The 72,089-nt window shown below is 40.4% G+C and overlaps 1 pseudogene; it reads right to left on the reverse strand.

The window, feature by feature from the left end:
• Positions 1-38,266: 38,266 nt before the first annotated feature.
• On the reverse strand, positions 38,267-41,310 carry LOC136491760 (uncharacterized; annotated as a pseudogene).
• Positions 41,311-72,089: the final 30,779 nt, after the last annotated feature.

The following is a 72,089-nucleotide window of genomic DNA, read 5'->3' on the forward strand; positions in this document are numbered from 1 at the left end:
TGTCTTTCGGACTAACGAATGCTCCCACCTACTTCATGTACCTGATGAATTCGGTATTCATGCTCGAGCTTGACAAGTTTGTGGTCATGTTTATCGATGATATATTGATTTATTCGAAGAACGAGGCAGACCATGCGGAGCATCTGAGGATTGTTCTATCCAGATTGAGGGAGCATAACTTGTATGCAAAATTTAGCAAGTGTGAATTTTGGTTGAGCAAAGTACCTTTCTTAGGTCATATCTTATCAAGAGATGGAATCTCTGTAGACCCATCAAAAGTACAAGAGGTCATGGATTGGAAGGCCCCGACTTTGGTTCATGAAGTTTGGAGTTTTCTAGGGTTAGCAGGATATTATCGTCGTTTCATCCCAGATTTCTCAAAGATAGCTAAGCCCATGACTAGGCTACTTTAGAAAGATGAAAAGTTCAATTGGACACCAGAATGTGAAGCAGCTTTTCACACCCTCAGGACTCTGTTAACTACAGCTCCTGTCTTAGCACAACCTGACGTTGAGAAGCCTTTCAATGTATTTTGTGATGCATCAGGTATATGTTTGCGGTGTGTGCTGATGCAAGAAGGAAGAGTTATTGCATATGCTTCTCGGTAGTTGAGAAAACATGAAGTCAACTATGTCACGCATGATTTAGAACTTGCAGCAGTTGTTCATGCATTAAAGATATGGAGACATTACTTGCTGGGCAATATATGTCATATGTATACTGACCACAAAAGTCTCAAGTATATCTTTACCCAACTAGAGCTGAACATGAAACAATGAAGATGGCTAGAGCTGATTAAGGACTACAATTTGGAAGTGCATTACCATCCGAGGAAAGCCAATGTTGTAGCCGATGCACTTAGTCAGAAATCTCATTGCAACACTATGGAAGCATTGTTGGAAGATGGCTTCAATTTGTTACATCCTGTTGTACTGCACAATATCACTATCAGTTGTTCACTTGAGAGCAAAATCATAGAGCTGTAGTAGACAGATGTAGGTATAAGTCACATCAAGAGAAAGATGCAAGATCAAGAAACCAAGCATTTCAGATTAGATGAAAAGGGTGTACTATGGTTTGAGGACCGACTTGTGGTACCAAAAGACAGTGAGCTTAGAAATAAAATTCTAGAGGAAGCTCATTCGTCCAAATTATCTATCCATTCGGGTAGTAGTAAGATGTATCAAGATTTGAAAACCTGTTTTTGGTGGACTAAGATGAAGAAGGAGATCGCAGCATATGTCGCTAGGTGCGACAACTGTAGTAGAGTAAAAGCTGTTCATATGAAATCTACCGGATTACTTCAGCCATTGCTTATTTCAGGTTGGAAATGGGAAGAAATCAGTATGGACTTTATCATAGGCCTTCCAATGACACAACAAGGCCATGATTCAATAAGGGTCATTGTAGATCATCTCACCAAGTCAACACATTTTATACCTATGAACATAAGGTATCACATAGGGAAGTACGCTGAGCTATATGTTTCTTAGATTGTGAGACTACATGGAGTACCTAGAACCATAATCTCAGATCGAGGACCACAATTCATAGCTCGTTTCTAGGAGCACTTGCACCAGGCTTTGGGAACTAAGCTAATCAGAAGTTTGGCATACCATCCGCAAACTTTAGGACAAACTGAGCGAGTGAACCAAATCTTAGAAGATTTGCTGAGAGCTTGTGTTATATCTTCCAAAGGTTCATGAGAGAAATGGTTACCTTTAGCTGAGTTCTCCTACAACAACAGTTATCAAGCAAGCATCAAGATGGCTCCGTTTGAAGCCTTGTATGGCAGAAAATGTAGAACTTCATTGAATTAGATTGAGCCCGGTGAAAGGAGATACTTTGGTATTGACTTTGTCAATGAAGCTGAAGAGCAAGTGCGTATTATCCAATAGCATATGAAGGTAGCTCAATCAAGACAAAAGAATTATGCTGATAAAAGAAGAAGGCCACTGACTTTTGAAGTTGGTGACTATGTGTACTTAAAAGTATCACCCATGAAGGGGGTGAAGAGATTTGGAGTGAAAAAGAAGCTTGCGCCTAGATATGTAGGACCATACAAGATAATGGAACGGAAAGAAAATGTTTCTTATAAGTTACAACTTCCACCAGAGATGAGCGCAATATTTGATGTCTTCCATGTTTCTCAGTTGAAGAAACGTCTTCGTATACCTGAAGAAGCTATTGCACCCACCAACATAAAACTTCAATCGGATTTGACCTATGAAGAAAAGCCAATCCGAGTGTTAGAAGAGATGGAAAGAGTAACATAGAGTAAGATCATTAAGTTCTATAAGGTGGTGTGGAACAATCACAGTGAACAAGATGCTACGTGGGAACGAGAGGATTATTTGCGAGAGGTTTATCCCGCCTTTTTCCAAGAATGGTGGGTCTTGCAAATCTTAGGACAAGATTTTTATAAGGGGAAGGGGCTGTAACACCCTAGGTGTTAGCCTTGCATAAATTAACTTGCATTGCATGAGCATGAGCATTAAGCATTCATATTTGAGCTTTTACAATTGAAACATGTGATTGAAACATATGCAACATTGCTTGTTATTTTATGTTTCCTTGTATATATGCATATGATCATGAGTGAATACATGTAAATGATGGATGTGAGTCACTAAAACATATTAGCTACACTTATGATAACTAGTGGAACAATGTTCATGAAGATCATTTTGTCTAATCAAGTACTTAAGTGATGCTCTATGTTGAACTAGGAAGCTCTATGTGTGACCAATGCATGAAATAAGTGTGTGACCTTACAAATATCTTAAACATGTTTAGAAGATCATTATGAACAACTTTGGTATTCATGGTTAGGGCAAAATTGGTCACTAAGTCCTAGTTCATGTATTAGCCATCTTTTGAATGTAGCATGTTTGACCAAGTTTGAACTATCTGCTAGAGACTTTGTATGGAGGTGGTCACTAAAGCAAAGTTGTAGTAATTGACAAGAGGAACAACTTTTATTTTTGGGTCATAGACTAGTTTAGCTCCTAACATGCTTGAATTAGGCTCACAAGAATCATCAATTCCCTATTTTCAACACTTAACAATTTTTTTCTAAGTCTTCTTGCGCTGACCGTTTGATAGGCTACACTTTGAGATGATTTTACTCACTAACCATTTAGAATTAGGCCTTGATCCTTAAATAAGAATTCTAGCTGGTACATAGGGCTACAAGTTTGGTTTAGATCGTTGGCACTAATTCTTCACGATTTAGGAGAACGAGCACTATCAATTCACGCTATCAGGCCAGATCACTCACCTCTGATGATGACCAATAGTGGCCGACCATCGCTAGCGCATGAACGCCACGTGGAGCCGGTGGAGGCCGCGTGGAGCCGGCGTCCTGCCCAGCATGGCCATGTCGGGCTAGAGCACACTATATCATGTCCCACACTCAGCGCTCCATCCCCACGCTCACATTTTCAATTCTCTGCCTCCTCCTTCGCCATTCGTAGCAACGCAGCCTCGCCACTGAGCACAGCCTCGCCTCCGCCGTCGCCTCGCGTGCACTCCACCACACCGCCACTATCTCTATCTCGTCCATAGCTGCGCCATGTCCACCTCCACCGCCTCGAAGTATTTGCTGCGTCGATAGAGCTCTGGTGAGGGCGTATTCGCCTTTTCCCCTCTCGCCAGAAATCTCGGCCGCCATGGCCGCCTCCACGGTGAACTCGCCACCGCTCGGCTCACACATGCTTTTCTTCAGGTTATTGGCGTTAGGGCTTGGTTAGGTTGGGTGTTAGCTCATGCTATGGTGTTACCGCCGTTGGTGGTCTAGCCAGAGCAGAACACGGCGACCCGCGCTGCCACGTTCTCACCTCCGCGTCGTGGCCGGAGCTCGTCGGAGCTTTTCGTCAGGCTTGTGTAGTTGAAATAGCATCACTAGGTCACCGTGATGCTATTGCGCGCCTTGCCTAGCTTCACCATGGCCAGTGATGACCGGCGTACTGTAGAGCAGCGCCGCCGTGCCGCCATGGCCGACGACGAGCATGCTCCGCCACACCTTCACTCCCACCACCTAGGTCATTAGACGCGCGCTGCTCCATAGAACACATAGGTTCACTTGTCTCCACCGGCGAGCTCACCGGCGACGAGCTATGGCCGAACCACGTTGATGCAGCGCCGTGCCCTGTTTTTGTTTCACTGACGTGTGGGGTCGACTAATAGCGGGTCCCGCCTGTCGGCGACTGTAGTGCAGTAGGCTAGTTCATTTGTTCCTGTTTTTGTGTGCAACTTTCAAAATTGATAAGTTGAGCTATAGAGATCCAAATTTTGTGAACCAAATTTTGTAGTGTTCCTTAGGAAGTGTAGTATTTATGAAAAATATGATATTAGCATTTGTAGTAAAGTTTCTAGAAGATTTAAAATGAAACTTGAAATGTGTTTTTAAATGTATGCAAACTTGTTTAAATTATATGTAGAGTTCCTTTGCTCCAAAAATTATGAAATTTATATGGTGAGCTTTTCTTGATGAGTATAAGCTCTGGTAAAAATTTGAGGGTTAGTGCATGAATAGATGTTTAGTTATAGATTTTCCTTTTATAATTAGGTGATCCTTGTATGAATTTTTATAAATTATTTATGAATCCAATACTCATGAAATTTGTTAGAGGTTGTCCTAGTACCATATGGATGCTAAGAAAAATATAAAATCTATTGCTTGACACTTTTCACTAGGGGTTCCTATTTATTATATTTTAAGCCTTTATGCCTTGTCATTTTTGCATAGGACGTTTTACTTGGTACAATGGCATGAAACTTTTACAGTAGTCTACTGGTAGCACTAGTAAGCCACTGTAATTTTTTGAGAATTTATGATGCACCTTAGTATATGTTTATTATTTACCCTAATTAATTAATTAAATTAATAAAGGCATTTAAATAGTTGGATTGTGTTTAAGCATAATGTTTTCTATGGTTCTTATGATGCATAGTAACTGTTGATGTTAATAGTAAGGCTTAGAAGCCATTGATGGTGTACAAATAACTAATTATCGTTTTATCATTCAAATACAAGACTGCATGTATAGTTTTGATTGTGTGGATGGTTTCGTATGGATAATGGTCTCTGCTGTAAAACTTGTTAATAACAAAGTTGTAGATAACTTACTAATCTACCTTGTGTTAAATTTTCAGTCATTGGACTTAGGGTTTTTGAGTTCTAGCTGTTACAAGTTTGTTGTCTGAAAGGTCTACTTCCTGGACAGATTTGATTGAATGAATTGTTTGCCCTATATAACTCTTGAATCATAGTAAGAGTATTAAATAAAAGTTGTAGATAATTTTATAAGCTTTCCATAAAGTCTAAGATCACCACATTTGGATAAATAGAACTCTAGTTATGAGTAAAACAAGTAGCCACTGTTTTGTGGTGTAGTAACTGAATTGCTGAAGTATTTGATTTAGTAATTAAGAAGAGATATGCACATACTCAGTAAAATGTGATACACTTGTTATTACTTCAACACCATGTTGTTAAGAATGCTTACAAGAATCCATTCATCATGTATCACCATGCTATACTTGTCAACATGAATGCATTCGCCATATCTTATGTCATAGTCATGCATCTAGGATCGACGGAGGAGATAACGTTGCTGGAGTTCAACGAAGGAGAGGAAGGGGACCAGTAGGAGATTCCTCAGGCCGTAGCTCCCGAAGGTGAGGAGCATACCCTAGAAGAGCTTTTGGAGTGCCCTGACCACCGCGCCACTTCCTTTCTGAAAGGTAAGCCTCGGAGCATTCTAAGTCTCCTAGTATTTTTCAAAATATTACTCAAGTCCTTATGATTGATGCATTAGGTTATAAGAGTTGATTGGAACCACTTGATGCATATGATTTCCTTGTCTAGAAATACTACCTTTAACCCTGTATAGGTCTAGGATCGAATATTTGCTTAGCCATACTTAGACTAGTAGAAGTCGAGTGATTTCCTATCACCTGCGAGATATAGGTGGATACCGAAGCATGGTTGTCTATATTTGCTATCGTAGAAAAGAACCATGGGGTAAAAGTAAATCAAGGCTGGACGGAGTCTATGGTAGGTTGACTCATATGATTCTGTCTGTGCCGATTAAGGACCATACTATTGTTGGCACATCTGACAAGATTGCACGCATGCCTATCACTTAGCTAGCTGGATAACTCGTTCCGACCGCGAAGCCGAGTAGCTCAACTCAGGCCAGGCCCCGCTCTGTAAGAGTGTGCACTCTGGATGGTAGTAAGGATGTGCAGGGAGCCAGACTAAGCCTAAGGGCAGGCTAGGCCTGAACATCCTAGCATTTGGTTGTCCCTGATTGTGCGGCGCTAGGCAAACCCACGAAATGGGTACTTGAGTTGTACCAAAGGTGACCTAAGGTGACTGTTGATCTAGTCTACCTAGGTTTGTGTTAGGAACAAATTCCTAGCTGGTTGAAATTGATTCGAATCGCCATCTTTCCCGGATAGTGAGAAACTTGGCTAGCCCCAACATCGTAGTAACTGTACTATAGAATATGATGGTTCGGATAAACATGGAATCACAATACCTGCTATGGTTACTATTGTATGCTCTTAAAATGATATACCACATGTTTGGCATAGTATAGTTGCTAATTTAGAGATGGATAGGTATAAATAACTTGATAACGGATTTATAATTGTATAAATGAGTTAATTGCTTTTTATGCAAAATGTTGTCAAGCTATATCCACTTATACAGCCTCACATGATCCTTGGAGTCATTTTATTTCTATTTTATGACGGGTAAGTCTAGCTAAGTACCTTCTCGTACTCAAGGTTTATTTTCCCATTGTTGCAGATGGCACTGTGTATCATGGTTATTGCAAGAGTTGCTTCTATCCCATTGTGGATGAGGAGTAAGCCTTGGGCAGGCTTCTTATTTAATCCCTCTATATGCTTTTGTGGATTGTGATCGTATGTTGGCACTATATCAAATTATGTTGTCAAATGCTACTTTCAAACTTAATTTGCTTCCACTTTTATCTATTCAACTTGGCTTGTAATAACTCTGTTTCATACTCTGATGATGGAAATGTATCTGTGAACTTTATGTAATATGTGACATGTATGTTGAATCATGTACGATCTTGGTTGTTGTAAATCGTTTATCGATACCCATCGTGGTACTCGATAGTGCGACCGCTTGCGGGCTGCCATTGTACTTGTACTCTTATAAATTTGTCGGTTCTACGACAATCTCACTCAAGTCATTTTATGATTTATCCTCATTATTTTAGCATTAATTAATTAAAGGCTTGTAATTAAGTGGATAATTAAAAATTAACAAAATAGTACCAAACTTTTTGTGGATCTAGGTTATTGCACATAATAGTTACACAAAAAGTTTCATGATTAATAGATTACTATTTTAGCCTACAAAAATCATGGAAGGTGCATTTATTAATTAAAATAGGTCATTTTTAAACATTAAAAAACTATTTATTTTTATCATTTCATATTTTTTCTAGATATAGCACATCATTAAGAAGCTTCACAAAATTTTTCATGATTTTATCGCATTTCTAGATTTTTCTATGAATTAACTAAGATCAGCACATATTTATGTTTTCTTTAAATTGAAAAGATCAAAAATCATTTTGTACTCAAGCGCAGCCAGCCATAGAGGCTAACAGGTGGGGCATGGGTTAGTGGAATAGTGTTCCCACGCTGATCATAGTGAACACCATCGTGGACCGGCGATAACTTGTCGTTGGCGAGAGCTCCGGCGTCGGCGAGGGCACCAATACACTCAGGGCAACATCACGCACCGATCTGAGGCACTAAGTGGACAGCTAGGATTTCACGGCGAGCACGATGCTGGCCATGACAGCCACAACGATGTGGCAAGCAGCACCCTAGACACGACAAGCTGGTAGAGGGAAAATAGAGGTGGCAGATAGCCTTAGGAGCTCACCGCGGACCTGCTCGACTACCCAGTTCAGGCAGAGGTGCGATGGAGATGCGTCGCCATTGACGAGGGAGGCTATGGCGGTGCAGACAGGTGGCGAGGGTGTCGTTCTGATAAAAACTGAGCACAAATCGAGCAATGGTCAAGACAACGAGCAACACGACATCGAGGCAAGCTTAGAACGGTAAGTGGTTGACCGAGTTGCTCACCGGAGTGGCGTGGCCACGGTGAGGTGAAGCTCAGTGGTAGGGTGGACGTTGTCACGTCAAAGAGTGGCGGTGCGGGCAACTTTGGCGGAGCAAGATGCTATGGATGGCTCAGGCAAGATGCAAGGAGGCTGTGAAGCTGTGGACATGAGCTGACGGGCGGGAGCGCAACAACTGGGTGAATTTCGTCGTCGAGTCAAGATGAACGGCGACGAAGTAGAGAGAGGGAAAGATGAGGCCCATGGCAGCGTAGCTGCTTATCAACACGGGCGAAGTATCGAGGGGTGCCAGCAGCTGCTTGGCATCACCATGGCAAAGCAGCTATGTGCCTTGCGCAAAAACAGCAGCGCTAGAGGGCGGTGGTTCGCCGGTAAAGCAAGCAGGCTGGCTGCCGGCCATGCACCGTAGCAGTGAAACTCTCCTTTTACCAATTGCTCTTGAATCCATATAGCAACTTGAAAATGTCCAAGAATAAAAGTTGTTCAACTCTTCAAGATCTTCAACTCTGCTTTAAAACTCAAACCCTAATTTGAAATGGATCAAGAGATTTTGAATTTTGGAAATAGTATTTCAAATATGTTTTTAGGATTAGCAAAATAGCTAAGTAACTATTTTGAGGATTTAATTGGTGATTACTTAGTTGACAAACATCTCAACCAAAACCACCATTGGTTAGTACAATCTTTGTACCAATTAATGATACAATGGTTGAAGCAAGTTTATTTGAGAAATTCATTTTAATAATTCCTCCAAAATTGAATTCAAATTTGAATTCCAATGATTAACCACTAATGACTAAGTGTTGAAATTCAATTTCAAATTCAAATCTAGAGTTCACATTTTAGTTGGTTGGACTTGAATTCAAACCCCACACTTGACACTAGTGTAAACCACACACTTTACTCCTCAAAGTTAAATAGGGCACAATTCCAAGTATTTCGGGTGAAATTCAAAAATAGAAGATCACGAAGGATCTTGACAAGATTTTTGGTTCAACACACCACAACATACTTATGCATTGCTTAACTATAATTTACCTTGATTTAGTGAATGCAAACATGGTTAGCTAATATGGATGCTCACTATGCAAGATGATGATCATGACCAGGTTTTAGTGTTGCTTAACACTAGGGGTGTTACATGGCGGCACCACCATGAAAATCCTCATCCTCAAGAGCTAACCGAGGTACTTGATCAATGAATTTCGCAAGGAGGAGTCCCGTCCGAAGGAGTTAAAACACTGAACCCTCGTCGAAAGGTAACTCGGTAGTTATCCATATTTATTTATTTAGCATTTTTGTTGATGTCTTGCATTAAAAAAAATGATAAAAATTATTATTGCATACTCATATAAATTAGATACATAACTTTTAAATTTTAGCATGTTTAATTCTACATTGCATTTAGAAAACCTGTATGCATGGCATATATAAAAAGAAAAGAAAAGGTTGTAACTATGCATAATAGACTTAGTTTAGTTTCATTCTAAGTTTTGCATCAAGAAAATCTTAAAGCCCCATATGAGCAACCTTGTGGCGTGTAACAACCCATATGAATGTTCATTGTGGTGGCAATAAAATAAAAAAATCATAAAACTTATAAAAACAAAATAAATCAAAAGTCAGCTTGGGGGAGATACATCCCCATGAATAAACCAGCTTGGGGGAGGAGCATCTCTAATTATCTAGGTAAGTATCTTTTCACTTCATTTTATTTTTAAGCATTTCTGGCAATAAGATAAAAAAGATGTGTATGCTTAGTACCAATAGAATAAATATAGTTGGGAGTTTAAGACTTTCTCAATAAACTTTTGATGGACATGATGAATAGTTGCTCTGATATAATTCTTTTCAAGTGCCTAGTTTTCAGTCCAAAATTCTCCCGAGTAATGGATAGACTTGATTTGATATAAGAACTTACTTTGAACTTGATACTCGTGGGTAGTGAATGCTTAATCTAAGTCTAGGTGGTTGATGGATATGATATGAGATGGTTTGGGCTGCTATTTATCCTGTTCCAAAGTGAAACTAAGTTTCAGAGTATTTTCTTCTGAAAAAAATGAAAAATCAATCATGATGAGTTCGTGTATGACAAAGCTAAAATTCCTACCAATGCCATATATATATTTAGACTAGGAAAACCTTCCACTTATATGCTGCTTATATATGTGTTGAGTTTTGTCAAGCTTTGTTGACCATTATGAGAAGCTTGTCATGCTTTTAAAATCAAGATCATGTACACTCCACCCAAATATGCACTACTCCTACACTAGGATAGGCGCAGAAACATGCATTCTATTTAGATCCACCCAAAAATGTTCTACTCCTACACTAGGGGTAAACACAAAAATATGCTTGTTTGGTTCCCACTCAAAATAAATGCTCCAAGTTCTTGTTGATATTTCTCTCAAAAATTTTATTGCAGTAAAGAGACATGGGGCTATACAAAAGTTTGAAAAAGAAAAAAAAGAGAAAAAAATGGACACAAAGATGTCTGAAGTATTTAAAACAATGGGTACTTAGATGCCCGCCTGAAGAAAAAAAAGAAAGATGAATAAAGATAGCCCCTGTTCTCTTGCAAAATATTTCCAAGTTTCAAAAGAGAGATATGTGTCAAGAAGCATAGTAGAATTAGGTTAGCCACCATATATATCCACTAAACATTCCACACAAATGCACATCTTGATTTGATTGTATGACACTTTTCTCTTTGGATCCATTGTTTGACCTTGCAATATATGCATTGCAAGTATGCTCTCTAGTTTTATCCCTACCTATGAACTCCACAAAGGCTTTAGGAAGAAAAAGCAACAATAAGAAATGCCTTGGAGAGGATCCACAAATACCACATATAAAAGAGAGTTTAGAGAGTAAGGATCCAAAAATACCACATATAGAGGGATATGAGAGTGTCATACAATGAAATCTCTAAGTTTTATTTTGAAAACTTATAAAAAAACTCTAGAACAATGGTGGAACAAAGAACTTGAGACATAGTGCTTGACTTGATCGTTCTATCTTTCAATTGCTCAAGACCCAAGTGAAGGCTAAGAAGCCCCATGGTTGAAGGTAATATGGGTAAGTTTGAAAGTTAAGTCAGTTTATTTTAATCCAGAGGAGAATTTTTGATTGAACGTATGTGTACTTTTGAGGCGTGAAAGCATTGTAGCAACTCCTAATCCATTGTTTAAGTTTAACTTTGCTTAGGGACTGGCAAAGGGTAAACTTGAGGGAACATGTTGAAGGTTGTTAATGTCAATCATAAACCATCAATATATCCTACATATATGCTTAATTCCATCACTAAACATAGGTCTAGGGGTTTAAACTAATGGATTCCATATATTCAGAAAATAGCCCTAGGACCATGTAGGGTCGAGATGGTGGACTCAAGGGGGGTGACTAGTCCTTTCTAAATTTAATCGTGTCGGCTAACCGAAAAAATATGGAATTAAAACAATCGGTCTAGCCAAGACTACACCCCTCTATCGAAGTTCACAAGCACCTTAAAAAGATCCTAATTAGGCAACAAAGGTGATGGGCTAGCTAGAGCTCACCTATCCAATTTTAGGAGCAAAGTCACACAAACCTATGCCACTAGTATTTTGCACACCGGAGAGCTCCTACACAATTCTAGTAAGCAAAAGCACAAAGCTCCTAAGCTCACTAGCAATGCTCAATAACAAGGCAACTAATGGCAAATTAGAGAGAGAGCAAATACTTAGCTACACAAACTAAGCAATGTGACTAACAAGGTTATCCAAACCAAATTAGCCATGCAAGGGAGCTACTTCGATGCTACACAAGCAAGAAGGTAACTAGTGAACTACACAAGCTAACTAATTATAAGAGCAACTACACAAGCACAATGTATATGAAAGTAATTATAAGCTTGTGTAAGGGAATTGCAAACCAATGGAAAGAACAATGTTGACATGGTGATTTTTCTCCCGAGGTTCACGTGCTTGCCAACACGCTATGTCCCTGTTGAGACAAGCTCCAAGGTTGCCGCCGGTCCTCTTGCTAGTGGTGACCCACAAGTCACACTCTCCCACGTGGAGTGCTTAGCACAAGCTCTAGCACTTGACCTAGCTGGACCACTTGTCGCCCTTTGCGTCTCACTCTACTAGAGTTGCTCTTCACGGTTCCCACGGGAAGAGCACAATACCCCTTACAAAGCTCTTCTCTAGAGCACTGCACAAGCTTCTTGTGGGCTTCGACGGAGACCACCACCAAGCCGTCTAGGAGGTGGCAACCTCCAAGAGTAACAAGCACCACCAGCTTGCCACTCAATCACCTAGTGCCACTCGATGTAACCTCATGATGCAATCGCACTAGAATCGCTCACTCACTTGATCGGATGAACACTATCAAGCTCAAGTGAGTTAGAGGGCTCCCAAGCACACCTACACAAGCCACCAAGGCTCAAGGGTGCCCAGCTCTACTCAGCTGATAGCTAAAGGCCGACCGACACTTCTATTTATAGCCCTATAAGCTAAAATAGCTGTTACCCCTTCACTGGGCAAAATTCGCAACGATCGGACGCACTGGTCAGATCGACCGGACGCACCCTGCTAGCGTTCAGTCAATGGTTAGATTGACCAAACATGCTACGTCATCCCTGGCTTGAAATGCTGAGCGCCAGATCTCAATGGTTAAGTTGTGACCAGATGCATTGCTGAAAGTTCTAGTAAGGTTCTAGAGAAGCAAAATCATGACCGAACGCGTCCGGTCCACCATGACCAGACGTGCCAGTGCATCCACTCCTCCTCCTCTTCTTTGTGTGCCGCCACATCAATAGGACTGGATGCTAAATAGTGTTTAGCTAGAGTCTGGTCACTTGTCTTCTTCGAGTCTGGTCACAGGGCAAATCGAGCCCGAGGGCACCACCTTCTTTTATAATTGACTGAACGCTGGAACCCTAAGTATGGTCACTTCGAACTCAGAGTCCGGTCATAAGACTGAGACCACGCACTCTTTGCTACCACTTGACCGGACGCGCAGGTCCTACCGAAGCTAGCATCCGGTCACTCATAGTGACCTCCTTTCGCCTCCTTTTCTTCGCTGAGTTGATCCGTTTCAACTCCAACTTCTTTCTTCTTTGCAAATGTGCCAACACCACCAAGTGTACACCACCATGTGCATGTGTGTTAGCATTTTCACAATCATTTTTCAAAGGATTAGCCACTCCACTTGCCATGCCACTTGATCCTAGCAATGATGCAAAGTTAGATCACTCGAGTGGCACTAGATGACCAATATGCAAACAAGTTTGCCCCTCTTGATAGTACGGCCATCTATCCTAAACCCGGTCATAAACTTCTCTACACCTATGACCGGTAAAATAAAATGCCCTATAGGTTATACCTTTTCCTTTTGCATTCCATTCCACCTCCTCCAATGTCGATGCAACACATGCACCAAAACGATCAACAATGATATGATCCACTTCATATCATCACGTGATCATATTGGTTCATCGATCTTGACTTCACTTGCTCTTCACCGTTGCCTCGGTCTATCGGCGCCAAGTCATCACTCAACTTGCCCTTCACACTTGCAACCGGTCCATCGAGCCAAGTCATGTATTGATCTTCTCCACCTTGATCACATGACTCAATGTCATGTCTCATATGCAATGAGCTCCTTCGTCATCACATGTGTGAGCTTTGCAACATCCCTGAGCCATTTCCACCTCCATGGCATATGTTGCTCACACACATGTACATATGAACTAATCACCTGTGTATCTCACATAAACACAATTAGTCCTCCTAGGGTTGTCACTCAATTACCAAAACCAAACAAGGACCTTTCAGACCACCATCATACACTTCAAATTGGCAAACCAACATCAACAAGTGAATCGACTCACGAAAGCTACGGAAAACAACTCAAGATGAATTCTAGAAACTTCCACTAGAGGAAGGGGCCCACCTATCATTGAGATAGGCCAGCTGGCCCCACCTATAGGCTAGCCGTTCTATGGTTCCACATGTCATCCTCTCCTTTCTATGTTAGTTTCCCATAGCCTTTGAGAGTCCATCTCTGTCATTGCTCAAGGTCGGTTCGTCCAATGGTGATCGAGGGAGTTGACATGGATCGATGACATGGCAATGCCTTGCCCCCTACTCCATCTCTCCTATATAAGGCACCCCATACCCTGCCTCAAGAGGCATCCATTGAGAGTAATCTCTCATTTAGATCAAGATACACCACAAGAGAGAAATCTCCACAAAGCTCTCAAGATGTAGAAGTAGAGTAGCTTTAGTTGAGAGTTAGGGAGAGTTGAGCCATGCTTAGGTTCTAGAGAAATTATCAAAGGTTGGGTATATCATTGTTTCTCACCTTTGTAAGACTTATGCTTTAATATAATTATCTTCTCTATCTACTTTTATGCCTTTCATGCGTTTGGTTAGTATAGTTATCATATCTTAGCATGGGATCTCCGCTCGCATCGAGTGCTTTAGTTAGCATATGTGACTAGAGTTGTAATCTGTAGTATAGACATGGTGTCTAGACTATAGGTTACCTGAGATTGCGCTCAATCCTATGGTTAGTTGTGGTAGCTCTAGGGGTGATAGCTCTATCAGGTTGTTGTAATCCACCACATTAGTATTGGTGTTCATAGAGCTTTAGGCGGCCTTCCCCCAACTACACTTTCTCACCCCCTCAAGAGTTGGAAAGGTATTGTTGCTCCAAAGTGTTATTGTGTGTGATCGCTGTATCTACCCATGAATTAGTTATACCCTATAGAACCAAAGTAATAGAGAAATATTTAGGAACCTTGAACTCACTCTATGTCCTTTCAATTTAGCTAGACTGCTCATTTATGGAATTCTCTTATGTGTGTTATTATTCATAACTCTTATCATTATCAACACTTACCCTCACTTTAGTTTAGTTAGTATACTAGTTAGTAGATACATGATGGTGAACTATGGACTTCTTTAACCATTGTTTCCCTGTGGATAAATATGATACCTTGGAATACCCCTGGGTGAAAGCTACAACGGTCCATGCGCTTGTGGATTTTTTTTGTCTGTGTTAAAAAATACCAACATGTGGCAGGTGTGATAGCCCTGTCCATCCTCTATATTCCACCATGATAGGCTTAGTTATTAAATCGTAGGGCTCATGGCAGACCTTGTCTAGTTAACCCTCCTAGTTGGTAGGAGGGCTGTGCCCTGAAGTAAATAGCTTTTGTTTACCATCTCTTGTTCAAGTATTAGTTCCAAAATAACCCATAGGAGTCCACCTCCTTTCATCTCCACAACCTATAGAAAACCATTAGTTATAGATTCCTATCACTCCTTGTTCCCTATGGATTCGTTACCTAGGAATACTCCTTGGTGAAAAGCTACTTTAACAGCCATGCGCTTGCGGTAATTTCTATGTGTGCCACCCCTGGTGTCAATAAACTTTTCTGGTGCCATTGCTGAGGAACGGTAGCTGATCATTCTAAATCTAGAATTAGAATTTCTTTTTCCATCCTTGTTTTAGCCTGTTATGGAGAACATGTCTATATAGCAATACGCTACTCTGAGGAGAACGCGATTGGAATCACCTTCACCATCCCAACCAATTTTTTCTGATAGTTATGAGCTACATCCTAGTTTCATAACTAAAGTTCAGGAGCATATTTTCTCTGGAGATGAGAAAGAAAACCCTTATATTCATCCATGAGAATTCAAGCAAGTGTGCTCATGCTTGCATATTTTAGGCATGTCACAAGAGACCCTTAAGTGGAAGCTATTTCCTTTCTCATTGATGGGATTAGCCAAGTTGTGGTACACTCGAAATGTAGAAAGTGTACATGGAGAATGGGAAGTGTTGCAAATTAAATTTTGCATAGTTTTTCCCCTATCTCTCAGGTAGCTCAACTCTATCTTGAAATTCTTCATTTCCAACAAAAGGAAAGAAAAACTTTAGGTGCAACCTAGGCTCGCTTTAATGGCCTAATATCTCCAGGGCCCAACCTAGCTACTCTTGATCCGATACTATTGCAACACCTGTATCTAGGACTTAGTAAGGATACTGAACATTACCTTGACATTGCTTCAAAAGGATCATTCTTTCATCTACCTCCCCGAGAAGGGAAAGATGTTCTTAATAAAATTGCAGAGAACTAACACTCCCTATAGCGGTATTCATGATGAATTTCCTGAAGTAGATGATTACTAGCCACAAGAATTAGAAGCTCTAGAGGCCAAGCACTAATTACTAGTCTTGCTCAACCCTCTAGTAGTCCTCTTGAACCAAGTCCCCAACCTCTAAAGGAAGAAGAAGAATCTCTTTTAGAATTCGCTTTTGAAATTGAAGATAATCTGTTTGAAGATTTTGGAAATGTTACAAACTATCCTCTTCAAGCAAGAACATCTTCAAGACAACATCCTAACCTTTTTGATGAGGAATTTAGCAGTGAGAAGAATCTACAAGACCTTTCTTCCATCATGAGTCATGAATGGACCATGGAGGCTGAGGTAGCAGAAAATGTTCTTCGTATTGATGGAGCACCGGATTTAGTGTGTTGTCAAATTAGAGGAAAGGATGTAGAAGCCTTGTATGATCCCATCATTGGTTTGAACCTAATATCCACATCTTTCATAGCTAGGAATTTACCCTACATTCCACTTTATCCTACAAACCAATGCCTAAGAGACTCGGAGGGCAACATACTTAGAAGTCATGGGTGAGCCAAAACTATTCCAACCATCCTTGATGGCGTGGAAGCCTTTTTGGACTTCTGTATCTTTGAAACTACCACTTTTAGCATCATTATAGGACAACCTTGGTCCAAATTTCTTTTAGAAGGATCTACTAAAGGCTAATTAGATGTCCAATTTGGTAGGAAAAAATTTCTATTCCTATCACTCGGGCAGTGAATGCTATTGCAGAGCAACCTCCCGACCCTAATCCCCTTGAACAGGCGATAATGGGTATTTCATAGGAAACAACATAGCCTAATTTTGAGGAGGACGCTCAATTCTTTACCCAAGAAGAAGCCAAAACTGATGAACCTTTTTGTCTAGATGAATTAGAGAGGCCACCTTGACCTTCAATCAAGTTGAAACCTCTCCCTTCTAGACTTAAATATGCTTTCCTTAACCATGATCCCAAGACCCCTGTGATCATAAGTGATAAGCTATCTAAGGCCAAGGCCTGTAGACTCATCACGGTGTTAGAGAAGCATCGATCTATTTTTGGCTATTCACTTCAAGATCTAAAATGGATTAGCCCAACTCTTTGCACACATCATATTCCCATTGACCCTGACTCAACCCCATCTAGGGAACCTCAACAGTGACTCAATAACATAATGTGTGAAGTTGTAAATAAAGAGGTTCTAAAACTTTTGCATGCAGGAATTATTTATCTAGTTCCTTATAGTGAATGGGTAAGTCCTATACAAGTAGTTCCTAAGAAAGGTGGAATGACAGTCGTTCAGAATAACAAGAATGAACTCATACCTCAATGTACTATCACGGGTTGGAGAATGTGCATACACTATAGGAAGCTAAATAAATCCATGAAGAAGGACCACTTCCCACAACCTTTCATAGACAGAATGCTAGAAAGATTAGCCAATCATTCTTTCTTCTACATTTTTGATGGATATTCGGGTTATCACCAAATTCCTATCCATCCCAAAGATCTGCCTACAGATGCATGTCTTTCTTCTACATTCTTTCTTCTACAACTTTTACTTGTCCATACAGAACATATGCCTATAGATGCATGTCCTTTGGGCTATGCAATGCTCCTATATCCTTTCAACGATGCATGATGTCCATCTTTTCTGACATGATTGAGAAGATCATGGAAGTCTTCATGGATGATTTCTTTGTCTATGGCAAGACATTCAATGACTATCTAGAAAATCTAGATAAAGTCCTACAGAGATGTGAAGAAAAGCACTTGGTCTTAAATTGGGAAAAGTGCCACTTCATGGTCCGAGAGAGAATAGTTCTAGGCCATAGAGTGTCTAAGCATGGGATAGAAGTGGATAAAGCAAAGATCGATGTGATCGAATAACTTCCACCTCCCACTAATGCGAAAAAGAATTAGAAGCTTCTAGGCCATGCTGGTTTCTATAGAAGGTTCATAAAATATTTTTCTAAAATTGCTAGACCTTTAACTAGTCTGCTAGCAAAGGATATTCCTTTTAATTTTGATGATGAATGCTTAAATTCCTTCAACATCATGAAAAGGCTCTAGTTTACCTCCAGTCATACAACCCCTGACTGGAGCCTACCTTTTGAAATAATGTGTGATGCTAGTGATTTTGCTGTGGGTGCTCTTCTTGGTCAAACTAAAGATAGGAAACACTATGCAATTTCTTATGCTAATAAGACTTTGATAGGACCACAACTTAATTATGCAACCACCAAAAAGAGCTTTTAGTTGTTGTCTTTGCAATAGATAAATTTAGATCTTACTTAGTAGGAGCTAAGGTGATTGTTTAATTGATCATGCTGCTTTGAAATACCTCCTTGCTAAAAAATATGCTAAACCCTGTTTGATTCAATGGATTTTGTTACTCCAAGAATTTGATTTAGAGATAAAAGATAAAAAGGGAGTAGAGAATTCTGTAGTGGATTACCTTTCATGATTGCAATTCTATGATAATGATAACCTTCCTATAAATGATTTTATTCATGATGACACTCTTCTAATGGTTACACACACAAACCCTTAGTATGCAAACATCGTAAATTTTATAGTCACCGGCTATGTCCCGCCGGGTGAAGATAGGAAAAAGTTGCTATACCAAAGTAGAACCCACTTTTGGGACGACCCGTATCTCTAGAGTCTGTTCTAATGGACTCCTTAGAAAGTGTGTCCCTCTAGAAGAAGCAACTAAAATCATAGAGACTCTACCAAATATGGAGGCCATTATGGAGCCTTTAGAACACATGGAAAAATTTGGTGAAGTGGTTTGTTTTGGCCATCCATTTATAAAGATACAAAAGCCTTTATTAGATGGTGTACTAGATGCCAAAAATATGGAAACATAAACACCCAAGATGATATGCCTCTTACTAGTAACCTACAAGTAGAGTTATTTGATGTTTGGGGAATAGACTTCATGGGACCTTTCCCAAAGTCATATGATTCTGAGTACATTTTAGTGGCTGTTGACTATGTCTCAAAATGGGTAGAAGCTATACCCTATCGAGTAGCAGATGCCAAGCATGCCAAAAAGATGTTCGTAGAAACTATCTTTCCCTGTTTTGGTGTCCCTAGGATGGTCATTAGTGATAGAGGCCCTCATTTCATTGACAAGACCTTTAGACACTATTTGACTGACCTAGGAATCCAGCATAGCATAGCCACACCATACCATCCTCAAACTAGTGGGCAAGTAGAAACCTCTAATAAACAGCTACAGAAAAACATAGAGGAAATAGGGATAGGGTGGAAGCATAAGTTGTTAGAAGCGCTTTAGGCATATAGAACTACCTATAAAGCACAACCTATAGGAATGTTCCCATACCAACTAGTGGATGGTAAGACTTGCCATCTCCCCATAGAACTAGAATTCAAGGCTCATTGGACCATTAAGAAATGGAACATGGACCTAGAGTTAGCAGGGCAAAACCAAAAAATGCAAATCTTTGAACTTGAAGAGTGGAGAGAGAAAGCTTATCATAGTGCTAAACTTTATAAAGAAAGAGTTAAGAAGTGGCACGATAAGAGAATCAAGAAAAAGGAGTTCAACCCTGGAGACAAAGTATTGCTTTTTAATTCTAGGGTGCGACTCTTTGGACATGGAAAACTGAGGAGCAAGTGGGTCAGACCATTTAAAGTAGTCGCTACTTCACCCCATGGAGCCATCACGCTAGAAAGCGATGAAGGTAACATTTTTAAGGTAAATGGTCAATGTTAAAGCTTTATTATGAGCCTGACATGCAAGAATTAAAAGTGTTAGACATAATAGAGTTTATAACTTTCTAATATTATGTCAACCTTGCATGTTTTCTTGCTTTGAGTAAGCCTTTTAATAGTCTTATCTCATAAAAGGGCTATAAGAACCATTCCAGCACAAACTAATGGCATAATAGGAACTTTGGGACCCCAAGTTGTGAGACCAAGGCAAGGGACGGGCAAGGGCCACATGGGCCACCTCGCCTGATGCCCTAGGTCATTACCTGACGTCTAGGTGCATCCCCTATTATCCCACTTGCCAAAAGATGATTATCGTTGGCATATCCACCTAGATTCCCACATGTTTATCTGAGATTCCGAGCTATTCTCATGATTTGGAGCCTGGGATAAACATTGGAGGCTTAATCCCATCTATTCACCTCCCTACAAAAGCCACCGACCGTCTCTTCCATTTTCACAATAATCTCTCCCACCTTTCCACCTCCAAAGGAGAAGCCTTCCAACCCTTCCACCATGGGCAACAACATTCCCTCCAAAAGCAATCCCGCCGCTCTCAAAGCCGCTAGTGCCCTCCTCGATGAGATCGATAAGGAGGAGGTCCTAGTCATGGCACCACTGGCCTATACCATGCCACCAAAGAGCCCACTGGGTACTCCACCTGCTCAGAGCCCGAGGGGAGCCCACACGGCATCGCCCGATGCCTATTGATGGTCATTAACATCAATCATAATCCATCAACATATCCTGCATATATACTTAATTCCATCACCAAACATAGGTATAGGGTTTTAAACTAATAAATTCCACCAATTTTGGTGAATCTGTGTTTGCAGGAGGATTTATCCAAAAAACCATCAAGGTGGACCCAATCGTCAGATCAAATCATGTTTTCTACGATGAAACAGACTTAGGAAGACTCTAGAACACTCTAGAAGACTCTTCACCAATGATTGAGCCAAGAGGCTAACAAGGGGGGCTGGCCAGCCCCACCTACAGGCCGACCGCCCTGTGGGATCCATAGGTCAGCCTCTCCTTCATATGTCAGTTCTCCATTGCCTTATAGATCAAATCTATGCCTTTGCTCAAGGTTAATTTGATTCGAGGGTCTAGGATTAATGCTACCCCCTATATATATCAGCCCCTACCCTCCCTTCTAAGGCATCTCTCATTTTGATCAACACACACTAGGAGGTGTTGGTGCAAAAATGTGTCGATGCGCCTGGCACACAGTAAGCCAGAAGGATCTGCTTGATGGGGTAATGCTAGAGATCCGCTTGGCTTTAACGCTGGATCAGTCAACCCTATGAATTCCTGAAGGCATGCCAGTCAATTTGACCTACAATTGATAGGGAGAGAAAGTTTATCAGTAATTTAAGGTGGAACATGTCAGTTTTGCCCAGATAGTTCCAACTGTGCCACTTCAGGAGCAGCCAGACAGGAAAATCGACTGAATAGACGATACACAAAGAAATCGGCTGTTAAGGACTATAAAGCTCATGGGTTGCGATTGATTTTATGATGAGAAGTACAATGCACGTAGATATAAGTAAAATCATTAGCTAGGTGGATATTACCAATGTAAAGCATTGAGCCGATGAATCTAACGAGAAAGGATATAACATGCGAACAAATCGACTGTCTAGTACAAATGGATCTATAGACGCTCTGAATCTAATCTGTTACCATCAACAGTGAGGTTCGACTAGATCGATGGAAGTTATGATGATAATAACAACCTAAAACTGAAGAATCCATAAAACTGTCTATACATTGATAGGTTTTCTGAAAGACATGCTATATGTGTGAAAGCACAAGCAAATCGGCTGAAATAGCCGATTTAGGTAGAAAAGGGACTCCAGCATGTGAACAATTGACTATTTAACATGGACAAATCTATAAACTCATCAGACCCAACCTGTTATCTTTAACAGTGGGGTTCGACTGGATCAATGGCAACCATGATAAAGACAACAAATCAAACCTTTAAAATAAACAAATCTATTCACATTTAATAGAATAATGGAGATACACTATAGGCATTAAGGCATAGGCGATCAGCTATTTAGCCGATGCAGGCATAGCAAACAGCCAGGGTCATGCCTGGTCGAAAGCAAATCTACCAACTACCATCCTCCGATCTAAAGTACTAACAGTGGGGATCGACCAGATCGTTACATCCATAATAGCGAGCTATAGACCAGATTCAACTAGCTAGTAAATCTTCTCAAGATTAGACATGCCCTAGCCGCGTACTATGTAGGATCAAGATCAAAGTAGAACAACTGGTGAAACATAATCCATCATTTAAAATAAGAACCATCGTAATGTAACAAAATAAACGATGGACTAAAAAGGATGTGAGGTCTATCTAGATCGATCTCGATCGGGCAGGTTGATATTGCTGAAACTAATGACAATAGAACATCAGAAAGATCGGTAACTTAATGAATCTACCCGAAGGACACCACACTTAGGTAGAGTCGATAACTTGACCTTAATCTAATTCGAGCAGTGGAGGTCAAACTTAACCGATGCAGACATACTTGAACAAGATAAGGATCGATTACTAACTTATACTAGAGCTCGCAAGAGGTCGGCCGGACCGATGCAGCCTTACAAACAGAAGCATAAGGCATGATGGCACTTATAGACATGCCAGAGGTTGGCCGGACCGATGCAACCCTGCTTGTTGAAGAACTCACCAAGAATCTATAGTACTCCTACTCCTAAGGGTGGTGTAAAGCCAAAAAAAGTAATTGGTATTGGTTGATTCGATCTCTTTTACAATAGCCGGGGTCCAATATTTATACCCAGAACCTAAGCATGAATCCTACTCAAGTACGACTCATTATAATTTTTGGTATAAGAGAAAATATTCCTAACTTAAGATAACTTGGACCCTACTCTTTCCCTTTTTGTAGAGTCTGACATGTCTTTCCTGATGCCAACCGTAGCTTATTGATGTTATCTGCTGACGTCATCCAAAGAGAGCCGATCCCAGTGCCGCATCTGAATCAGCTGATATCGATCCTTATGGAATCGATTCCTTGATGACACAGTCTTGGAAGCTTCGAGTTCCTGTGTTCTTCTCCCCAAATTTTGGAGTAAACATATGCCCCCCAATTTTGGGATAAAAGTAATTTTATTCCAAAATTACCATATCTATACCGTATTCATGGGTAGAGAATCCAGATCTGGGGCCTACTATCTATCACCTCCACCAACATCCTTGCCTCCTTATGAGCCCATACTTCAAAGTTTCATGAGAGCACTATTGCTTCACGAGCGCTTGGATCCATTTTTCCAAACCGACTATAAATGTCTATATGACTCTGGCGAGAGCAACCCAACAACTAAGTTATGTTCCTCTTATGCTTGCCTCTTCGAGTGCCCTTGGCTCTACCAGACCCTCCATGGTCTAATTCCTTGCTATGAGGGTCTTGAACGGTTAGAAGAATTCTTGTGCATAGGGTGATTGTGTCACTCATTTTAGCGCCTTGTCGAGCAAGAGAATCAGCTACTGTGGTTAGAAGAATTCTTGTGACATCACCTAAGTTTTCTCACCATGATCGCAAAGCTATTCTAGTGTTTGCATGTAGGGATGAAAATGGATCGGATATGGACGGATATCACTGATATTACATTTGTTTTCATATTTCTGCTCGGATTCGGATCCGAATACGGATAGTGTCAGCCATGCCAGATAGGATACGATTGGGTATCAACATCATAAATATGTGATTTGAGTATTCAGATATGGATACAGTATCGGATATTGAATATCCGAATTCGGATACGGACAGATTTGAACCCCTCTAAACGGATTCGGTCTCGAATATGGTCGGAAAATATCCATACCATTTTCACCCCTATTTGCAAGGGTTAAAATGTGTGGACACCTTTCCCTTTTTCACTTTATCAAATGCTCATCGAGGAAACCACAGACTTCTTTCCCATGGTTTTCCAGCCACCAAGAAATTGGTTGGATATATGGACAGCATAATGGGAACAGGGATCCCGATCTTCCATCAGGTAGTGGTAACTATCATTGTGGCGGAGAATGACACACCGATCCGGCTTTAGATCAAAAGATCGAACCCTGCAATCTTAGCACCACAACTCCTCTAGTTATCAACCGAGACATGGATCCAGTTGACTTCGCCAATAAGGCTAATCTATGCCTGCGCAATGAAGAACACAAGCAAGAACAAGAAAGAAAACAACCAAATTGCAGATGAATGATTAATCTCACGAAGTTGGGGTCTCATAAATCGATGAACGGCAAAACTGTTCTTGACAGATTAATCTAAGCAAAACCCAAAACCTAATGATGGTGGTGGAGTATGATTATAAAGGTCATAGGGTCGTCGCCTACCCTGGACGTGCCCTCCTAACGGGCTCAAAGACGATACATGGCCCATTGGACCAAATACAGTGACGTAGCACCTAGACAGATTCTGGATGCTGACTTGTTTCAATAATTCCCATAAATTCCAAAGAGATTTCTATGTGAGACCACTTTGATTGGCTTCCTTATCAAATTAGCTTTCCAACCATATATGGATCGTCAAAAATAGAGTCCGGATGCGTCCTGGGTGACCAGTTTAAGGCAGACTGGTCCTAGAGGCCGAGGCAGACTCGAAATCATGTTGGACCGGGCCTCCGGTTTCTGTTTGACGCCCTTGCTGGCCATCATCGCCTCCACCACTTCCTCTAAGTCTATCATGACCCTCTCCAATGTTCCTAAGCAAGATAACATCATTAGGTAGTAGTCTATTCTCAAAAGTATGAAAAGGATCGCTCAAGAACGAGCTCACCTATAAATTGAGTTGACGCATTCGAGCTCGGGTCATTGGACCTTGCATAACGGTTGGAGGATCGGAGGGTACATCTGAAGGAGTGATGTCCTCATCATCCTCCCCCTCTTGAAACTGAGTCGTCCTTGGCTCAAGCTCATCTTCTTCTCCCAAATAAGGTTTCAAATCTACAATATTAAAGGTGGGACTAACCCTGAACTCGGGTGGCAACTCAAGTTTGTAGGCATTATCATTTATTTTCTTAATTATCTTATAAGGACAAGCTGCTCTTGGCATTCATTTAGACTTACGCAGCTCAGGAAATCTATCTTTTCTCAAATATAACCAAACCAAATCACCCAGTTCAAGTTTAATTTCTTTTCTACCTTTACTACCAGCAATTCTATACTTTTCATTCATTCTTTCAATATTTGCTTTAGTTGTTTCATGCAACTTACGAATGAAATCAGCACACTCTCTAGCATCACTATTTGTTCTCTTAGTAGTAGGTAAAGGCAAAAGATCAATTAGAGCGCGGGGGTTAAAACCATACACTACCTGAAAAGGACTTACCTTGGTGGTGGAATGTTCCGTCCTATTATATGCAAACTCCACATGCGGCAAACACTCTTCCCACATCTTCAAATTGCGCTTCAAAATTGCTCTCAACATGGTGGACAATGTTCGATTCACTACCTCAGTTTGCCCATCCGTTTGGGGATGACATGTTGTAGAAAATAGCAGCTTGGTCCCCAATTTATTCCACAAAGTGGGCCAAAAATGACTCAAGAATTTTGCATTGTGATCTGAAACAATAGTAGAAGGCATACCATGCAAGCGAATGATTTCTTGAAAGAAAAGGTCAGCAATATGAATAGCATTGTCGCTCTTATGACAAGGAATAAAACATGCCATCTTAGAAAAACGATCAACCACCACAAAAATACTATCCCTCCCCCTCTTAGTCCTTGGCAAACCCAACACAAAATCCATAGATATATTAGCCCAAGGAGTAGAAGGAATAGGAAGAGGCATATACAAACCATGTGGGTTCAACCCCGACTTAGCTTTTTGACATGTTGTGTACCGAGCCACGTACCGTTTTACATCTCGCCTCATCCTTTGCCAAAAGAAATGTGTGGACAACACATCCTCTGTCTTTTTGGCACCAAAATGTCCCATCAATCTGCCTCCATGTGCCTCCTGTAACAACAAAAGACGAATAGAGCCAACTAGAATGCATAGGCCAGCTTTAAACAAAAACCCATCATTGATCACAAACTTATTCCATGTACGTCCCTCTCTACAATTCAGCAACACATCCTTAAAATCAGGATCAAGCGCATATTGTTCTTTTATTGATTCAAGACCAAAAATCCAACAATCAAGTTGGGACTGCAATGTATATTGTCTAGACAAAGCATCAGCAATCACATTATCCTTCCCTTTCTTGTGTTTGATAATATAAGGAAAATATTCAATAAATTCAACCCATTTAGCATACCTACGATTCAGATTATGTTGAGAGCGAAGATACTTAAGTGATTCATGATCAGAATGAATAAAAAATTCTTTAGGCCACAAATAATGACGCCATGTCTCTAAAGAACGGACAAGTGCATACAATTCCTTATCATACATGGAATAATTCAGAACAGGGCCATGCAATTTTTCACTAAAGTAAGCAATGGGTTTACCATCTTGCATCAAAACACCCCCAATGCCAACTCCACTAGCATCACATTCTAGCTCAAATGTCTTACCAAAGTTTGGAAGTTGCAACAATGGTGCGTGTGTGAGCTTGTCCTTCAAAGTGTCAAAAGGACTCCTCATGTGCCTTTCCCTAATGAAACACCACCCCTTTCTTTGTCAACTCATGCAACGGGGTAGCAATGGTGCTGAAATCTTTGACGAAGTGGCGGTAGAATCCTGCAAGACCAAGAAAACTCCTCACCTGTGTGACAGTTTGGGGAACCAGCCAGCTCTTTATGTGGCTCCAATTTTCATCTTGTCCACCTCAATTCCCTATGGAGTTACAACATAGCCAAGAAAAGCAACTCGATCCGTGCAAAAGATGCACTTCTCAAGGTTACTAAATAATCGTGCATCACGTAAATCATTAAAAACAACACGTAAGTGATCCATATGTTCAACAAAAGACTTGTTGTAAATCAATATATCATCAAAGTATACTACCACAAAATGACGAATAAAATCTCTTAAAACCTCATTCATTAAGTGCATGAAAGTGCTAGGTGCATTTGTCAAACCAAAAGGCATTACTAACCACTCATACAACCCGAATTTGGTTTTAAACGCGGTTTTCCATTCATCTCCAAGTTTCATTCTAATTTGGTGGTAGCCACTTCGCAAGTCAATCTTGGTGAAAATTATAGAACCACACAACTCATCAAGCATGTTGTCTAGCCTAGGAATAGGATGACGATACTAAATTGTAATATTATTGATGGCTCTACAATCAACACACATACGCCAAGTTCCATCTTTCTTAGGAACCAAAAGTACAGGAATGGCACAAGGACTAAGGCTTTCGCGTACATACCCACGGTCCAAAAGGTCTTAGACTTGCCACTGAATTTCCTTAGTCTCCTCGGGATTTGTTCGATAGGCAGCACGGTTGGGCAAGATTGCTCCTAGAATCAAATTGATTTGATGCTCTATCCCTCTCATAGGTGGCAGCCCCGGGGGTACCTTAGCTGGAAAAATTTCCTCATACTCCTACAAAAGGTTAGTGACAGCAGGAGATACCGAGCTAACAATATCATCAAGGGAAAACATAGCTTGTTTGCATACCAAAGCATCGCAAATATCATCATCAGAAATTTCAGCAAAGTCACATTTTATTGCAAGCATAAGACCACCCTTCAATTTAATTCCCTTGGCCTTAGAAATAGATGTGGACTTATCCTTTTTAGGTGAGAGAATAGAATTAGTAACTTGCTGATTTTCAGATTGAAGATCATTCAAACTAGCAGCGTGTTCTCTATCAGCTTGTATAATTTGAGCAGGGGTCAAAGGTACCAAAGTAATTTTCTTTCCTTTATGCACGAAAGTGTATTTATTACTTCTACCATGGTGTGTAGCATCATTGTCATGTTCCCAAGGATGACCCAATAAGAGTGAACAGGCTTGCATAGGTACCACATCATAATCAACATAAGAACCAATGGAAAATGAAACTCTACAAGTTTGTGTGACCTTTACTTTTTCAGAATCATTTAGCCAATGAATATGGTATGGACGTGGGTGCGGCCGTGTGGTCAAGCCAAGCTTCTTGACCAAATCAGAACTCACCAAATTATTGCAGCTACCTCCATCAATAATGAAACGTGCTCGAGGGTTGCTGATGATGAAGAAAATCTAGAACAAGTTATGGTGTTGTAGCTTCTCAGGTTACTGTACTTGCGAGCTGAGCACCCGCTGTACAATGATGCTCCTATAGGCCACCGTGGCCTCGTCACCAAGGACTTCGCCGTCCTCCTCATCTGTATCTTAGTCTTCTTCATCTTTAATGTCAGAGGTGCTGATGTAATCATCTTCTATAGCAATGTATGCCTACTGACTTGGGCAGTCCTTCTGCACATGGCCAATGCCATGGTAGCGGTGGTACTGAATGTCCAAAGTGCGTCCCGTCGATGCAATAGATGAAGCACTCTTCGTAAGCACCTACAAAGAATTTTTACCTGAATCTGAAGGTCGTGCGGGAGGTACCTTAGGTGTAGCAGTGATCCAGAGGCTGCTGGTCACTTGCTCGCAGGTGGAGGTGCCCAAAAAGTTGTTGGCTTGGTCAGCTCCGAAGATGGTGCCTAGCGTGGTGTGTATGTGGTGCTGACCTTGCTCTTGCTCTGCTGTTCACGCCCCTGCAAATCCTTTTCTACAAGCATAGTGAATTGAAACAACTAGTTGATAGTGTTAAATTCTTTATAATCAACAATGTCCTGAATCTCACGCCTCAAACCCAAATAAAAACAACAAATAGAATCTTCGTTCCCGTCCACAACACTACAACGCATCAATCCCTTTTGGAGCTCACCATTGTAATCCTATACAGATTTTTCTCCTTATTCTAAACGCATCAATTTCTTACGCAAGTCTCTATGATAAGCAGATGATGAGGACATCACTTCTTTGGATGTACCCGCTGATCCTCCAACCATCATGCAAGGTCCAATGACCCGGGCTCGAATGCGTCAACTCAATTTAGAGGTGAGCTCGTTCTTAAGCGATCCTTTTCATACATTTGAGAATAGACTACTACCTAATGATGTTATCTTTCTTAGGAACATTAGAGAGGGTCATGTGGGACTTACAGGAAAAGGTGGAGGCATTGGTGACTAGCAAGGACGTTCAACAGAAACCGGAGGCCCGGTCCAACATGATTTCGAGTCTGCCTCGGCCTCTAGGACCTGTCTGCCTTAAACTGGTCACCCAGGATGCATCTGGACTCCGTTTTCGATGATCCACATATGGTTGGAAAGATAATTTGATAAGGAAGCCAATCCAAATGGTCTCACGTCAAAATCCATTCAGAATCAATGTGAATCGTCAAAACAATTCAGTGTCCAGAATCTGCCAGGGTGCTGCGACACCGTCTTTTGGTCCGTTGGACCATGTATCGTGTTTGGGCCCATTAGGAGGCATGTCCAGGGTAGGCGACGACCCTAAGACCTTTATAATCATACGCTGCCACCGTCATTAGGTTTTGGGTTTTTCTTAGATTAATCTATCAAGAACAGTTTCGTCGTTCATCGGATTGTGAGACCATAACTTCGTGAGATTAATCATTCATCTGCAATTTGGTTGCTTTCTTTCTTGTTCTTGCTAGTGTTCTTCATTGCGTAGGCAGAGATTAGCCTTCTTGGCAAGGTCAACCGGATCCGTGTCTCGGTTGATAACCAGAGGAGTTGTGGTGCTAAGATTGCAGGGTTTGATCTTTTGATCTGAAGCTGGATCGGTGTGTCATTCTCCGCCACAACGATAGTTACCACTACCTGATGGAAGATCGGGATCCCCATTTCCATTAAGTGGTAATCAGAGCTAAGGTATACCGTCAGGTTCACATTTTACCCTAGTTTTGAGTGTTTCGCATTCGTCCCATAGTCCAGTGCCATACTCATTTTTTCTGTCCTACAACCTTCCGTGCCATAGCCTTTGCATATTTTAGTTTCAGAGTCCGTCGTGTTGAGTTTGTGTCTAGGTTGAGGTCTTGTTGCTGGTTAGGTCATGTTAGAGTCCAGTTCGTGTGTTTTTCCCCATCATTTCCATCAAATCATAGCTGCCATGACCAATTTTGCGCACATTGTTCCCGTTTTGTCCTCTAATTCGGAGCCAATTCTTAAAACTGATCTAGTTTTTGCATACGAACTCGGATTTTGATGTTCCATATATCAAAATTGATTAGTAAAAAAATTTATTTTGGTCAAAAACTGGTCACAAGATCCTCATTTCGTGGTCACAAGCTTTTTGTCGATTTTAAGCATGTCTTCTAAAATTTCCACGGGCCATGCCTTTCACTTGTTTAAGCTCATATTTTTTGTGGTTAATTCTTTTGTGCTCCTAAGTGAAGAAAAAATATCAAAAAATAAAAAGAAAAAGTTAAAATTTCCCAAAAAAACAACGACAACCCAAAAATAGAAAAAAGAGAGGGGCAAAAGATGAACAATATCTAGAGGAGCACATAGAGAAGGCCAAAGTGAGCTGTGTTAGTGATACGATGTGAGGTCCTGATCTTCATGATGTAGGATCAATCACCAGATAACTAGCTAAAGAACAGCCGGATAACTTGCTGCAGGCAGCGATAACTAGTGTAACCTGGCAAATAAAACTCGAAGCCAACCACCGTCTTTAACCGGCAACCTGAATCGAGGATTCGCCCAACCACACTCTCAACAAACCAACCAACACAACCTACAGTCAATCAAGGTAAACCTCGAAGGGAGTAGAAGCACCAATTGGGAGCGGATGGAGCCACCGTTTCTGTAAATCCCGCGAAGGAAATCACAAGAGCAAAGGGGTAGAGATCACTCTCAATATTTGTTAGCACACAGCTGAACAAAGGGGGTTCTGTATTTTGATTATCAAAAGTCTATCTTTTGCTTAGGAGTACATGGATATTTATACTAGGAACATCCCTCCTAGATAGGTATACACACGAAAAGGAAAAGAAAGGGTAGGCTATGTGAACAAGCTTCCACGAAATGAGTTTCTGAGTAGCTTCTGTGTGGTTGTTGGTCTTCTGTGCAGTCTTTAGTGTTTTAGCAATAACTCTATCTTGAAAAATCCAAATGATGTGTTGTTGGTTGCATAGGAAAGCTAACTTGATAAGATTTCACACCATGTATAGCATGCACCACAAAACAGTGTAGAATGGTACAGTTTAATATGAGAAGTTGTACCAATATCATGTCCTGAGATGACTGTTAACCCTCTAAGCAGTCTGCACTAAAACTGGTCAGATCTGCACTAAAACTAGTTGGATCTGGTCGGCCTTGAAGCATTAGAAACTAGATTTCACAAGCTTTCCAAAAAGTCCTCATTGACCTCCATAGCCTTCGGGAATAAAAAGTTATGATATTTTCTTTTTGACAGTTCTGTTAATTTCAAGAGGTCTAACCATATGTACTAAGCTGGTTGGATTTCATTAGTTAGAAGTCCAAACTGGTCAGCGTTAGCCTATTAAAAAGTAGACTCGACAAGATTTCCAAAATGTGCTCATTCACCTTCATAGCCTCTGGAAATCAAAAGTTATGAATATTTCTTTCCGACTGTTCTATAGGACTGGCCTAGTTCGAGTGTGGTTCTGCTCTGTAGTCCTCGCCTTGTGTGTTCTTGCCATTCTCCTTGGTGAACCTGAGCAACAACAACGTGCATGACTTAGGCAGTATATAATTCTCATTAATATTAAATTGAACTTCATAAAGTAGCGCGTTCACCTCTTGTTGTAGCTTCTTTGCTCGACTACGTGTAATCGGGCCACCAAAGGCTTGGGCTGGTGTCGATGTTGACAATTCTTGAGTTGGTGTTACTTAAATTGGAGGTTGTAACATGTTGGTTGATGGCATGGTCATATCATCCTCCCCCTCTTGAAAAGGAGTCATCATCGACTCTAATCCGTCTAATCCCAATAATTGTGCTAGACCAACAGGGCTAGATGCTATGATTCTGTTACATTCTTCTTCTTCCTTCATAGCAAGGTGTTTGAATCTTGAATGGATGCTTAGAATTAAGAGTGCATGTTGATGTCCTTGGCATGGTCATATCATCCTCCCTCACTTTTGGTAGAATCACACATCTCACTTTTATTTTCATTCGCACTCAATTTGGCTATGTGGCTCTCATTCTCACATGGGTTTTGATGCATAATCACTTCAACATCTTCTGGAGCAACATATGAATAGGTGCCATCATTCATGATCTTTTTCAATGGCATTGGGACAACAATAGTTGCAGCCAAACAATCATCTTTGACCTCCTCAAAAGACATTGAACTTGCATTGGTACGAGTGGAATCATGTGCATTGATCTTGCCTTCAATCTGAACATTAGGTGGCATGTTGGAGCACATAATTTCAGCACCACTGTCCAATAATTTGTCATGTTCCACAATTGGTTATATAATACATATTTGCATCTTCGGATTTGTTGAAGCATGATAAACTTCATCTTGGATAGATTTGTCACTTCCACTAGATGTCACAATAGAAGCATCTTTCTTCTCACATTCAGCTCTCAAATTGACACTATGGTTAGTATTCAAATTCAGATTAGATACGCCTTCAAAATCTGAAGTGTTATCAATCTCTTGATCACATTTTGGCTTTAAATTTTCACCGTGTTGCACAGAAAATTTCTGGACAGTTTTAGGACAAGTAACTTCACCACAATTGAAACTAGAACAAGGCACAAGACTTGTAGGATCTACAATACTTGTGTTCATGCATTGTGATGGTGCTTCTTGTTGAATAATTTTCGGATTTCCATGGTGTGGGACTGCAGCATGTTCCTTCAACTCTATACTCAAATGATCAACCTCCAATAGAGAAAGATGTTCTCTAATTTCACAACTTGGCATAGTGGCTTCTAAAAGCTCAATTTGTGTGGAATACGTAGCAGATTTATCTTCTTTCTCTTGCTTAGAATTGAGACAATCAATGATGGGATTATATGTGACTTCTTTCTTCACAATTTCAGACCGTAAGCAACACTTTGGGATAGCAACTCTCTCAGGAGTTGGTGTAACATTATGATCTACAGTAACGTTACACACCTCATCATTTCTCTTATCAACTTGAGGCACAATGTTATCTTATTGCTGCTCAATAGAGTTCTTCTTAGAGTTGCATTACTGATGTTCACTTCTTTTAGCACTAGAATCAATTGAAGAAACTTTTGGGACATGTCCACTCTTCTTGCATGTAGTTGATGCTTGCTTCTCTCTAGGAACAGAGGATACATTGGGCTGCAGCTTAGCACATCTGTCTTTGCACAAATTAGTGCCCTGTGTGACCTTGCATTACTACACCTTCATCATTTTCTTCTCCTCTATGATTGCACAACTTAAAAATCTTGCATGCTTCTAAAATATTTCCTCTTAATAGCAGCAACAATATTAGGATGGGTTAAGTCCAATTTACACCCTCCAACTTGCAGCAAATTTCGGATTTCAACCTCGAACTTCAAAACCGGACAACTTTGGCCCTCCAACTCTTGGAAAAGTTCAACTTTCAACCTTCTGGGCGGTTTTGTGGGTGAACAGTAATTTTTGATATTTTCTGGAGCGCCAAAATTTTATATTATTTTTTCGAGCATCTTAACGTCTTCAAATAAAAAAACTCAAAACTACAAAGTTGTAGATCTCATCGAGGTCTACAATTTACATATAAAAATTATCTTCATCCGTCAACGTATTGAAGGGTTTTCTATTTTTTGAAATTTGAGTCTCATCACGCGATAAAATATGGTGCTGAAATTTTATATTACTTTTTCGAGCATCTACTATCCTCAAATGAAAAAACTGAAAACTACAAAGTTGTAGATCTCATCGAGGTCTATAATTTACATATAAAAATGATCTTCATCCGACATCGTATTGAAGGGTTTTCTATTTTTTGAAATTTGAGTCTGATCACGCGAGTGAAACAATTTTGTCACGTGATGAGACTCAAATTTAAAAAAATAGAAAACCCTTCAATACGATGTCGGATGAAGATAATTTTTATATGTAAATTGTAGACCTCGATGAGATCTACAACTTTGTAGTTTTGAGTTTTTTCATTTGAGGACAGTAAGATGCTCGAAAAAATAATATAAAATTTCAGCACCATATTTTATCGCGTGATGAGACTCAAATTTTAAAAAATAGAAAACCCTAATACGTTGTCGGATGAAGATAATTTTTATATGTAAATTGTAGACCTCGATGAGATCTACAACTTTGTAGTTTTGAGTTTTTTCATTTGAGGATGTTAAGATGCTCGAAAAAATAATATAAAATTTCAGCGCTCCCGAAAATATCAAAAGGTACTGTTCACCCGCAAAACCACCCAGAAGGTTGGAAGTTGAACTTTTCCGAGAGTTGGAGGGCCAAAGTTGTCCGGTTTTGAAGTTCGAGGTTGAAATCTGAACTTTGCTGCAAGTTGGAGGGTGTAAATTGAACTTAACCCTATTAGGATTAAGGCCTCTCTTGAAGTATGTCATTGCATTCATGTCATCAATCACATTTGCTCGATGCAAGGAAGAATTTAGCTTATCATAATATGCTTGGACAGATTTACTACCTTGCTTCACATGTTTCAAACGATGAAGCAAAATCATTTCATATTTTCTTGAAATAAATTCCTTTCTCATGGCCTTCTTCAAATCTTCCCAATTCTTGATGAGACGCTTATGTGGATATTGTTTCCACCAATCAAGAGCATAATCTTCAAATTCAAGTATGGCTCATGATATCTTCTTGGTTTTAGAAAATTCTTGAACTTCAAGTTCAATCTCTATTTGCTCTTGCTAATCAAGAAATTCCTCCGGATCAGTACTTCCATAGAAAGGAAGATTGGTATATCTTCGACCTATCATGGTTAATATATATACAAAATAGCAAGCTTATATGTGGTATAGGATAATATGTGGAGCTCTCACAACCTCACCTCTCCGACCAACCAAAGCTCTTATGAATTCCCTAAGGGTTATAGGATAATAGCATGTGGTGGTAACAAAAGTGATGGCTAGGTGAATACAAGACGAGAGAGTACCGATTATGATGGCTTGTATGTGGAGCTTGGTAGGGAGTGATACACAAGGAATGCAATCTGAAATCTAGTTGTTGTAAAGTTAAATAACAATCCAAACTAGAAGTTCTCTGCCTAGTGCTGACCACAAGATATGAATGATGTAAATAGATCAAACACATGCGCAAAGAGATTTTGTATTTGATGCAAACAAGGAGTATGATTGGGATGCAAGTGTTGCAATTAGACCCAACCAAAATTTGCACCAAACAAAGATAGCAAACTAGTTACTCACTTGATATGAAAAACTTTCAGCACTTGTACACATAAACCAACTGATCTTCAACTTTTCTTTCACAACTTTTCTCAACTCTCTCTTTTTTTTGTTGCACTTTTTTTGATAGTACTAAACACAAGGATCAGATATAACACTTGCACACTTTATGATAGAAACAAAAGTAACCAGTAGCTATAATTTGACAGGATCAAAGTTTACGCGAAGGAGATGATATGGGTTTCAGATTTTTTTTCTTTTGTGGGAATTTTCAGATATATGAAAGAGGCACAAAGGACACGCGAAGGAAAAAAATGATCAGCAACTAAAACAAGACTCTAATGGACTAAAACTTAACAAAACTCACTAAAATAACAGATTGAAACAAAGGGCTATGGCAAATATTTTTGTGGCTTTTTAGTGGATAGGACGAACACAAAATATATGTAGCTAAGGGTAAAGAATCCTACCATGGTAACGAAAGCTTTGATACTAGATGATACGATGCGAGGTCCCGATCTTCACGATGTAGGATCAATCACCAGATAACTAACTGAAGAACAGCCAGATAACTTGCTGTAGGCAGCGATAACTAGTGCAACCTGGCAAATAAAACTCGAAGCCAACCACCATCTTTAATCGACAACCTGAATCGAGGATTCGCCCAACCACACTCTCAAGAAACCAACCAACACAACCTATAGTCAATCAAGGTAAACCTCGAAGGGAGTAGGAGCACCAATTGGGAGCGAATGAAGCCGCCGCTTCTATAAATCCCACGAAGGAAATCACAAGAGCAAAGGGGTAGAGATCACTCTCAATATTTGTTAGCACACAGCTGAACAAAGGGGGGTTCTGTATTTCGATTATCAAAAGTCTTTCTTTTGCTTAGGAGTACATGGATATTTATACTAGGAACAGCCCTCCTAGATAGGTATAAACACGAAAAGGAAAAGAAAGGGTAGGCTATGTGAACAAGCTTCCACGAAATGAGTTTCTGAGTAGTTTCTGCGTGGTTGTTGGTCTTCTGTGCAGTCTTTAGTGTTTTGGCAATAACTCCATCTTGGAAAATCCAAATGACGTGTTGTTGGTTGTGTTGGAAAGCTAACTTAATAAGATTTCACACCATGTATAGCATGCACCACGAAACATTGTAGAATGGTACAGTTTAATATGAGAAGTTGTACCAATATCATGTCCTAAGAAGACTATTAACCCTCTGAGCAGTCTGCACTAAAACTGGTTAGATCTGCACTAAAACTAGTCGGATCTGGTCGGCCTTGAAGCATTAGAAACTAGATTTCACAAGCATTCTAAAAAGTCCTCATTAACCTCCATATCCTTCGGGAATAAAAAGTTATGATATTTTCTTCTTGACAGTTCAGTCAGTTTTAAGAGGTCTGACCTGTATGTACTAAGCTGGTCGGATTTCATTAGTTAGAAGTCCAAACTGGTTGGCGTTAGCATCATTGGAAAGTAGACTCAACAAGCTTTCCAAAATGTGCTCATTCACCTTCATAGCCTCTAGAAATCAAAAGTTATGAATACTTCTTTCCGACTGTTCTACAGGACTGGCCTGGTTCGAGTGTGGTTCTACTCTATAGTCCTCGCCTTGTGTGTTCTTGCCATTCTCCTTGGTGAACCTGAGCAACAACAACGTGCATGACTTAGGCAGTATATAATTCTCATTAATATTAAATTGAACTTCATAAAGTAGGGCGTTCACCTCTTGTTGTAGCTTCTTTGCTCAACTACATGTAATCAGGCCACCAAAGGCTTGGGCTGGTGTCGATGTAGGCGATACTTGAGTTGGTGTTACTTGAATTGGAGGTTGTAACATGTTGGTTGATGGCATGGTCATATCAGTTAGCGTGTGCAGTCTGGTTCCTTGTTTGTGTTGCTGTTGCTATCCACCATACTTGTTTTTTGCACACCTATCACCTTGCTATCCACCAAACTTGTTTGTCACACACACACACACCACAAGGGCAAAGGGTTTTTGTGGCGAAAATTTTCATCACAAAAGCTTATTTTTTCGCCACAAACCAGCCTTTGTGGCAAATTTTTAAATCACCACTAGTCACCACAAATACTCGCCTCACAGATACTCTAGTGATGAATTTTTGTTCCCCACAAATGACCATACTCATTAGTGACAAATTGTACTGCCACTAGTAACGGGACCATTTGTGGCTCATTCGTTGTCACAAAAACATATGCATTAGTGGCAAAAAATGATGCCACTCATAATGTTTTTAGTGGTGATAATAGTTGCCACAACTATACAAAATCTATGGCAATATAATTGTCACAATTACCATTGTAAAAGTGACAAATTTTGTGGTCACTAAAGACTACATATTAGTGATAGAAGTTTCGCCATTACTTGAGTTTGTCGTGTCGATGCTTGTTCTCACTATTAAATTATAATTGTGTCTAATTGTTTACCACAATATGTATGGGAAAAAGTGGTAACTTGTTAACACAAATACTTTTCATTTGTGATGCAAACTAATCCTCACATGTAAACTACGGTGGCAAACCTTTGTCACAAGAAATTATCTTTTTGTGAGAACTGACAAGACAAAATGTATTAATAGTTTCATCACAAAAAAGCATAGCATTTGTAGGAAAATATTAGTCTGGACAAGTTTTGTCACAAGATAAGTTACAATTGTGTGAAACACATTAGATGTTGTGGTGACCAAGTTATCATTATTATCCTTGTTGTAGTGACAAAAATAGCTCAACAAATGTACATTATAGCAATATGATTATTTCAAATCTGCACCAATAATATTTATTTCAATAATTCAAATTTGGCATTCAAGCATTACATAAAACTAAGAACACTCAAACCTGAAAATAACTCTCTTGACACTACTTTAAAGTCTCACAATAATTATTCAACTAAAGTGTTTAAACTCCCTATGAGGCACCAATGCGTGCAATTAATGTAGCCATTTGATGATCAAGTTGTTCTCTCACTAGGCGAGCAACTTCTCCACTCTGTGCTTGACGCAAATAACTCATCTCATCACGTTGGCATTGCTGCTCTTCTTGCAGTTGTGCATTTGTTTCGACCACCGTGGAAACTTGGCCTTCCAAAGCTTGTGCTCGTTGCTCAGCAGCCTCAGCACGTTGCTCAGCAGCATCTGCACATGCTCGAGCTGTAGCTTCACGCTGTTCTGAAGCCTCAATTTGCACCTGCAATCTGATTCTTTCCTCAGCCACTCGGTTTACAGCACGAATGCCAACACCACGTGAATGGTTTGGCTTTCGACCAAGAACTAGTGCGAAGTGCTCCACTATTGGCATGGGCGCAGAAGAAATCTTTTCTTGATGTATCCCAGCAGCTTCATGTAGTTTGGTCTGCAAAGCATGAAAAACAAACTAATTAAGAACCCATATACTACACAGCAGGCAAAAGCGTTCATGTAATGAATCATAGGTATGAGCACAATTTAGCTATAGGATAGTGTAACATCCCAATGTTCTCAGAGTTGCTACTGTTCAAAAAAATCTACAAATATGTTATCTAATAATTGAAAATTGCAGACAAATTAAATAATATATGAAATTTACAAACAGCTTAATAAAATGATATTGTTCATGATTAGAGATACTGCAAACTTTTCGTAGTGCCTAGACTTTTCAACTCATTAAATGAACAATACAGAGACTACATTACAGAGATAATAACCATGAAAGAGTCATACATAATTCTACTACCATACTTTTTCATACAAAAAACACACTACTTCCACCTAATCCTAGTTCATAAGGTAGGATATAGATTGACAAATGTGAAACCCAAAGATGCCATCAGAAAGGGAAGTAATATGGTCATACCATTATTTCTTCACCCGTTGGAATGGACCATGTCCCATCAGCCTTTTGATATGTAGCCTTCCAAACTTGCATAGCAGTAGGCCATTCACCAGTTTCTGGGTCTCGCTGCATTAGAATAACAAAAGCATATATTCACTAATTCAGAACGATGTGTAACAAAAAAAAATATGCCTAGTAACTATTTTCCTCACCAGATTGTAAGCGATTTGAGCAATTGATCTAGTTCCTACTTTGGACCCCATCTCTTGCTTTCCTCTGTTGATAGAGTTTTGGTTGCTCCTTTTCTGGTTTACAAATTGCATAAATGTATCATTAACAATTATGCAGCACTATAATTTAGGACATGAGTTGTATGTACCTGAAAATCATCATCCGTCCACAAATTCCTTATCAACCATTGCCAACCTTCTGGTGAGACATGTTGTGGCCTTGGCTTGTTGTTTCGGTAAGCTTGAAGTAGATAGTAACGCCGATTATTATATTGACTCTCTACTTGTCTCATGGCACAATCTTTATCTTCTTCTGAAAGCTCAAGAAACTTTTGCTGTACAGCAATGATATATTGTAATAACCGGCCACTGAATGCAATGATAACCTATGCATGCCAAATATATTCATTTCATATGAAAAGTAGGTCACCTTTAGTTTTCTCCAAATAGATGTAGTAGTACTAGGATGAAACTTATCCATGTCCCTCCACTTCTTCACTTGGAGTGGTACAGTTCTTACAAGAACTGTTATCTCACTTTTAAATAAACTAGCATGTTCTCCAAACACTTTTGCAAACTCTTTAGGGAACTTTATATCAATATGCTTTCCTTTTGCTCTTCTCTTGCGAAGTTGATTGTTAATTGTAAGTTTTCTTCCACTCTTAGCAAGGCCTAGTTAATTTATGGAAAAGAACAATGGTAATTAAATGTAATGTTTGTACTCTATAGTGTCAAGAATCAAATTTTAGATTAGTATAACATGTTGTGACATGCTAAATGTAGCACTTGTTATTATGTCGTATAAAGAAATAAATGTAGATCAACATAACAGTACCTAGTTAAATCAGCGAAATAAATAATGGTGTAAAGAAGCAGGTTTCAGATTAGCGAAACACCTTCAGTGTTGTGTTGCAGCATTTATTTGATTATTTTCATCCATTGCCACATCTGAATCAAATTGATCACGTTCATTGTTAGTTCGAGAGCCACGTGAACGTAACCTGGTTGTTATTTCACCTGTAGAAACAAAAATAGGCATTTTGTAAATTTTACATAACTAAATATAACAGAAATGGCTATATTTTATTGTACCATCAGCACACGAAGTAATGCAAGTGAACACAGTTGCAAGTAATATAACTAGGATTTTTGACATCGGCATGAACACAAACCCCATGTGTTTGTTCATAGTAGCTCTCGTTCAGATCTATGAACAAGTAATGGTGCATTCAATTAAACAAGAAGTCAAGAACTTGCATGTTCTCATGGAGATTATTAATGGAATCGCTATCAGTACTAATAAGTTGAGTTGCTGATAACTAGAAGACACATCATATGAACTTAACAAAAGATCATGTAAGTTTTCTTATACACTAGAAGCAATATAGAAACATTATATTACAAACGAGGCTGCAGAAAATTGTAGCTTTCCTAATTTCCTTTGATGCAACATGCTATAATACATCAGAATTTTTACGCAAAGAAATATTTGGTGGTGCTGAATGTATAAAACAAACCTATACCAGAGGTCAATTGGTCCCTTGGATCTTTGGATAAAGCAGAGGCAACCTCACCAAATTCTGTATCCATTTTAGCAATTGTTCGTTGAGGCACCCATGGCGGCACTCGTGGAGCCATTTTCCCTGCGAAACAACAATGGAATTGATGGAGAAACATAGCCATCAAATTAATGGATATTTTACCAAAAGAAACAATCTGACGAAAAAAATAATTTGAGACATATACAAAGGATGGAAACAATCTGTCAAAAAATAATTTGAGAAATATAAAGTTGGACCGGGCTGGAGGCATGGGTGTCGTAGGTTGGTGTCCAGTACAAATATGGTATGGATGTGATGCATATTCATAGATCGAAATCAAGATATCAGTATGGAATTGGAGGTATCGCATCTTATTGCGGTGTAGAGATGGCGGAGGCGGCGACGATGGCAGTTGTGCAAGCCGCAGTGGCGGCGGCCGTGGCGGTGGTCGCCGCGGCGACGGTGGCTGTGGCCGTGGCGATGGCGGCACTGGCCGTGGGCATGGCAGCCGTGGTGGCGACGGTGGCGGCCACGACAAACTGGATCGGAGGTCGAGGATTTTCTGCATTGGCATCATGGATCCGTGGGGTATCGCATCTTTTTGCTGTGGCCGTGGCGATGGCGGCACTGGCCGCGGGCACAGCGGCCATGGTGGCAGCGGCAGCGGCCACGACGAACTAGATCGGAGGCCGCAACGACAGATCACGGTGGTGGATTTTCCGCATCGGGATCATGGATCCGTGGGGTGGCAGGAGGCATCTGGGCGTAAGCGATACATGGCCTTGGCTTTGACACAGGATAGGAGTAATCATTGGGGGCTAATAATTACGATGCTGGCCGGATGGAGGAAGACTTGGCAAAAAAAGAAATACTAGTAGTAGTACGCAGTGCACCTTTGTGGTCGCCTGTTTCTCTCCGTCAGTTGGCTTTGATTGTTTGGTAGATCCGTAGATGATGGAAAGGACTCCATGTATGTATATATATACTTGATGTCCAATGCAATATGGCGGGAGTCAAAAAAAATTCACGGATTAATTGGAGGGGAAGGTGAATGGGTATTTGGAGGGAACAATTTTTCACCGATTATAATTATTAAGAGGAAAAGAGTGCGTTCGGTTTGAAAAAACGATAAACAAGGCCAATAATATTTCTACAAGAGATATAATGTGAAAAAAATATAAACAAGGTCCATAATATTTGTACTAGAAATTATAATTTTTAATACCAAATTTATTTTAATGTGTGTTTATTGGAAAAATATTTTTGTTATTTTTTAGATAGAATAAAATTTGACTTCAAATCTCTTCGAATAAGATGCATCACTTGACAATTAGTTTTCTCTAAATGTTCCTTCCATGGTATTTTCCAAAGAAAATAAGGTTCTTTGAATGCCATATAACTAAATTTCAACAAATAAAAAGACATATGTGGCTAGAAATTATACATAGAGGGGGTCAGTCAAAGATATTCAATATGGGTGTGTTCGGTTAGCCAATTAAGTCTGGTTAGCTCAAGCCTGGCTTCAACAATATAAGATGAACTTGTTTGATTGCATGACCTAGCTTAGTCTGTATAAGAAATGTTACGTTTTTGTTGGTTGCTTTATCTTATAGCGGGAGGTGAGGCAAGCGGATAAAAGGGCTAGCTCAGGCCTAGCTTCATGAAAACGGCCGCCCATCTCGTTCCTGGCTAGCCTGACTAACAGGTGGTCGGTGGCTTCAAGAAGACTGTCTAATGAGCCCAATAGGGTGACCAAACATGTAAAAAATTGTTAACTAGCAAGAGGACCCGATACTAGAGTGACACATTTCTCAAGTTATATGGTCAATGGATGGAGATTTAACACAAGGGACATAGACGCCCTATTTCAAGCACAAAACATTGGAGTATTTGTCAAGGGCGATGAAGGAACTAGAAACAAAGATTACTTTGGTGTCTTGACAGATATTGTGGAGCTTTTATATGGGACTCATAAGGTTGTTCTTTTTAAATGTGAATGGTGGGATGTACATACAACAAGGGGAGTTAAAGAAGATAAGTATGGGTTCATAATGATAAATACTACTCGCAGCCTGTCAACAGATGAGCCATATGTTTTGGCTTTGCAAGCAGAGCAAGTATATTATGTGAATGATACTCAAGATCCACAATGGTATGTCGTGGTAAAGATTAAACCTCATGATTATTTTGACACTCCTCCCACTGATGAAGAAGATGCCACTACTAAATCAAGTAAATCCAGTCCTGAAGCTTGCCAAGAAAATGAAGTAATAACTGTGCTAAATCCAAATACAATAGAAGATGATGACACAAGTATATTGGACACACCTCAAGTTGAAGCGGAAGCTGAAGGTATGCCTGTGGCTATGGAAGGTAATCCGATACTCCATTATGAGGGTGACGTTCAGGATGAAGATGAGCAACAAGAATCTAAAAGTGATGACAGCGAAGGTGGTGAGTACATGGATTCAGATGTCGAAGATAGTGAATCGGAAGAAGAAATAGATAACGACTAGCAAATAACTGATAATCAAGCTGAAATTTCTAAATGGAATATATATATGAGATGCAGCTTCATCTCCTTGGTCACTTGCTTTACAAACACTACACAGTAGTGTCAAACAAATAAGCATTTAGGATATCATGGTCACTCTGGCATTTTCAGCTATGTTTTATTTCCTAATACTTATCAGTTTTCCAAGCCCTGGTAATATGATATATATTCATTATAAACAAGCTATGCATCCACAAATTGTCAATTCACGTATTACTATGGCCATCCGGATTTGCGCTTGCTTTTGTTCGTTCTCACTAATTTTACTTCCGTTCTGGATCCCTACAAGACAAACTTGTGTCTTTTTGTTTCCACAACCAAATTAACTGGTACATAAAGTCACTAAAACCTAAGATAATAGAGGTCTAATTTCTACTTCAATTACAGAATTACAACATAATATACTAGTATTATGTAACTAAACATAACTAAGGCATTTCCCGTATGCAATGACCAAGGTTCAAGTGCCCAATCAATGCCACTGAAACATCACTAAGGCATTTGGCAATTGAGCGTCTAGCCTACATTCAAACTCCAGAGAATCGAATAGGCAAATACGGTGAATTGATCAAATAATCTAAACTAGAGAGCAACAGTGCTTACTATCCAATCCTATGACCTCGGATGAGCCGCCATGTTAGGCCCCTGGCCACACGAGCCGCTAGCTGCACAGGCGGCCCTGAAGCTCCAGTGCTCCACTATGGACACGCCCGAGCTACGACCGCCCGCCAAACGCGGCTGCCCGCCACACACCTGAGCGGGCTGCCTACATCCCTACCCGTGTTAATGCCCGCAAGATGACCATACCCGGCTCGTAGTATGGCGCGAGCAAGTAGCTCGGCGTCTTCCTCCTCGCGCGCAGATGGCCGCGGCTAGGGACGCACCGAATCCGACCTTTTGCGAGCTCGTCGAGATTGGCGGCGGCGACCGTGGGCGAGCTCGTCGAGTGCGAGGCGAGATTCGGTGGATCTAGGTGGGAGCGGGGATGGCTGGAGACCATGGGCGAGCTCGTCGGCGCAGAGCAGAAGCATCGAGCTGGGGGTGGCCGGAGACACTCGTCGAGATAGGCGGCTGCGGCCGTGGGAGAGCTTGCTAAGCGCTGCACGTGCCAGCTTCGGTGCAGCCATGGGCAAGGGCATCGATAGCCGGCGACTATGGGCGAGCTCGTCGACGCTTGGCGGAGCTCTAAGCTTGGGGGCGTCCGGAGATGCTCCGTCCAGTAATTGCAGCTGCAGAAAACGGAAGAGGATATTGTTTCAAAAAAAAGAAGAAGATAAGGTGGAGTTTGACTGACAAGTGGGACCCATGATAATACAATATTTGCCACTAATTATTTATCATACGGAACACATGTTTTTATCACTAATATAAATATTATATAACAAGAAAATTTATTTTCTCACAATTAACTTGGTAACAAGTGACAAAAGAATATTTTGCCACAAAAATTTCTCAGTCATCAGCTACCATGTGGCGAAGAAAAATTTTGTCACAGATTAACGTACTAATAGTGGGGGGAAATTGTTTAGTCACAATTAAGATGGTAAATAGTGGCAAAATACAATTTTGCCACAACATTTTCTCACTGACCTTGAACCGTGTGGTGATATAATATTTTGTCACCGGTAGATGGCAAAACAGTGAGGAAATAAATATTTAGTCACAATTAACCTATTTATTAGTGACAAATTAATGTTTCATCACTAAATTCGCCACTGAAGGTGCATCCTATGGCGATATAGTAGTTTGCCACTAATAATCGATGCAATAGTGATGAAAATTAGTTTGGTCACTAATAACATGGGAATCAGTGACAAATTAATTTCGCCACCACATTTTATCACTGATGCTCGGTCTTCCTGTAGTGACACTTGGTACTTGAAACATTTTAGACCAGCAACGAGAACAAGTACTTTGGACTATAATTCAGCATTACTTTCTGTTACTGACTTGTGTGCCAAATATACATATTATTCTTTGTGTGCCTTCCAAGCTCCACAAACTCTTCAGATCAGTACAGAAAAAGGGCCTTGCAATCTCGATACCACTGCCTCACAGGTATCATGAACAAGCCGGTGGTTGTACTACCCACTGCTTGCGTTAGTAAAAACTTTGTAAGAGCTTGGTAAGACGCTTCCACTTGCTGTGAAAAGTGACACCACTGCAACCACGTAGTCATTTGGTAGGGATAACTTTCACCATTTGTTCCTATTTTTGTGTTTACAATGACAGAAGGTGATCAGACTGGAGATAACAGTCCCAAAGATTTCAATGAGTGTGTCAGCCAAGAGCAACTGCAAGCTGTTGTAGATAATGCCCAAAAAAGGATGAATGAGGCCATTAGGAAGGCCGTCACTGACGCACTCATTGAACTCAACATTGGCAACAACATGGAGAGATTGGACAAACGAATTTCTATGCTAACTGACAAGGTTACTGAGTTAGAAACCTTGGTGGCAATCAACAACGATGTCTCCGGCAGCAACACCGATGGTCTCTTGCCAGAAGACATGGTGCATGATGCCACTGGAAACATAGATCGAGCAGCCTTTCGACAAACAAGATTACGACGATGTCTTCACTGCAACACAATAGGTATGGGTGGTGTCCACCACCATCAAGGTAATAATCATCGTGTGCCCGATGATCCTTATGCTAAGACTAAGTTCACAATACCATCTTTTTTAGGTCATTATGATGCTAAGGGATATCTTGATTGGGAGATGACGGTAGAACAAAAGTTTAGTGCCCACCTTGTGCCTGAGCATCATAGAGTTCGACAAGCTACTAGTGAGTTTAAGGACTTTGCCATTATTTGGTGGAATGGGCTAGCTGCATAGGATGCTTTACCTGGTACGTGGGAAGAACTTAAGATAGCTATGCGTGATCGTTTTGTTCCTCCTTATCATAGAGACTTGCATAAGAAATTGATGCATTTAGAACAAGGAGAGAAATTTGTACATGATTACTATGGTGAGCTCCAAAAGGGATTGATGCGTTGTAGTGTTGTGGAGGGGAACAAAGATTCCATTTGTCATTTTTATTCGGGTTTGAGGCGCGAGATTCAGAACATTGTTGATTATAAAGAATTTAACACTGTCAACCAGTTGTTTTAGTTTGCTATGCTTATAGAAAAGAAATTGCAGGGGCGTGAACAGCAGAGCAAGAGCAAGGCCAGCACCACATACATGCCATGCTCGGTACCATCTTCGGGGCTGACCAAGCCAACCACTTTTCGGGCACCTCCACTAGCGAGCAAGCGACTAGCAGCCTCTAGAGTTACCACTACACCTAAAGCACCTCCCGCACGACCTTCAGATTCAGGTAAAAATTCTTTGCAGGTGCCTACCAAGAGTGCCTCATATGTTGCATCGATAGGACGTGCTTCGGGTATTTAGTGCCACCACTACCATGGCATTGGCCATGTGCAGAAGGACTACCTAGGTCAGTGGGCATACATTGCTATAGAAGATGGTTACATCTGCACCTCTGACATTGAGGATGAAGAAGACCAAGATATAGATGAGGAGGACGGTGAAGTCCTTGGTGATGAGGCCACGACAGCCTATAGGAGCATCATTGTACAGCGGGTGCTCAGCTCACAAGTTCAGCAACCTGAGAAGCTACAACTCCATAACTTGTTCTAGATTTTCTTCGTCATCAGCAACCATCGAGCACGTGTCATTATTGATGGAGGTAGCTGCAATAATTTGGTGAGTTCTAATTTGGTCAAGAAGCTTGGCTTGACCACACGCCCGCACCCACGTCCATACCATATTCAGTGGCTAAATTATTCTAGAAAAGCAAAGGTAACACAAACTTGCAGAGTATCATTTTCCATTAGTTCTTATGCTAATTCTGTTGATTGTGATTTGGTACCTATGCAAGCTTGTTCACTCTTGTTGGGTTGTCCTTGGGAACATGATAATGATGCTACACACCATGGTAGAAGTAATAAATACACCTTTGTGCATAAAGGAAAGAAAATTACTTTGGTACCTTTGACCCCTGCTCAAATTGTACAAGCTGATAGAGAACGCGCTGCTAGTTTGAATGATGTTCAATCTAAAAATTAGCAAGTTGCTAATTCTATTCTTCCACCTAAAAAGGATAAGTCTACACCTATTTCTAGGGCCGAAGGGATTAAATTGAAGGGTGGTGTTATGCTTGCAACAAAATATGACTTTGCAGAAATTTCTGATGATGATATTTGCTATGCTTTGGTATGCAAATGAGCTATGTTTTCGCTTGATGATATTGTTAGCTCGGTGCCTCCTGTTGTCACTAACCTTTTGCAAGAGTATGAGGACATTTTTCCAGCTGAGATACCCCGGGGCTGCCACCTATGAGAGGGATAGAGCATCAAATCAATTTGATTCTGGAAACCACCTTGCCCAACCGTGCTGCCTATCGAACCAATCCCGAGGAGACTAAGGAAATTCAACAGCAAGTCCAAGACCTTTTGGACCATGGGTATGTACGTGAAAGCCTTAGTCCTTGTGCCGTTCCTATACTTTTGGTTCCTAAGAAAGATGGAACTTGGCGTATGTGTGTTGATTGTAGAGCCATCAATAATATTACTATTTGGTATCATCATCCTATTCCTAGGCTAGACGACATGCTTGTTGAGTTGTGTGGTTCTATAATTTTCACCAAGATTGACTTGCGTAGTGGCTACCACAAAATTAGAATGAAACTTGGAGATGAATGGAAAACCGTGTTTAAAACCAAATTTGGGTTGTATGAGTGGTTAGTAATGCCTTTTGGTTTGACCAATGCACCTAGCACTTTCATGCGCTTAATGAATGAGGTTTTAAGAGCTTTTATTGGTCGTTTTGTGGTAGTTTACTTTGATGATATATTGATTTATAGCAAGTCTTTTGTTGAACATATGGATCACTTACATGCTATTTTTAATGCTTTACATGATGCATGATTATTTGGTAACCTTGAGAAGTGCATTTTTTTGCACGGATCGAGTTTCTTTTCTTGGCTATGTTGTAACTCCACAGGGAATTGAGGTGGACGAGATGAAAATTGAAGCCATAAAGAGCTAGCCGGTTCCCCAAACCATCACACAGGTGAAGAGTTTTCTTGGTTTTGCAGGATTCTACCGCCGCTTTGTCAAAGATTTCAGCACCATTGCTGCCCCATTGCATGAGTTGACGAAGAAAGGGGTCCTTTGACACTTTGAAGGACAAGCTCACACACGCACCATTGCTGCAACTTCCAAATTTTGGTAAGACTTTTGAGCTAGAATGTGATGCTAGTGGAGTTGGCATTGGGGGTGTTTTGATGCAAGATGGTAAACCCATTGCTTACTTTAGTGAAAAATTGCATGGTCCTGTTCTGAATTATTCCACGTATGATAAGGAATTGTATGCAGTTGTCCGTTCTTTAGAGACGTGGCGTCATTATTTGTGGCCTAAAGAATTTGTTATTCATTCTGATCATGAATCACTTAAGTATCTTCGCTCTCAACATAATCTGAATCGTAGGCATGCTAAATGGGTTGAATTTATTGAATCTTTTCCTTATATTATCAAACACAAGAAAGGGAAGGATAATGTGATTGCTGATGCTTTGTCTAGACGATATACATTACTGTCCTAACTTGATTGTCAGATTTTTGGGCTTGAATCAGTAAAAGAACAATATGCACTTGATCCTGATTTTAAGGACATGTTGCTAAATTGTAGAGAAGGATGTATATGGAATAAGTTTATGATCAATGATGGGTTTTTGTTTAGAGCTAACCGCCTATGCATTCCAGTTGGATCCATTCATCTTTTGTTGTTATAGGAGGCACATGGAGGCGGATTGATGGGACATTTTGGAGCCAAGAAGACAGAGGAGGTGTTGTCCACATATTTCTTTTGGCCTAGGATGAGGCGAGATGTAGAACGGTACATGGCTCGGTGCACCACATGTTAAAAAGCTAAGTCATGGTTGAACCCACATGGTTTTTATATGCCTCTTCCTATTCCTTCTACTCCTTGGGCTGATATATCTATGGATTTTGTGTTGGGTTTGCCATAGACTAAGAGGCGGAGGGATAGTATTTTTGTGGTGGTTGATCGTTTTTCTAAGATGGCACATTTTATTCCTTGTCATAATGCTGTTCATATTGCTAACCTTTTCTTTCAAGAAATCATTCGCTTGCATGGTATGCCTTCTACTATTGTTTTAGATCGCAATGCAAAATTCTTGAGTCATTTTTGGCGCACTTTGTGGAATAAATTGGGGACCAAGCTGCTGTTTTCTACAACATGTCATCCCTAAACTGATGGGCAAACTAAGGTAGTGAATCGAACATTGTCCACCATGTTGAGAGCAATTTTGAAGCGCAATTTGAAGATGTGGGAAGAATATTTGCCGCATGTGGAGTTGCATATAACAGGGCGGAACATTCCACCACCAAGGTAAGTTCTTTTTAGGTAGTGTATGGTTTTAACCCTCGCGCTCCTATTGATCTTTGGCCTTTACCTACCACTGAAAGAACACATAGTGATGATAGAGAGCGTGCTGATTTCATTCGTAAGATGCATGAAGCAACTAAAGCAAATATTGAAAGAATGAATGAAAAGTATAGAATTGCTGGTAGTAAAGGTAGAAAAGAAATTAAACTTGAACCGGGTGATTTGGTTTGGTTACATTTGAGAAAAGATTGATTTCCTAAGCTACGTAAGTCTAAATTAATGCCAAGAGCAGCTAGTCCTTATAAGATAATTGAGAAAATAAATGATAATGCCTACAAACTTGAGTTGCCACCCGAGTTCAGGGTTAGTCCCACCTTTAACATTGCAGATTTGAAGCCTTATTTGGGAGAAGAAGATGAGCTTGAGTCGAGGATGACTCAGTTTCAAGAGGGGGAGGATGATGAGGACATCACTCCTTCGGATGTACCCGCTGATCCTCCAACTGTCATGCAAGGTCCAATGACCCGGCCTCGAATGCGTCAACTCAATTTAGAGGTGAGCTCGTTCTTAAGCGACCCTTTTCATACTTTTGAGAATAGACTACTACCTAATGGTGTTATCTTGCTTAGGAACATTGGAGAGGGTCATGAGGGACTTAGAGGAAGAGGCGGAGGCATTGATGACCAGCAAGGATGTTCAACAGAAACCGGAGGCCTGGTCCAACATGATTTCGAGTCTGTCTCGGCCTCCAAGACCAGTCTGCCTTAAACTGGTAACCCAAGATGCATTCGGACTCCGTTTTCAACGATCCACATATGGTTGGAAAGCTATTTTGATAAGGAAGCCAATACAAGTGGTCTCACATCAAAAGACCTTTAGAATCAATAGGAATGGTCGAAACAAGTCAACATCTAGAATCTACCAGGGTGCTGCGACACCGTCTTTTGGTCCGTTGGACCGTGTATCGTGTTTGGGCCCATTAGGGGGCGCATCCAGGGTAGGTGATGACTCTAAGACCTTTATAATCATATGCCACTGCCATCATTAGGTTTTGGTTTTTGCTTATATTAATCTGTCAAGAACAGTTTCGTCGTTCATCGGTTTGTGAGATGCCAACTTCGTCAGATTAATCATTCATCTGCAATTTGGTTGCTTTCTTTCTTGTTCTTGCTTGTGTTCTTTGTTGCGCAGGCAGGGATTAGCCTTCTTGGTGAGGTCAATCGGATCCATGTCTCGGTTGATAACCAAAGGAGTTGTGGTGCTAAGATTGCAGGGTTTGATCTTTTGATCTGAAGCCGGATCGGTGTGTCATTCTCCGCCACAACGATAGTTACCACTACCTGATGGAAGATCGGGAGCCCCATTCCCATTAGCAGTGTTATCCTAAACGCTAAATGGTAAATAGTCAGTCACCTATCGTTTAGCCCATTATTCGGGCAAAATGGGTGTTTAAACGGGGAAAACGGCCGTTTAAACAGTCAAAATAACCGATTCAAAGGAAGCGGTGTACCACCGTGTAGCATTTAAACGGTGTGTAAATGGGCTAAACGGCCATTTAGGTGAACAATGACGATAAGAAGGAGGGACAAAACGATCACGCATAGCTATCTTAAGTTCTTCCCATGTACCAGGTAAAGCATCCTTTGCAGCTAGCCCATTCCACCAAATAATGGCAAAGTTCTTAAACTAACTAGTAGCTTGTTGAACTCTATGATGCTCAGGCACAAGGTGGGCACTAAACTTTTCTTCTACTATCATCTCCCAATCAAGATATCCCTCAGCATCATAATGACCTTAAAAAGATGGTATTGTGAACTTAATCTTAGCATAAGTATCATCTGGCACATGATGATTATTACCTTGATGGTGGTGGACACCACCCATACCTGTCGTGTTGCGGCGAAGACGTCATCGTAATCTTGCTTGTTGGAAGGCTGCTTGATCTATGTTCCTAGTGGCATCATGCACCATGTCTTCTAGCAAGAGACCATCGGTGTTGCTGCCGGAGATGTCGTTGTTGACCACCACCAAGGTTTCCAACTCAGTAACCTTGTCGGTTAGCGTGGAAATTTGTTTGTCCAATCTCTCCATGCTGTTGCCAATGTTGAGTTCAATGAGTGCATCAGTGACGGCCTTCCTGATGGCCTCATTCATCCTTTTTGATCATTCTCTACAGCAGCTTGCAGTTGCTCTGGCTGACACACTCGTTGAAATCCTTGGGGCTATTATCTTCAGTCTGATCACCTCCTACCATTGTAAACACAAAAACAGGAACAAACGGTGAAAGTTATCCCTACCAAATAACTATGTGGTTGCAGTGGTGTCACTTTTCATAGCAAGTGGAAGCATCTTATCAAGCTCTTACAAAGTTCTTACCAACACAAGCAGTGGATGGTATAACTGGTGGTTGGTTCGTGATACCTATGAGGCAGTGGTACCAAGATTGTAAGGGCCTTTTTCTGTACTGATCTGAAGAATTTGTGGAGCTTGGAAGGCACATAAAGAATAATATGTATATTTGGCACACAAGTCAGTAACAGAAAGTAATGCTGAATTATAGTCCAAAGTACTTGTTCTCGTTGCTAGTCTAAAATGTTCCAAGTGCCAGGTGTGTGACAAACAAGTATGGTGGATAACAAGGTGCTAGGTGTGTGACAAACAAGTATGGTGGATAGCAAGAGCAACACGAACAAGGAACCAGACAGTGCATGCTAACACAGCTCACTTTGGCCTTCTCTATGTGCTCCTCTAGATATTGTTCCACTTTTGCTCCTCTCTTTTTTCTCTATTTTTGGGCTGTCGTTGTTTTTTTGGGATTCTTTGACTTTTTCTTTTTATTTTTTTGATATTTTTTCTTCACTTAGGAGCACAAAAGAAGTAACCATAGAAAATATGAGCTTATACAAGTGAAAGGCATGGCCTGTGGAAAATTCAGAAGTTGTGCTCAAAATTGACAAAAAGCTTATGACCACGAAAAGAGGATCTTGTGACCAGTTTTTGGCCAAAATAAAATTTTCCGAACATGCCAAGGTAGGTGATAGATGGATCCAAAAAAATTTTCTGATTGATTTTGATATATGGAATGTCGAAATCCGAGTTCGTATATGAAAACTAGACTAGTTTTAAGAACTAACTCCGAATTAGAGGATAAAACGGGACCAATGCGCGCAAAATTGGTCACGGCAGCAAGCATTTGATGGAAACGATGGGCAAAAACACACGAACTGGACTCTACCATGACCTAACGAGCAACAAGACCTCGACTAGGACACGAACTCAACACGACGGACTCTGAAACTGAAATATGCAAAGGCTAGGGCGCGGAAGGTTCTAGGACAGGAAGAAAAACGAGGGTGGCACTGGACTATGGGACAAATGCGAAACGCTCAAAACTAGGAAACTAGGGGATAAATGTGAACCTGATGGTATACCTTAGCTTTGATAACCACTTAATGGGAACGAGGATCCCAATCTTCCATCAGGTATGGGACAAATGCGAAACGCTCAAAACTAGGAAACTAGGGGATAAATGTGAACCTGACGGTATACCTTAGCTTTGATAACCACTTAATGGGAACGAGGATCCCAATCTTCCATCAGGTAGTGGTAACTATCGTTGTGGGAGAGAATGACACACCGATTCGGCTTTAGATCAAAAGATCGAACCCTGCAATGTTAGCACCACAACTACTCTAGTTATCAATCGAGACACAGATCTGGCTGACCTCGCTAAGAAGGCTAATCCCTACCTGTGCAATGAAGAACACAAGCAAGAACAAGAAAGAAAACAACCAAATTGCACATGAATGATTCATCTCACGAAGTTGGGGTCTCATAAACCGATGAACGGCAAACCTTTTCTTATCAGATTAATCTAAGCAAAACCCAAAACCTAATGATGGCGGCGGCGTATGATTATAAAGGTCTTAGGGTTGTCACCTACCCTAGACGCGCCCCCTAATGGGCTCAAAGACGATACATGGCCCATTAGACCAAATACGATGATGCAGCACCTAGACAGATTCTGGACGCTGATTGTTTTGACAATTCCTATGGATTTCGAAGAGCTTTTAATGTGAGACCACTTGCATTGGCTTCCTTATCAAACTAGCTTTTCAACCATATGTGGATCGTTGAAAATGGAGTCCAAATGCGTCCTGGGTGACTAGTTTAAGGTAGACTGGTCCTGGAGGCCGAGGCAGACTCAAAATCATGTTGGATCAGGCCTCTGGTTTTTGTTGGACACCCTTGCTGGTCATCATCGCCTCCACCACTTCATCTAAGTCCCTCATGACCCTCTCCAATGTTTCTAAGCAAGATAACATCATTAGGTAGTAGTCTATTCTCAAAAGTATGAAAAGGATCGCTTAAGAACGAGCTCACCTCTAAATTGAGTTGACGCATTCGAGTTTGGGTCATTGGACCTTGCATAATGGTTGGAGGATTAGTGGGTACATCTGAAGGAGTGATGTCCTCATCATAGCAGGTGGCCTTTTCTCTCCCCTGATGCCACTTCTATCTGTGGGCCGATATGACTCGGTCTATGATGACCTTCGGCCTTGTGGGGATTCGGCCTTAGTGGGTTGATCGTCAGTTAATGTAAACCTTTTGTATCAATCCCACGGTATCTTGTAATTATGTGAAGCAGTAAGTCCAAATCCATTGTTTTTATGATCTGTTCCTGAATTTCTAGAGTGTTGATCCATTTCCATAACTGACTTTAATTCCATAACCCCGACAAAGCCTATCTTCTCACCTCCTAGGCTATATATACGGGCCATGGCTGTGGATCAAAAAAACAACCTGCTTCATCCCAAACCTTCTGTGCCTTTGGTGAGATTTGCTTTTCAATAGGCTCGAATGCATGGAGAATGGCAAGAGGTCCATGGAAGAGGCCCTTGACAAGCCTGTGCCACCACGCCAGTGTCTTCATCATCAGGAGGATGCAACCCGTGATCTTGGGCGGATGGACCTTCATCTGAATGCGCTGCAGGATGTTCTCAATGTCTTAGAACATAGGGCCGACTCCACTGAAGCGAGGTTGGCTAAGGCTAAGGCCAGAATCATGGGTGAGATGTCCACCACAATTTTCTGTTTTTCTTAGTTTTGTCTTCAAGATCTTGATTATCTCTCCCTCAAATCTTTCTAGACCTATTGGCCTAGTTGGAAAGCCTTTAATCAGTAGTAGAGTATGCGGCAGAGTTTGTCAACGCCAGGGGTGCCATGCCGGTGGTTCACCTATACGATGTCCCAAACTGTGTTAGAGAGGTTGCCCTTCATGGTGTTCGTCATGGTGTTGCCGTGGCATTGGCTGTCACGCAAGCTCTGTTTGGCCACGAGCTTTGACTTCTTCCCCATGGTTTCCCAGCCACCGAACACCCTAAGGACCATGAGCGACTAGTCAAGGACTTCTTCAACACCGCCAACTCTATAGCCCTTGCTTCCCAGGATGAAGACATAGTGAACAAAGTGTTCCCTGTCCTTTAGCTTGTAATAGGAGAAGCTAGCAAACAATCTCTTCATTTTAAGTGGCTTCTCTTTTGCCCTGTACTCATGTTTCATGTACCAATTTGTCTGTGTTTATTTTTGCTCTATAGGCAATACATATCGTATCATCTTTTACCCCTTTGGGTCTATTTTTGAACCAGAGACGATACCCTTCTGGTACCGGCTATTAGAGCCAATGACTAAACAAATCGGCTATCAAGTATTAATCCAAACGCTAGCATAATATTTCTTTAGATATTTTCCATTGATTGCTCTATCAAACTCCTCTCCTCCTCCTAGTGTTTCCAAAATATAAGCATTGTCAAGCGCACAACGTTTAATCCGATAAGGTCCTTCCCAATTAGGTGATGGTCACCTAATCGAACTTGCTATCTCTTGACCCGATCAGTAATTTCACCTTCCAGACCAAGTCCCCTTCAAAAAATTATTTGCTCTTGACCTTCTTATTGTAATACTTCACAATTCTTAGCTTATTGGCTTCGATATTCTCAACAGCATGTAGTCAATGGCAACTTAAGTCTTCTAAGTAATCCATCATAAGATTCTTGTAAACTTCGGTTGACAAATCATTTTGCAGCGTGACATGCTTCGATCCAGTTTGAATCTCCCAGGGAAGGACTGCATTATGACCATACACAAGTTCATAAGGTGATGGTTTAATCGATCCATGATAGGCCATCCTATATGCCCATAATGCCTCATTAAGCATTGAATGCCACTTCCTTGGTTGTTCTTTGATCTTTTTCTTGATCAGCTTAATCATAATTTGATTGGACGCTTCTGCCTAGCCATTAGCCTGAGCATAGTAAGGATAAGAATTTAATAATTTAATTCCCATACTAGCAGCAAAATCTTTGAACTCTTCTGATGTGAACATTGTCCCCTAATCAGTGGTGATAGTTTGAGGAATCCCAAAATGATACACAATATGCTCCTTGACAAAATCAACCATGCTCTTTGAGGTTACGATCTTCAAAGGAATTGCCTCAACCCATTTAGTGAAGTAATCTGTTGCTACCAATATAAACTTATGTCCTTTACTTGAAGGCAGAAAAATCTATCCAATTAGATCAATTCCCCAACCTCGAAATGGCCATGGTTTGATTATTGGATTCATAGCCGATGCGGGCGATTTCTTAATATTACCAAAACGTTGACAATCCTGGCACCCCTTATAATATTCAAAACAATCTTCAAGTATTGTTGGCCAGAAATACCTGGTCCTATGAATAATCCATTTCATCTTATAAGATGATTGATGAGCTCCACATATCCCTTCATATACTTCACCAGCCACTTCTTGATTTAAGCATTTAAGCAACACCCCATTGACTATCTTGTAATATAGCTGATCATCTAGCAAACCATACTTAGTCGATTTATACCTTAGTTTCTTGGTAACCTTCTATGATGGATTTTTAAGGTAATCGGCTATTTCAACTATCCAATCATTAGTCAAGGTTTCGCTACTTAAGATCTCTTGAAACACTCGATAACCTGATGCACTTTGAGCTAACCAATTTGCCTCTTGATTCTGTGCTCTTGGAATATGCTTAAGGGAAACATGAGGAAACTCCTTGAGTAACCTCTGGCATTCATCATAGTATCCCCTCAGAACATCATCTTTACATTCGTATAGACCGACCAACTATTAATAATTAACTGTGAATCTCCAAATACTTCTATCAACTCGGCCTTTATTTCATGAAGAAGTTGAAGTCCCTTAAGAATAGCTTCATATTCTACTTGATTGTTAGTAATTATTGGCTCAGTTAGAAAAGCAAATTCAAAACTTGCCCCAACCCCCGAGGTGAAACAATAACAATACCAATGCCACCACCTTGCTGACATGATGATCCATCAAAGAATAGCGTCCAAGGTATCAGCTCTACATAGCCAATACTCGGTTTATGATGCTGAGTGACAAAATCGGCTATTACTTACCCTTTGAATGCTTTAGCTGATTCATACCTCAAGTCAAATTCCGACAATGCAAGAATCCACTTCCCCATTCTCCCATTTAATATCGGCATTTATAGAATGTGCTTGATAACATCAGCCTTGGAAACAACTGTACACTCAGCCTATAGCAAGTAATGTCACAACTTAGTGCAAGAGAAATATAAGCACAAGCATAACTTTTCAATAGGAGAATATCTTGTTTCTGGATCCAAAAGTCTTCTACTTAGATAGAAAACAACTCGTTCTTTTCCTTCAAACTCTTGTATTAAGGCCGATCCAATCGTTTGGTCATCGGCCGATACGTACAACTTAAAAGGTTTACCTTGTTGAGGAGGGACTAGCACGGGTGAACATTTCATATATTCTTTTATCTCCTCAAATGCCTTGTGTTGTACGTCACCCCATCTAAATTCTCAATCATTTTTCAACTTCAACAAGGGACAAAATAGTAGAACTTTTCTAACAAGTTTGAAATAAACCTCGTGATAAAATTAATCTTACCAAGCAAAAATTATAACTCTATTTTAGTAGTCAGGGGCACTGCCTCATCTATTACTTTCATACTTTTTTGACCAACTTTGATCCCTCTCTCGTGGACCATAAAACCCAAAAATTGTCCAGCTGATACTCCAAAGGCACACTTATTGGGATTCATCTTTAGACCATGTTTTCTTACGCGTTCCAAGTCTCCCGCAAATTAGCTAGATGTTCCTTATACCCCTTAGATTTTACCATCACATCATCAATGTAGATTTCAACAATCCTGCTGATCAGCTTGTAGAAAATATAATTCATGGCCCTCTGATAAGTTGCACCAGCATTCTTCAAACCAAAGGTCATCACAACCCATTCAAATAAACCGATTGCGCTAGGACACCTAAAAGTTGTCTTTGCTATGTCTTCCTCAGCCATAAAAATTTGATTATATCCTGCATTGCCATCCATGAAACTAATAACCTTGTGCCCGGCTGCAGCATCTACCAACATATCGGCTATCGACATCGGATAACCGTCCATGGGTGTAGCTTTGTTCAAATCTCTAAAATCGATGCAAACTCTTAACTTCTCATTCTTCTTACACACAGGACAACATTCGATATCCACTCTGCATATCGGCATAGTCGGATAAATTTTACTTCTAGTAATCTTTCGGTCTCCTTTTTTATATCATCAAGAACATTTGGGTTAAATCTCCTTAGAGCTTGTTTAAATGGCTGATACTCAGGTTTGATTGGCAATCGATGGTCAACAATTGATCGATCTAGATAAGGCATCTCATAATATTCCCAAGTAAAACAATATTTAAATTACTTTAATAAATCTATCAACTCTCGCTTATACTCAAGATCCAACTTAGCACTTACATATGTCAGCCTAAGCCTATCTCCAGGACCAATATCTATCTCCTCTAATTCACCGGCCGACGTAAAGCCATGTCCTAGTTTACCATCTGTACCATCTATTGGATTATCGATTAAAACAAACTCTTAGAGCCAACTGCTTGGATCGGCTGTTGGCTTTTATCATTGATCTTAATAAAGCCTCCTTCCCATAGCTTACCAGAAAAAACATTCAAAGTCTTCTAGCTCCCAATACATTGGATCAGCTGTTGCGATACTTACAGAATCATCAGCGTGAACCAGCTCAACATCATCTCCATGCCACTAAATCAAACACTGATGCATGGTCAATGGTACACAACAATTTGCATGAATCCCCTCGAGGTGAAACAATAATAATACAAATGCTTACACAATGATCCATCAAAGAATAGCATCCAAGGTATCAGCTCTACATAGCCAATACTCGGTTTATGATGCTGAGTGACAAAATCGGCTATTACTTACCCTTTGAATGCTTTAGCTGATTCATACCTCAAGTCAAATTCCAACAATGCAAGAATCTAGTTCCCCATTCTCCCATTTAATATCGGCATTTATAGCATGTGCTTGATCACATCAGCCTTGGAAACAACGATACACTCAGCCGATAGCAAGTAATATCGTAACTTAGTGCAAGAGAAATATAAGCACAAGCATAACTTTTCAATAGGAGAATATATTGTTTCTGGATCCAAGAGTCTTCTACATAGATAGAAAACAACTCGTTCTTTTCCTTCAAACTCTTGCATTAAGGCCGATCCAATCGTTTGGTCATCGGCCGATACGTACAACTTAAAAGGTTTACCTTGTTGAGGAGGGACTAGCATGGGTGGACATTTCATATATTCTTTTATCTCCTCAAATGCCTTTTGTTGTACGTCACCCCATCTAAATTCTGTGTCATTTTTCAACTTCAACAAGGGACAAAATGGCATAACCTTTTCTGACAAGTTTGAAATAAACCTCCTGATAAAATTAATCTTACCAACCAAAGATTGTGACTCTATTTTAGTAGTCAGGGGCACTGCCTCATCTATTACTTTCATACTTTTTTGACCAACTTCGATCCCTCTCTCATGGACCATAAAACCCAAAAATTATCCAGCTGATACTCCAAAGGCACACTTATTGGGATTCATCTTTAGACCATGTTTTCTTGCGCATTCTAAGTATCCCGCAAATTAGCTCGATGTTCCTTGTACCCCTTAGATTTTACCATCACATCATCAATGTAGATTTCAACAATCCTGCTGATCAGCTTGTAGAAAATATAATTCATGGCCCTCTGATAAGTTGCACCAGCATTCTTCAAACCAAAGGTCATCACAACCCATTCAAATAAACCGATTGCGCTAGGACACCTAAAAGTTGTCTTTGCTATGTCTTCCTTAGCCATAAAAATTTGATTATATCCTGCATTGCCATAAATGAAACTAATAACCTTGTGCCCGGCTGCCGCATCTACCAACATATCGGCTATTGACATCGGATAACCATCCATGGGTGTAGCTTTGTTCAAATCTCTGAAATCGATGCAAACTGTTAACTTCTCATTCTTCTTACACACAGGAACAACATTCGATATCCACTCTGCATATCGGCATAGTCGGATAAATTTTACTTCTAGTAATCTTTCGGTCTCCTTTTTTATATCATCAAGAACATTTGGGTTAAATCTCCTCGGAGCTTGTTTAAATGGCCTATACTTAAGTTTGATTGGCAATCGATGCTCAACAATTGATCGATCTAGACTAGGCATCTCATAATATTCCCAAGCAAAATAATATTTAAATTACTTTAATAAATCTATCAACTCTCGCTTATACTCAGGATCCAACTTAGCACTTACATACATTGGCCTAGGCCTATCTCCAGGACCAATATCTATCTCCTCTAATTCACCGGCCGACGTAAAGCCATGTCCTAGTTTACCATCTGTACCATCTATTAGATTATCGATTAAAACAAACTCTTAGAGCCAACTGCTTGGATCGGCTATTGGCTTTTATCATTGATCTTAATAAAGCCTCCTTCCCATAGCTTACCAGAAAAAGCATTCAAAGTCTTCTAGCTCCCAATACATTGGATCAGCTGTTGCGATACTTAAAGAATCATCAGCGTGAACCAGCTCAACATCATCTCCATGCCACTAAATCAAACACTGATGCATGGTCAATGGTACACAACAATTTGCATGAATCACCTCAAGGTGAAACAATAATAATACAAATGCTTACACAATGATCCATCAAAGAATAGCATCCAAGGTATCAGCTCTACATAGCCAATACTCGGTTTATGATGCTGAGTGACAAAATCGGCTATTACTTACCCTTTGAATGCTTTAGCTGATTCATACCTCAAGTCAAATTCCAACAATGCAAGAATCTAGTTCCCCATTCTCCCATTTAATATCGGCATTTATAGCATGTGCTTGATCACATCAGCCTTGGAAACAACGATACACTCAGCCGATAGCAAGTAATATCGTAACTTAGTGCAAGAGAAATATAAGCACAAGCATAACTTTTCAATAAGAGAATATATTGTTTCTGGATCCAAGAGTCTTCTACATAGATAGAAAACAACTCGTTCTTTTCCTTCAAACTCTTGCATTAAGGCCAATCCAATCGTTTGGTCATCGGCCGATACGTACAACTTAAAAGGTTTACCTTGTTGAGGAGGGACTAGCATGGGTGGACATTTCATATATTCTTTTATCTCCTCAAATGCCTTTTGTTGTACGTCACCCCATCTAAATTCTGTGTCATTTTTCAACTTCAACAAGGGACAAAATGGCATAACCTTTTCATACAAGTTTGAAATAAACCTCCTGATAAAATTAATCTTACCAACCAAAGATTGTAACTCTATTTTAGTAGTCAGGGGCACTGCCTCATCTATTACTTTCATACTTTTTTGACCAACTTTGATCCCTCTCTCGTGGACCATAAAACCCAAAAATTATCCAGCTGATACTCCAAAGGCACACTTATTGGGATTCATCTTTAGACCATGTTTTCTTGCGCATTCTAAGTATCCTGCAAATTAGCTAGATGTTCCTTGTACCCCTTAGATTTTACCATCACATCATCAATGTAGATTTCAACAATCCTGCTGATCAGCTTGTAGAAAATATAATTCATGGCCCTCTGATAAGTTGTACCAGCATTCTTTAAACCAAAGGTCATCACAACCCATTCAAATAAACCGATTGCGCTAGGACACCTAAAAGTTGTCTTTGCTATGTCTTCCTTAGCCATAAAAATTTGATTATATCCTGCATTGCCATAAATGAAACTAATAACCTTGTGCCCGGCTGCCGCATCTACCAACATATCGGCTATCGACATCGGATAACCATCCATGGGTGTAGCTTTGTTCAAATCTCTAAAATCGATGCAAACTCTTAACTTCTCATTCTTCTTCCACACAGGAACAACATTTGATATCCACTCTGCATATCAGCATAGTCGGATAAATTTTACTTCTAGTAATCTGTCAGTCTCCTTTTTTATATCATCAAGAACATTTGGGTTAAATCTCCTCGGAGCTTGTTTAAATGGCCTATACTCAGGTTTGATTGGCAATCGATGCTCAACAATTGATCGATCTAGACAAGGCATCTCATAATATTCCCAAGCAAAATAATATTTAAATTACTTTAATAAATCTATCAACTCTCGCTTATACTCAAGATCCAACTTAGCACTTACATACATCGGCCTAGGCCTATCTCTAGGACCAATATCTATCTCCTCTAATTCACCGGCCGACGTAAAGCCATGTCCTAGTTTACCATCTGTACCATCTATTGGATTATCGATTAAAACAAACTCTTAGAGCCAACTGCTTGGATCAGCTGTTGGCTTTTATCATTGATCTTAATAAAGCCTCCTTCCCATAGCTTACCAGAAAAAACATTCAAAGTCTTCTAGCTCCCAATACATTGGATCAGCTGTTGCGATACTTACAGAATCATCAGCGTGAACCAGCTCAACATCATCTCCATGCCACTAAATCAAACACTGATGGATGGTCAATGGTACACAACAATTTGCATGAATCCCCTCGAGGTGAAACAATAATAATACAAATGCTTACACAATGATCCATCAAAGAATAGCATCTAAGGTATCAGCTCTACATAGCCAATACTCGGTTTATGATGCTGAGTGACAAAATCGGCTATTACTTACCCTTTGAATGCTTTAGCTGATTCATACCTCAAGTCAAATTCCAACAATGCAAGAATCCAGTTCCGCATTCTCCCATTTAATATCGGCATTTATAGCATGTGCTTCATCACATCAGCCTTGGAAACAACGATACACTCAGCCAATAGCAAGTAATATCGCAACTTAGTGCAAGAGAAATATAAGCACAAGCATAACTTTTCAATAGGAGAATATATTGTTTCTAGATCCAAGAGTCTTCTCCATAGATAGAAAACAACTCGTTCTTTTCCTTCAAACTCTTGCTTTAAGGCTGATCTAATCGTTTGGTCATCGGCCGATACGTTCAACTTAAAAGGTTTACCTTGTTGAGGAGGGACTAGCACGGGTGGACATTTCATATATTCTTTTATCTCCTCAAATGTCTTTTGTTGTACGTCACCCCATCTAAATTCTGTGTCATTTTTCAACTTCAACAAGGGACAAAACGGCAGAACCTTTTCTGACAAGTTTGAAATAAACCTCCTGATAAAATTAATCTTACCAACCAAAGATTGTAACTCTATTTTAGTAGTCAGGGGCACTGCCTCATCTATTACTTTCATACTTTTTTGACCAACTTCGATCCCTCTCTCATGGACCATAAAACCCAAAAATTGTCCAGCTGATACTCCAAAGGCACACTTATTGGGATTCATCTTTAGACCATGTTTTCTTGCGCATTTCAAGTCTCCCACAAAATTAGCTAGATGTTCCTTGTACCCCTTAGATTTTACCATCACATCATCAACGTAGATTTCAACAATCCTACTGATCAGCATGTAGAAAATATAATTCATGGCCCTCTGATAAGTTGCACCGGCATTCTTCGAACCAAAGGTCATCACAACCCATTCAAATAAACCGATTGCGCTAGGACACCTAAAAGTTGTCTTTGCTATGTCTTCCTTAGCCATAAAAATTTGATTATATCCTGCATTGCCATAAATGAAACTAATAACCTTGTGCCCGGCTGGCGCATCTACCAACATATCGGCTATCAACATCGGTTAACCATCCATGGGTGTAGCTTTATTCAAATCTCTAAAATCAATGAAAACACTTTATTTCTCATTCTTCTTACACATAGGAACAACATTCGATATCCACTCTGCATATCGGCACAGTCGGATAAATTTTACTTCTAGTAATCTTTCGGTCTCCTTTTTTATATCATCAAGAACATTTGGGTTAAATCTCCTCAGAGCTTGTTTAAATGGCCTATACTCAGGTTTGATTGGCAATCGATGCTCAACAATTGATCGATCTAGACTAGGCATATCATAATATTCCCAAACAAAATAATCTTTAAATTACTTTAATAAATCTATCAACTCTCGCTTATACTCAGGATCCAACTTAGCACTTACATACATCGGCCTAGGCCTATCTCCAGGACCAATATCTATCTCCTCTAATTCTCCGGCCGACGTAAAGCCATGTCCTAGTTTACTATCTGTACCATCTATTGGATTATCAATTAAAACAAACTCTTAGAGCCAACTGCTTGGATCGGCTATTAGCTTTCATCATTGATCTTAATAAAGCCTCCTTCCCATAGCTTACCAGAAAAAACATTCAAAGTCTTCTAGCTCCCAATACATTGGATTAGCTGTTGCGATACTTACAGAATCATCAGCGTGAACCAGCTCAACATCATCTCCATGCCACTAAATCAAACACTGATGCATGGTCAATGGTACACAACAATTTGCATGAATCCCCTCGAGGTGAAACAATAATAATACAAATGCCACCACCTTGCTTACACAATGATCCATCAAAGAATAGCATCCAAGGTATCAGCTCTACATAGCCAATACTCGGTTTATGATGTAGAGTGACAAAATCGGCTATTACTTACCCTTTGAATGCTTTAGCTAATTCGTACCTCAAGTCAAATTCCAACAATGCAAGAATCCACTTCCCCATTCTCCAATTTAATATCGGCATTTATAGCATGTGCTTGATCACATCAGCCTTGGAAACAACGGTACACTCAGCCGATAGCAAGTAATATCGCAACTTAGTGCAAGAGAAATATAAGCACGAGCATAAATTTTCAATAGGAGAATATATTGTTTATGTATCCAAAAGTCTTCTACATAGATAGAAAACAACTCGTTGTTTTCCTTCAAACTCTTACATTAAGGCCGATCCAATCATTTGGTCATCGTCCGATACGTACAACTTAAAAGGTTTACCTTGTTGAGGAGGGACTAGCACGGGTGGACATTTCATATATTCTTTTATCTCCTCAAATGCCTTTTGTTGTACGTCACCCCATCTAAATTCTGTGTCATTTTTCAACTTCAACAAGGGACAAAACGGCAGAACCTTTTCTGACAAGTTTGAAATAAACCACCTGATAAAATTAATCTTACCAACCAAAGATTGTAACTCTATTTTAGTAGTCAGGGGCACTGCCTCATCTATTACTTTCATACTTTTTTGACCAACTTCGATCCCTCTCTCGTGGACCATAAAACCCAAAAATTGTCCAGCTGATACTCCAAAGGCACACTTATTGGGATTTATCTTGAGACCATGTTTTCTTGCGCATTCCAAGTCTCCCGCAAATTAGCTAGATGTTCCTTGTACCCCTTAGATTTTACCATCACATCATCAATGTAGGTTTCAACAATCCTGCTGATCAGCTTGTAGAAAATATAATTCACGGCCCTCTGATAAGTTGCACCAGCATTCTTCAAACTAAAGGTCATCACAACCCATTCAAATAAACCGATTGCGCTAGGACACCTAAAAGTTGTCTTTGCTATGTCTTCCTTAGCCATAAAAATTTGATTATATCCTGCATTCCCATAAATGAAACTAATAACCTTGTGCCCGACTGCCGCATCTACCAACATATCGGCTATCGACATCGGTTAACCATCCATGGGTGTAGCTTTGTTCAAATCTCTGAAATCAATGCAAACTCTTAACTTCTCATTCTTCTTACACACAGGAACAACATTCGATATCCACTCTGCATATCGGCACAGTCGGATAAATTTTACTTCTAGTAATCTTTCGGTCTCCTTTTTTATATCATCAAGAACATTTGGGTTAAATCTCCTCGGAGCTTGTTTAAATGGCCTATACTCAGGTTTGATTGGCAATCGATGCTCAACAATTGATCGATCTAGACTAGGCATCTTATAATATTCCCAAGCAAAATAATCTTTAAATTACTTTAATAAATCTATCAACTCTCGCTTATACTCAGGATCCAACTTAGCACTTACATATGTCAGCCTAGGCCTATCTCCAGGACCAATATCTATCTCCTCTAATTCACCGGCCGACGTAAAGCCATGTCCTAGTTTACCATCTGTACCATCTATTGGATTATCGATTAAAACAAACTCTTAGAGCCAACTGCTTGGATCGGCTATTGGCTTTCATCATTGATCTTAATAAAGCCTCCTTCCCATAGCTTACCAGAAAAAACATTCAAAGTCTTCTAGCTCCCAATACATTGGATCAGTGTTGCGATACTTACAGAATCATCAGCGTGAACCAGCTCAACATCATCTCCATGCCACTAAATCAAACACTGATGCATGGTCAATGGTACACAACAATTTGAATGAATCCCCTTGAGGTGAAACAATAATAATACAAATGCCACCACCTTGCTTACACAATGATCCATCAAAGAATAGCATCCAAGGTATCAGCTCTACATAGCTAATACTCGGTTTATGATGCAGAGTGACAAAATCAGCTATTACTTACCCTTTGAATGCTTTAGTTAATTCGTGCCTCAAGTCAAATTCCAACAATGCAAGAATCCACTTCCCCATTCTCCCATTTAATATCGGCATTTATAGCATGTGCTTGATCACATTAGCCTTGGAAACAACGGTACACTCAACCGATAGCAAGTAATATCGCAACTATGTGCAAGAGAAATATAAGCACAAGCATAACTTTTCAATAGGAGAATATATTGTTTCTAGATCCAAAAGTCTTCTACATAGATAGAAAACAACTCGTTCTTTTCCTTCAAACTCTTGCATTAAGGCCGATCCAATCATTTGGTCATCGGCCGATACGTACAACTTAAAGGGTTTACCTTGTTGAGGAGGGACTAGCACGGGTGGACATTTCATATATTCTTTTATCTCCTCAAATGCCTTTTGTTGTATGTCACCCCATCTAAATTCTGTGTCATTTTTCAACTTCAACAAGGGACAAAACGGTAGAACCTTTTCTGACAAGTTTGAAATAAACCTCCTGATAAAATTAATCTTACAAACCAAAGATTGTAACTCTATTTTAGTAGTCAGGGGCACTGCCTCATCTATTACTTTCATACTTTTTTGACCAACTTCGATCCCTCTCTCATGGACCATAAAACCCAAAAATTGTCCAGCTGATACTCCAAAGGCACACTTATTGGGATTCATCTTTAGACCATGTTTCTTGTGCATTCCTAGTCTCCCGCAAATTAGCTAGATGTTCCTTGCACCCCTTAGATTTTACCGTCACATCATCAATGTAGATTTCAACAATCCTACTGATCAGCTTGTGGAAAATATAATTCATCGCCCTCTGATAAGTTACACTGGCATTCTTCAAACCAAAGGTCATCACAACCCATTCAAATAAATCGATTGCGCTAGGACACCTAAAAGCTATCTTTGCTATGTCTTCCTCAGCCATAAAAAATTTATTATATCATGCATTGCCATCCATGAAACTAATAACCTTGTGCCCGGCTGCCGCATCTACCAACATATCGGCTATCGACATCGGATAACCATCCATGGGTGTAGCTTTGTTCAAATCTCTGAAATCGATGCAAACTCTTAACTTCTCATTCTTCTTATACACAGGAACAACATTCGATATCCACTCTGCATATCGGCTGAAAGCTCTAGTTTGGTTTTGGTGAATTGATGAAACCCTAAGTGCTAACCTAGTTTATCAAGTGATCATGAGATAGGTAGCACACTTCAAGTGGAGAAGCTAATGAAGATCATAGCATGACAATGGTGATGGCATGGCGATGATCAAGGGCTTAAACTTGAAAAGAAGAAAGAGAAAAACAAAAAGCTCAAGGCAAAGGTATAACTTGTAGGAGCTATTTTGTTTTGGTGATCAAGACACTTAGAGAGTGTGATCACATTTAGGTTTGATAGACGTACTATTAAGAGGAGTGAAACTCGTATCGGAATGCAGTTATCAAAGTGCCACTAGATGCTCTAACTCATTGCATATGCGATTAGGATCTAGTGGAATGCTAACACCCTTGAAAATATTTGTGAAAATATGCTAACACATGTGCACAAGGTGATACACTTGGTGGTTGGCACATTGGAGCAAGGGTGAAGAAGTTAGAAGTGAAAACGAGTTGGTCGCGAAGACGCTGGCGTCGGTCAACTGACCGGACGCTTGGTCTGAAAGCACCAGACGCTGGCAGCGTGCGTCCGATCGAACTACTTGGTTGGCACTGTACCTAGGGTATTGCATCAAACGCTGGTCTGTGTCCGGTCAAGGTGGACCGAACGCGTTCGGTCGAAGAACGGTCGAAGAAATACGCCTCGGGGAGCTTACTGGAAATGATCGAACGCTGAGGCTTCAGCGTCCGGTCAGTTTTGCTGGTGCGTCCGGTCAGCTTTGTAGCCGTTGACATCTGACAACAGCGTTTGAAGCTGGTGACGTGTGGCGTCCATCGGGTGACCGGACGCTGAGGAGCAGCGTCTAGTTAGTTGGACCGGTGCGTCCAGTCGGCCCGTGTTATGCCCAGTGAAGGGGCATAATGGCTCTATTCCGTGGGGGCTTCTATTTAAGCCCCATGGCCAGCTGTAGCTCACATATTTGGCCATTTTCATTAACATAACAACCTGGTGACGTGTGGCATCCATCGGGCATGGTTGACACCACTCTTTTCATCAAGAAGATTGGAAAAGATCTATTTGTATTGCAAATCTATGTTGATGACATCATATTTGGATCAACAAATCAAGAATTTTGTGATGAGTTTGGAAAGATGATGGCTAATGAGTTTGAGATGTCCATGATTGGAGAGTTAAGTTACTTCCTTGGTCTTCAAATCAAGCAATTGAAGAATGGTACATTTGTGAGTCAAGGCAAGTACATCAAGGACATGATCAAGAAGTTTGGCATGATTGATAGCAAAGTCATTAGCACACCAATAGGAACCAATGGCAACTTGGATAGTGATGCAAGTGGCAATATGGTAGATCAAAAGTTGTATCGGTCCATGATTGGAAGCCTACTCTATGTAACCGCATCAAGGCCGGATGTCATGTTTAGTGTATGCATGTGTGCAAGATTTCAAGCCTCACCAAGAGAAAGTCATTTGAAGGCTACAAAGAGAATATTGAGGTACTTGAAGCATACACCAAATGTTGGTTTGTGGTATCCCAAAGGAGCAAAGTTTGAGCTAGTTGGTTACTCTGACTCGGATTATGCGGGATGCAAGGTAGAAAGGAAGAGCACCTCGGGCACATGTCAATTGTTGGGAAGATCACTTGTTTCATGGTCATCAAAGAAGCAAAATAGTGTTGCATTATCAACCGCCGAAGCCGAATACATATCCGCCGGTAGTTGTTGTGCACAAGTACTTTGGATGAAGGCCACCTTGAGTGACTTTGGAATCAAGTTGAAGAAAGTGCCATTGCTATGTGACAATGAGAGTGCAATCAAGTTAACAAACAATCTGGTTCAACATGCAAGAACAAAGCACATTGATGTCCGCCACCATTTCATAAGAGATCACCAACAAAAAGGGGACATTTGCATTGAGAGTGTAGGCACCGAAGATCAACTTGCCGATATATTCACCAAGCCATTGGATGAGAAAAGGTTTTGCAAGCTAAGGAATGAGTTGAACATATTGGATTTCTCAAATATGTGTTGATGCACCCCCACTCATATGACATGCCTCTCCTTCAAGCAATCCAAGGTAACAGTTGATTGGCATGACATACATCCTTGCTAAGGACATGTTTAGTGCATCTAGTCATATTTTCAATCATATTAGGACCTTGCAAGTGGTTCTATCTTATTAGGCTCATTCATGAAAATCAAATGATTTTAATGTCTATATGGTATCACTATTGCTTCTATGCTTGACTTGATCTAGTGATGGCATATGACATGTTTATGGGCTTGTAAACCTAGTGTTTAATCTAGAAAATGAACTATAAGTGTTTAACTCAACATGGTACAAGATAACCCTCATTTGGAGGTGTGAAGAAGCTTGTCCTTGGATCAAACTGAGTTAAATATCTTTGGGAAATAATCTAGAATTGAACCAAATTTGGGAAAATGACCCTCACCCCATTGATTGACATTGATAATCTCGACCCTACAAGTAATACTATCTATATTTGGAACCTTTGTGGTCATTGATGACAAAGGGGGAGAGAAACAAAGATAGTAGCAAAGATAGTGAAAAAGGGAAAGAAACATAAAGATATATTGATATATATATGACATAGGGGGAGAGATATGAAAAAGGAAAGGGATCAACTAAAATTTTGTGCACACAAGTAGGGGGAGCAAGCTCATGAACTTGTATGGTGCATTTGAATGTGCATTTCATATGTTTGCTTGCATGGCACAAGTATTAAATTTAAACATCCATGCTTGTGTGATGTATGATAGTTGTAAGATTGAATGATGAAATGAAATCACTAGATAACTTTCATTTCCAAGCAAGTTTTTACAAGTGGTATCATTTCAAGCATTGTTTCCAAGTGATATAGAACTAACCATGGTGCTAAGGATGGTATATTGGTGCACTCCGATTGGTATCACGCTTCAAAGGTCCATCTCTTATACCTTAGCATCATGTGGTAGACATTGACTCCTATATTTCCTATCTAAGCATATGTGCAAGCTATAATCCAAACTTTTAGCACATATGTAGGGGGAGCAATTGCTACCATCTGGGGTTCATGAAACTTGTCCATATCCTTTTACACATGGTAAATATGCTTGGGCAAGCAACATGGATTCAATTGAATTTCAATTCATATCTTTGTATAAGGGTTGTCATCAATTACAAAAAAGGGGGAGATTGAAAGCTCTAGTTTGGTTTTGGTGAATTGATGAAACCCTAAGTGCTAACCTAGTTTATCAAGTGATCATGAGATAGGTAGGACACTTCAAGTGGAGAAGCTAATGAAGATCATAGCATGACAATGGTGATGGCATGGCGATTGTCAAGGGCTTAAACTTGAAAAGAAGAAAGAGAAAAACAAAAAGCTCAAGGCAAAGGTATAACTTGTAGGAGCTATTTTGTTTTGGTGATCAAGACACTTAGAGAGTGTGATCACATTTAGGTTTGATAGCCGTACTATTAAGAGGAGTGAAACTCGTATCGGAATGTGGTTATCAAAGTGCCACTAGATGCTCTATCTCATTGCATATGCATTTAGGATCTAGTGGAATGCTAACACCCTTGAAAATATTTGTGAAAATATGCTAACATATGTGCACAAGGTGATACACTTGGTGGTTGGCACATTGGAGCAAGGGTAAAGAAGTTAGAAGTGAAAACGAGTTGGTCGCGAAGACGCTGGCGTCGGTCAATTGACCGGACGCTGGGTCTGAAAGCACCGGACGCTGGCAGCGTGCGTCCGGTCAAACTGGTCGGTCAGCACTATACCTAGGGTATTGCACCGGACACTGGTCTGTGTCCGGTCAAGGTGGACCGGACGCGTCCAGTCGAAGAAATACGCCTCGGGGAGTTTACTAGAAACGACCGGACGCTAAGGCTTCAATGTCCGATCAGTTTTGCTGGTGCATTCGGTCAGCTTCGTAGCCGTTGACATCTGACAAACAGCGTTTGAAGCTAGTGATGTGTGGCGTCCATCGGGCGACCGGACGCTGAGGAGCAACGTCCAGTCAGTTGGACAGGTGCGTCCGGTCGGCCCGTGTTATGCCCAGTGAAGGGGCATAACGGCTCTATTCTGTGGGGGCTTCTATTTAAGCCCCATGGCCAGCTATAGCTCACATATTTGGCCATTTTCATTAGCATAACAACCTTGTGAGCTAAGCCAAAGTCCTCCCACTCATCTCCATCATTGATTCATCATCATAGTGAGATTGGGAGTGATCCAAGTGCA

This window comes from Miscanthus floridulus, chromosome 11, assembly GCF_019320115.1.
Source record: "Miscanthus floridulus cultivar M001 chromosome 11, ASM1932011v1, whole genome shotgun sequence".
Taxonomy (NCBI): Eukaryota; Viridiplantae; Streptophyta; class Magnoliopsida; order Poales; family Poaceae; genus Miscanthus; species Miscanthus floridulus.